The following is a 72,089-nucleotide window of genomic DNA, read 5'->3' as shown; positions in this document are numbered from 1 at the left end:
AATATGAGTGCCAATGACACGGAGACAGGAGCACAATCAGATGAAAAGACGACATCGATCACGTAGAGCTTTGTTGTCACTATGTTGAAAGAATATCCAGGAAACGCCAGCCGGAACTGGGATTCATGCCCCGACGGCTAACCCAGCTTCACGTACTGTAAAGACCCCATAAAAGTATCCATGATCTTTTTTTGGGATGAGAGATGATTCATTGTGGTTTGTTAACAACCTGGAAGAAAGACAACTCGAATTAAAAAACGTAGTGCACTATTTAAAAGTGCCCAATGTTGAATGTTAATCAGCTTGATCAGGATGGAGAGCGAGCACAGAGGGATTTAGCAGTGTTTATCTGCATTTCCTCCAAACAAAAGGCATTTGTCTGAACTGCCTCAAGGGACGTAAGACGGTAAATAGATTTTTTTTTTTTTTGACCAAACTCCATGGTCTTGCAATGGAAATTCTGCTTCATTTTATTTAACCGTCTGATGTCATCACTCCCTAGTAGGAAAAGGCTTATGTCAGATGGAACTGCTTTCCTGAGAACAGATGTGTAGTGGCGAGATACGCGTTTCATTTCCATTCCTGTTTTAAAACCTATCTGGAGCCCCTATTATTCATTAGACGATGTGACTGCTTGTCTCCTTGCCAACACACTGTGCGGTTCATAAAAAAGAAAAAGCTAGCAGAGGCAAAAGGCTCTGTCATCCATGCAGGAAGCTAGAAGCCACTGCTGAGAGCTACACACTGATCTGGACACAATGTAAGCAGACCAGCAGTGCCAGCATGTCTACCTACCTCGTGTCCTTTCGCTTAGCGGCTTTCAGTTGCGCACGAATTGTGGGTCAAGCGTCTGTGAAACGTGTCCATATTTTAGCAAAGCCTACGAAACTGACAAGCATCTAAGCTTGAGCACGTGTGTGTGCTGTTTCTGTCTATCAACACTGTCATGATTGATCATGCAACGTTACTCATGTTAGTCACAGATTCATGTTTCTCAACATTAACCGTCCGTATCTGATCACCTTTGACCTCTTTCGCGACATATGAATAGAGCAACAACGCTACACATGTAGAAATGAAAAATAGAAACAGACAAAGAACATAATTTGGTTAAAGAAATAATTCAAATATATTTTCTCTACAGGTCAAACAGATTGCTACACCGTCTCAGAGTGCGTGCTTTCTTGTATGAAGCAAAGCCCCACAGTGCCCTCTTTGGCACATTATAGATACTACATCCCTCTGTGTACACTGCATGGAAGGATGAAATGCTGCCACAATAAGGCTTCTGTTCTGCAATGTATCTCGATGCTTGATCCTGAAACTAGCTTGAGGAACACGTGATCTCGGCTTTTCTGCGCTGGACTGTGGTGGATTGTTTTGGATCGATGGAGAAGCAGATGCTTTCACCAGGGTTTGTTTTAAATATTTGCACAAAGCAAATTGCGTGAAATGTTACAGTTACGGTGAAGTGGTTTAGCAGTCTCTAGCACAAAGTTCTGTAAATATTTGCTGAAAAAAGGTCAGCGTAGGTATCAAAACATACCGATTAAAATGTTCAGAACTGTGTTTTAAAGTATACTGTGGAAACAATCGAGCGATGTAGCATGAGGAAGCGTGTGCTTACACTGAATATATTGAATATGATCACCTATGACCTCGGTTCACTCGCTCACAAAGGTTTGTCCGTTAAAGGTATCTCTATTTTTCCCCATCCCACTAGGGGCAAAATATTCATAGAAAACCAAAAGCAGGTTGTTTTTTTCATAAAACATATTTATCTTCATCCACTAAAATTGTGTTTAAGGTCATCAACAGAGGGAAAAACGCACGTCTAACACTGAAAGCTAACAGAATCCTGACTCAGTTTAGATCAGACATTATGCTGATCTAACTAAATAAGTCACATAAGTCGACACTGGTAAAAGAAATAATACGTGTTTTAGCAAATAAGTCAAACAATTGTAAATATAATAAAACTGTAAATAGCTTGGAGAATTGTGTATACGTATATCTTATTTTTGTGTGAAGTCACTGAAGTCCAGGATCTTATTGTGCTTGTCTCACCGTTGTTGTGACACCAAATAAATATTAATATTAGGATTAATAATGCATTCTCGACTCTATTCTACTATACTGTACTCTACTTTATTCTACTCTACTATATTCAACTGTGTTCAACTCTATTCAAGTCTACTGTATTTTACTGTCCTACTCTAATGTATTCTATTATTTTACTTTAATCTACTCTATTCTTCTCTAATCTGATGTATTCTACTCTACTGTATTCTACTGTGTCACACACACACACACACACACACACACACACACACACACATCTACTCTATTCAGCTCCACTGTATTCTATTATTCTATTCTAACCTACTGTATTCTAGTCCACTATTATTCTATTATTCTAGTCTAATCTACTGTATTCTATTATTCTAGTCTAATCTACTGTATTCTATTATTCTATTCTAACCTACTGTATTCTATTATTCTACTCTAATCTACTGTATTCTACAGTACTGTATTCTATTATTCTAGTCTAATCTACTGTATTCTATTATTCTACTCTAATCTACTGTATTCTACAGTACTGTATTCTATTATTCTAGTCTAATCTACTGTATTCTATTATTCTAGTCTAATCTACTGTATTCTACAGTACTGTATTCTATTATTCTAGTCTAATCTACTGTATTCTACAGTACTGTATTCTATTATTCTACTCTAATCTACTGTATTCTACAGTACTGTATTCTATTATTCTAGTCTAATCTACTGTATTCTATTATTCTAGTCTAATCTACTGTATTCTACAGTACTGTATTCTATTATTCTAGTCTAATCTACTGTATTCTATTATTCTTGCCTAATCTACTGTATTCTATTATTCTACTCTAATCTACTGTATTCTATTATTCTAGTCTAATCTACTGTATTCTACAGTACTGTATTCTATTATTCTAGTCTAATCTACTGTATTCTATTATTCTTGCCTAATCTACTGTATTCTATTATTCTACTCTAATCTACTGTATTCTACTCTGCTGGATTCTGTTATTCTACTGCATTCAACTGTGTTCTGCTCTATTATATTCTATCATTCTTCTGTATCCTACACTAGTGTATTCTTCTGTTCTACTCTATATAACTTTACCGTATTCTGTTATTCTACTCTAATCTACTGTATTCTACTCTACTGGATTTGAATCTACTCTACTCTCTTCTCCTCTGCAGTATTCTACTGTACTCTATCCACTTCCCCCACTCGCCCCCATCTACACAAACCTGCCCCGGGAGCCCTTTTCATTTGCACTTCTGTGAATATGAGACTGAATAATGTTTGTATGATTTTTGTCCCACTCTCCATGTGTGCTACACATCCGAGATACTTTTGCCAACAATCTGCTGAATACTATAGTTTCAGACCCACTTTTCGGTAAGTTTTCTGTTTTGCTATTTAAAACAGGGATGTAGTGCTGACCAACGCACAATTCTGCTTTCCCTTTTCTAAAACAACAAATGCAGCCACAATGGCATTGATAATTATTTAAATCAGTTTGGTAAATGAGGTCTGCTAAGCTACAGCCCTATATGACTGCAACACTACACCCCTGTTTTACATAGCATGCAAAATAGTACTAGACGAAAGTATGTCTGAAACACAGACAACAAAGCATAAGTGAGTATCAACGTACCCAATTCTACATCCTAGCATTCTGGTACTAAATACTGTGTCAAAGTGTTAAGTCATGATAATAATTCTGCAAAAATATGAACCTGTGATAAAAACATTTTTCTTCCTGGATGTTACACAAGACAAGAGCAATTACAGCTTAACCACACTGACGTCTATGTCTTGGTTTAAAACCATGATACTATATTACATAGTGTGTCCAAAAGTTACACAACCACAAAGCTGCATCCTAGGACACGGCAGATGACGGTGCGATAACGATCATGATATAGCATGTAACAGATTTGCATGTGGTTTCGGTTAAAGCTTGTGTAGTTGCAGCAAAGGCTTAGTTATACATTGCCAGCGTTATATTTTATTATAACTCACCAACTGGGAAAAAAAAAGGTCTACCACTGGGGTTTACAACTGAGTTACAACTGAGCTACAAATAGACAAATGTAAATTTAATAGGCAAGCTTTGACCAGCATTTTTATTTATTTTTTTATTCCGTAGTTGTTCCTTAGGACACAGTAACACATCTTTATGTGTACATGCAGTGACTTTCCAGTCTAGTAGTCGTGTTGTGTTGTTAAAGGGTGGCGTGATAAGGCTAAGCAGAAGACGCTTGGCTCGAGGCTTGGCGCCAAACGCCACCCCAGAGACACAATATCCCTTTTTATATGGTTTCCAAAAGTCAAGCGATTTCATGCAGAGTGATAATGAACACACTGACACGCTCTCTGCTGTCATTGTGATTGTTGTCGAGAAGTCTGACCTTACATTTCTAAATAATTCACTACTATTGAACACTGCTGCAGACACTGAGAGGTAACTGTAAAGGGAGAACCAATTAGAGTTAGTACTCAGTAATGGTCTAGAATAAGTATCTTTGTGGATTGAAAGAGAGAAATTTGTCAAGTAAAATATTTCTGTTTATTTCTTTGTTATTGCTGAACTAGCGTTTCAGGATACGGAAAGGACCAAAACTCCTTAGTGTGCACTCCTTCTTAAACGTGGCACGTCAACACGCAAAATCCGTCTTTTCGATATTTCTAACATTCATTTGTTAAACAAATGAATGATACAACAGTGCTGAGTGTGAGTTTCTCTCCAGACCCCTTTTGTGAATCCAGGGGGTCGTGACCCCTAGCGTGGGAACCCCTGTTCCACCAGCATCTCAAACTCGACCAGTTTTTTGAGATCTTTTCAGACCAAACTGACTTTTGCATTGGATTATATGGAAATCTAAAACAGACGGTTTCCTTTTCGCAAAAAGTTTCCTAGTAAATCACTTTTAAAAACAAAAAGCGTTAAAGAAAGTATCGTATATAAAAGGACGACTTAAAAGCATCTTGTTACAACCAGAACGAGCAGAAAGTCACCCTGACAGCCTCGTTTACGTCTGATAGAAATTTATCAGCCACACTATTCAGTCGGTCATCCTGGGAATTAGAGACTTATCAGACAAAGCGCTTGAAAGTATAATTAAGTCCCAAGGAGGAGAACGCCTCAGAATTAAATTCACCCTGGAATCATAACAGAGGTCTGCACCTTGTGGGTGTGTGTTTCAGTGTGAATCTCTACACAAACCAAAAAAAAAGGCTGAAGACTGGATTTCAAACTATTAATCGTGTTCGGATCAAATAAAACCTGCGCAACATGTGTGTGTGTGTGTTATTGTGCGGGCCACATGAAAAGGAGTTATGGTGGTCATTAATGGCATAATAAAGAATCTAAAATAAGACAAGGCACATCTGGCAGATGGATGGATGCTCAGCTGACATCTGGAACTCGGCGGGTGGAAACGCTGAGCGAGCTGCTGTAAGCCCTTCTAGATTTAATACAGAGAATGAGTAGGTTGTAAAATATATATATATATAAAAAATCAGTGACTCTTTACTTTCTGTGAGATTTCAGGCCGCAGGAAGGTGTCACAAAGTGTCCAGCTGTTAAGAATTAGCTGAATTAAAGCTTAGTGTTTATGCGAGGCCGAAGAAGCCGAAGACGTCAAGCGATAATTCGATAATTCAATCGTTAATTCAACACTGGCGGTTTGCCTGCTTAAGACGTAAACATCATTTTCTATTGAGCATAAGCTCTCGGTATTAATTAACAGACACTGAGCTAATATGAATGTCATTAAACATCACCCAGAGGTGAAAGACTTTCTAGGTTTTAGAGTACTTAAGGATAAAGGTCTTTATGACAAGCACTGAGTCTGAGAAGCACAAAAAGGTTTAAGCTTTTAAAGTTAGACTCAGGCTCAAATGCTCAAATAGAGACCCAGATACAGCATAGTGTACATAATGACATCAGAAAAAGTTTACACGGTTTTCATGATAGGAAGAATGACATCTGACTGAGATCTTCTTTCTAAACCAGTGACTTCTGATGGAGTGAGAGAACAAGCCAAAGCTCACCTTGTGGTGCTAGAGCATTGGTGATGCAGGTCAGGATGCCTTCGGAAATGGGAAGAAATGAACCACAGGAACCCCTGCAGAGTTTAGTGTGTGCTGCTGATAGCTTTGTTACGCTACAGATATCTCTTCCCAAGGTGAAATTAAAGGTCTGGTCATGGCTTTGAGATTGCTGTGTTTCGCTGACTTTTATAAACGCCCTACAACATACTTTGCATTGTCTATGAAGAGTTCATCCAGCAGAAAGACATGCTCAGCCATGCTCACAGCTCTCAAGCTCATAGCCATGCTTTTTTGAGATTCTCACTTCATCAATCATTTGGGAACAAACAAACAAGTGAACAACAAAATTGCAACAAAGACGTTTGGCCCATCTTCTGTACTGTAGACTGCAGTTCGACAGTGATCTGGTACAGGATTCGTTGTGTGCAACATTGAAAGCAGAAAGCATCAAAGAAGTCAAAAACAATATGAAAGGTTTTGACCTTGACCTACAAGGTACTAGTGCACTGATAGAGCCACTAAAAAGGTGAGCTCGGCCCTGTGAAGAAAAGCTTGATCGGCACATGAAAGCGTCTATGGTGAAAAGGCAAAGCAGAGCAAGACATCGTACGACAAGAACTACATGGAACAAAGGCTTAGCGCCATTAAATAGACGCCCGAGGACCTCAAACAGCAGTATATAAGGAGGCAAAGAGAAGCAGCATCCAGCACTTAGTAGAATTCAGGGCAACTCTACAAAAGAGGTTCTTGACCTGAAATAGCAACAAAGACAGCAGAAAAGAAGGTCTATACAGAGCGCTGCAGGAGTGAGTTCTAAAGCCTGGAAATGAGTTAGCACTTCCTGTCCCATTGTCCTGAAGTTAACTCCATTCTTAAATGGGTTTTTGGTTGAATACCTGAAATCTGAAATAATGTCTGTGATTAACACAAGTTCAGGATATTTACGATTGAGTCTACAACACAAAATACAGCAGTAAAGCCCCACTTGTTGGGTGGTTGCTAACGAGTGGATAAACAGGACTGGGGCATTAAACACTACAGTATAGAAAATTTACTCCAGGCTCATTGTGTGTTGACTAATAACACGCACCAACAGTGGATCCTTATCAGGAAACATATTTATTAAATAAAGATTAAAAGAGTTTAGCGGTGCTGATGTCAAAGTCCTGTGAACTTAACGTACTGTAGTTTGTTTACAGCCTTAATAACTTTATTATTTGTTTACTACGGCAATCGTATTTAAGCTTCAAAATTCTAAAAGTTTTGTAAAGATTATCCAAACGTGATAAACAAAACATGTAAGAATCCTAAACTTGTGAGCTTATTATCTGAACAATCCAAATGCCAATGGAAAAAAAAATGTACAGGCTTTTTGTCGTGGGATCCAGAGAGATGATTGGATGGACAACAGAAATACGTCGTCTCCGCAGCACAGTATTGAGGGATTAAGTAACCACATTAGTTCATGATCAGGAGTCAGGTGGATGTGGCATGTTTATTTAACCACTGATAGCTTCAAAAGATGAGCCAGAAGCTCCAAACATTTTATAAGTATATCCTCTCTATGGTAATATGCAAACGGCTCGGGTTTAGAATCACATCTTTTCGTTTTTTTCCCCCCAGAGCCTGCTGCTATTACTGCTATTGAATAGTGACACTACCCAAAAGTATATCCATTACCAGTTTCATTGTTATCACAGTGAAGAGATGTGATCGCATGAACAATCCACATGACCTGCCTTCTAACTGTAACATCTACTGCCATTCATCAAAATAATGAAATTAAATAATTAGCTATTTTTCTTAGAGGTAACATTTCAAGGGTCATGGATATTATTTGCCCAGACTATGAAAGATGTTCATAGGTTGCCTTTGACTCTAGCTTGTGGGCTTTATTTGTGTGTGTGTGTGTGTGTGTGTGTGTGTGTGTGTGTGTGTGTGTGTGTGTGTGTTTGCGTGTTTCTTGTTAAATCAGAAAAATAAAAGCCCTCGGTCTAGTTTCTGCTTCATAGAGGCTCTGGCTTATTCGCCACTGATGCAACCAGGTATGAGAGCTTTTATGGTGTGAGTATAAAAGCACAAGGCTAAGCTATGCATTCTGCATTCAGCCGGGCCAATCGTTTCAAGTCTGTTAATCCGCCAGGTTTCTAATAAAATAAAGAGTAGCTCATGCTTAAGCCCGGAATAGGCTTTATGCTTTTTAAATCCTTACAGATTATGAGAAAAAAGACACCTTGCACATTTTCTATTTTTTTAATGCATTCATTTTGCAATAGAGATATTATCTTTCTATTTCAAAGAACCCTACATTTAAAGTGTACTTTTTTTGCATAAGTATTTACCCCCTATAATTCAATATAATTTACCCCTATAAGTGCTATAATTCAAGTCTTTCCTGTTAGTGTAAAACCCTGAGAAGTCCCGTAATTAGATGAACGTACTCGAACCGCGTGCAATTAAAGTGTCACATGTAACAGAGTTAAAATATAAATACACTCTTTCCTCAGAGGAAATGTTACCAAAATGTATGATAACAAACAATCCTAAATACACAGCATAGTGAAATCCAGGAGAAAATTCTGGAAAAGTGTTTGGTTCAAAAAACAAAGCACCACTAAATAATACATCTTAAACCAAAATCTAAAAAAAAAATGAAAGAACGTGACATAAGCTGGACCTGACTTATCCCGTAGGAGGCTGTTCATCAAAACTCTACTGATGTTCTGCATTCTCACTTTCTTCTGGGCTTTTGTGTAAATTCAGGGCATGCTACTATAATCCCAGTGAAGTCCATTGCAGTTCCAGGGAATGGCTCTGCAGTATGTAGTGTTCTAGGGGGAATACTAATGCAAGCCACGTCATTCATGGCGTAAGTACAAATCACAGTTAGCAGCACACGAGAAGGACGCACACAAAATCTGTGTTAGCAGATTACTGAATCAACTTCTGTGGTACATTCGCAAACAATTTTTTCTGAGAGGAAATGATGTCACTACACAACTCAGGGATCACATAGTCTTTTGCTACTAAACCTAACGGAAGACATCGCACACGCAAGCACTGTGCTAGGAAACCTGACACAGATGTAATACACAGTAAGAGTACAGTAGAAATGTCTTATGGGACAATTTAAGTCAGTATAAACAAATGAATTCTTTTATCGCCGCAAGTCTGATATTAAGCGAGTCAGGAGTCTGTTAACTTTCAGTGTGAGACGTGTGTTTGTTCTTCTGTGATACAGGATTTTAATGATGGAAGGTACATTTTAGATACTTATGAACAAGCACTTATCAGAGAGCAGAAATGAGAGCATTTACATTGAAGATAAAAAAAAATTGTCTGTTTTTTTTTTTATTTTTTTTTAATGTAATTTATATCACCTCTAAAATCAGAAAAACAGAAAGTCCTGTTTGTGTACTTTCATATGTACTTCATATTAACCACCACTAGACATGACAAAGACATTCAATGCTGAACATGGACACATCAAAATCAGGCGCAAATCAAAAATTCATCAAAATCAAAATTTGCTATAGATTTTGTTGCAAATTAAAATTTTGGATTTGTTTCTTTTTCTTTTTTCTTTTTTTTGTAAACACATCCGTACAAGATTCATTCCAGTTCGTTCGTATGCACTTGTCTGTGTTTAATGAATACAGCAATGACACTAGCAGACACTTGGGGACAGCTGCGCTCTCGTCTGCTCGGTGCAGTGTGAAAACCAGTTTGCTGTAGAAATATATGTGATAAGTGTGTTTGACATATTGAAAAATGTTTTGCAGATGGTTGTGTGCCGGCGTATGTTTCGCTGAAAATATTGAAGAAAAAAAATCACACAAGTTTTGAGAAATGGATCGAGGCATGTGAGAGCAAAGACGTGGCTTTCTGAAAGCACTTAAGAGTCAAGCGTTCAATCAAGAAATTTTGCTAAACGGTGATTAAATTCCCGCTGCGTTTGCCCACCCTAACAGCCTCTGAGGCACTCAGACACTGCTGCCTTTCAGACATAATAGTGAGCTATTAATTTTTCTTCTCTTTTTACCACATTTGATGGCATGAACAAATGTTCCATTGACTCAGGGTCAGGAGCTTTCACGTAAAATGACGATTTCTGGCACCATCCTGCAGGTACATTTTAATTATAAATGGTTGGTGGCGTTAATTGCCAGTGTCAGTCATTCTTTCTGTCAATTTAAGTTTTTCACCGGTTCTTCATTTTGCACATGCTTAAGCACTGATTTCTGCCCTGTTGAGCTCATACACAGACAGACATTTTAAATAACACTCTTTTAAGGTTTTTGCTTGACCCAAAACATAAGTGGGAAAGATTTCCTTGAAAGAAATACGTTGACATTCAAAATGATTCATTTTAAAATGTGGCTGTGGCATTTGACTCAACCGAGATGAATCTTTTTTCTTTAGATAACCAAGGAGAAAGCAGATCTTAAAATGCATGGTATCCCCTGGCATTCTTACTGTAGCTAAATCAATTGCACTTAACTAATAATATTAATAATAGCATATTGATCCGTGCTCTGTTTCCCCAGGGCTGCTATGAGTACATTACCATAATGACAGATAGACTGGAAGTACCTCAGATTACATTAGAAGAGTGAAGGACATGCCCTCCTGTCTTCTCTTTCTGTGACGTTTTGAACTAAATGCCGACATTGCAAACACCCACACACACGGATACATACAGTACATATACTGTATATACATCCAAAAGAAAAAACGTCGAAGGACCTGAAGCAAGTACTTCATGTGAGGACACCCAACAAAATCCCAGTGTTGAAACTCTTCTGTAGTTAGGAATTGGATGAAATTCTTCCAAGCCGTTGCGTAGGACTGATCCAAAGATTGGCCTGGTCACAGATATGTAAAGCGAAGACATTTTTATAAATAAATAAAGGAAGAAGTATAATGTTTTTGGCTCATTTGTTTGACTGAGGGGGGGCACGGTGGCTTAGTGGTTAGCACGTTCGCCTCACACCTCCAGGGTTGGGGGTTCGATTCCCGCCTCCACCTTGTGTGTGTGGAGTTTGCATGTTCTCCCCGTGCCTCGGGGGTTTCCTCTGGGTACTCCGGTTTCCTCCCCCGGTCCAAAGACATGCATGGTAGGTTGATTGGCATCTCTGGAAAATTGTCCGTAGTGTGTGAGTGCGTGAGTGAATGAGTGTGTGTGTGTGTGCCCTGTGATGGGTTGGCACTCCGTTCAGGGTGTATCCTGCCTTGATGCCTGATGACGCCTGAGATAGACACAGGCTCCCTGTGACCCGAGGTAGTTCGGATAAGCGGTAGAAAATGAGAGAGAGAGAGAGAGTTACTTTTAGGACCTTTTAGGTGTCAAAATATGATGATGTTTTGGGTCATATTTATGCAGAAATATAGACATTCCTAAATTTTTTATTCATTCATTCATTCATTCATTCATTCATTCATTTTCTACCACTTATCCGAACTACCTCGGGTCACCTGGGGAGCCTGTGCTCAGGTGTCATCGGGCATCAAGGAAGGATACACCCTGGACGGAGTGCCAACCCATCGCTGGGCACACACACACTCTCATTCACTCACACACTCACACACTACGGACAAACAATTTTTTTAAGATTTTATAATATATATATAACTGGATTCCCAGTATGCAGTGGTTATATACGAAAAGAGGTCCAAGGAGGGCCAACAGTCGAACCAGAGACCAAGTCATGGGTACTAAAGGCTCATTGATGTGCATGGGGATTGAAGGTTAACCCATCTGGTCCGATCCCACAGAAGAGCTACTGTAGCACAAATTGCCTTGGCTCTGATAAAAAGGTGTTGGTCGTGCACACAGTCATGGATAGTCACGGTAACATTATTCTCTAATAGCAGTGCCCTCTGAATGCTTCCTGCCACACTGCAAAGCCGTTCAGGAATGGTTTGAGGATCATGCCAAAGAGTCCAAGGTGTTGAATGAGCACGTCCTGTCCATGAAGACCTCAGCTCAACACTTACAGGACTTGCTGCTAGATACCACAGCACACTTTCAGAGGTCTTGTGGAATCCATATCTGATGGTTCAGAGCTGTTTTGGTGGCACAAAGGGAAACCTACCCAAAATTAGACTGGTGGTTTTAAGGTTAAGGGGATCAATGTGTGTGTATGTACAGTATGCGTGTGTTTATATGCACAACATACTGTATGTGTAACCATTCCTGGGCCCCAAGTATTCTCAGACATTACTACTAAACAATGGTGGCTATATTTTTGGGTTCTATAAACATGATACAGAGAAGAGGAAATTCTAGGACACTGATTTGTTGGCACAGCGTAACAGTAACAGGTTACTGTTTTTGTTCTCTCAGTGTCCACTAGAGGTTTTTCAAGGCTCTCTGGTTTCGAGCAGCATTGAAATCCACACAGGTTTATAGAGTGTTTACTCTAAATTGCCACCTCGGTGTGAATAAGTGTGCAAACGGTGCCAATTGGTCTGGCATCCCATCCATGGGTTTATTCTCCAGCCTTGTGCCCAGCATTCCCGGGATTGAAGCCAGACCCTGGTCTGTGTCCCTGACCGGGAACAGGGAGTTACAGAAGATGAATGATGATACATAATACAATAAAGTGTGGCTCACATATAAGAACAAAATAGCATTTTGGTTTTCAAAGTATTTGTGGTGCAGTCAATAAAGAATCTATTTGTTGCACATCTTACGTTCATTGTTATTCTCGGTGGTTGCTTGGTGGATTCCTATTATTTGTAGAAGCTGATAAACATTCCTGGTGTGTGCTTAAAGATGGAATAAAATCCAATGGACCGAAATTTGAAACATTACAGACTGTGAGTTTGTGTGAAAACTGATTTTAGAGACGCAATCGTCTTTCCTGAGGGTAAGTGAGTGTTTTAGGGCTTTGTTCTTGATTGGAAATGATGCCTCGTTCTCAGTATGCTATACCTAATCAGACTGATATATAATATATTACATACTGGGGACGTTTTATTACATAAAAAAGGTTATCCATTTTGATCACCGGTGGTTTTAGAATATAAAAAAAAAATTACTAATAGATCCTGGTTCAGAGAGGTACATCTCTGAATGTGAGTGCAATGATGCATCTTGCAACACATCAGATGTGGTCCAGGGATTTGCACTTCTCGAAGGCATTTGTGCAGATGGTACCTACTGATGTTAGAGCCATATTTTCCAGATCGTCTTCTTCTTTTCATCCTGCTTTAGGGAACATCCTGTGCTCCAGTCTGAGGATTGTTTCAGCCTGGTTAGGAGGAAATCTAACCTCCACTTGCCTGGCTGAAGGGCTTTGTTTATGGGGACCTTAATCCTTGGCTAGATGAACAGACTCAACCTTTTACAATAGGTATCTCCTTCTTGATGTCATGTCTGATGTGGGCTAGTGAACAAACTTACTTTGTTTGCGAACAGACCCAACATTAGCCAAGGACAAGTGTCTGGACCTCTTTTGTGTCTCATCTATTATTTATCCATTTATTATTCATCTGTTACTAGGAAGGGTCCTGCTCCTAGTAACCATTGTGCCAGGGATAATCATCTCAAAACCTCTGGCACGCACTTACCACTGTCACATAAAAAAAAATCATTATGAACAATCTTCTTAGTTGCAAAGACAACTTCTTGAACACTAAACCTTATGTAATGGGTTTGTTTTCTGAAGAACTTTGATGTTATCTCCCCCTTGGTGTGTGTTTTTTTTTCACATCTCTCTCTCTCTCGCAGGGTTATCACGGCTTAGAGGCAGGTTTGGTTTGTTGCATTGCAAGCTGTCAGACTTTCTCCCCTGTCTCTCATCCCTCTGATTACTCCAGGACTTTCCACAGCTGGTGTTCTGGTAAGATGCAGCACCTTCAGCACATGTCATTCATAATGCTTCCAAGCGAATGAACAACAGATCGTTGGCATTTCCCCATGTACCACCAGTGTTTCTCCTCTGATCTCCTCTGATCTCCTCTCCTCTCCTTCTCTACTCTCTATTCTTTACTCTGTAGTGATCTTTGAGTCTGTTTTTCATCTACATCAAATGTACTGTTAACAATGTTTGTTTTACAGTTTGTCTTTGTTTTTCTCTAAAACTCACATAGACAACATAGGCATGCATTTTTACTGACATGACATTAGTTAGCTCTCTTTCTCTCTAATATATATATATATATATATATATATATATATATATATATATATATATATATATATATATATATATATAAGAAACATTACAGACATGCTGTTATAGGAAAATAATCAGCTCAAGTGGTTGTTGAATGTTTTCCAATAACACAGTCCACGTTATTTTATTCCTCTTATACTACAGCAATCTGCCCAATATTTATAATTATCTTTCTTATCTTTAGAAATCGTGCATTTAAAGTTGCATGTAATGCAATCCACTTTTATTACATAAGATATTAAATAATTCCCTTTAAAAGCGACGTACAGAAATAAACACCCATTACTATAGACATGATAATGTGAATAATATAATTTTGTAAAATTGCATTCGTATAAACTTTTTTTTAATGTTTTATTCGGGACTTATGATAGAGCTGTGTGCATTTACATAAGATTAATCAGTAAATTCAGACCAACCAGGTTTGGAAATTTAAGAGAAATTTTGGGATTAAATGAACAACTCATAAATTCCTCTAATAAAAAAACGCTTTACTGAGAGACTCTACCACACAAATATGATCTGCTCTGTGTGACTGGGATAAAGTAATATTACAACTACAAATATCATGCTCCAGTTTGTAGTGAATTTGTGTAGATATTTGTGTAGATATAATAAATAAATTCACTTGAATATACAGCAGGGTCCAAAAATACAGGAGTACTTCTGTTTTGTTTTCTTTCCACAAGAGTTCCACAAGAAACAGACTCCACGAGTTTGATGTTAGATCAGATACATCAGATCATCTTCTAAACACCTGCTTCAATGCACAGGATAAGTATTGATGAAAATCAGAAAACATGACCTATATCGCACACTGGTTTCAATTTAACGTCACCTAGATATACTGAATGCTCAAGATGAAACATTTCCTTTTGTTTGAATTTTTTAAAAATTATTAAATACATGATAGATAGCTAGCCTGACTGATTCTGTGAGGGAAATTAGGATACAGCAGCATAATTCTCTCTAGTGTGTTTATTTTTCAGGAGTGGAGCTGAACTATCTGTCTGTCTGTCTGTCTATCTATCTATCTATCTATCTATCTATCTATCTATCTATCTATCTATCTATCTATCTATCTATCTATCTATCTGTCTGTCATTCTATCTATCTATCTATCTATCTATCTATCTATCTATCTATCTATCTATCTATCTATCTATCTATCTATCTATCTGTCTGTCTGTCTGTCTGTCTGTCTGTCTGTCTGTCTGGCCGTCTATCTATCTATCTATCTATCTATCTATCTATCTATCTATCTATCTATCTATCTATCTATCTATCTATCTATCTATCTATCTGTCTGTCTGTCTGTCCGGCCGTCTATCTATCTATCTATCTATCTATCTATCTATCTATCTATCTATCTATCTATCTATCTATCTATCTATCTATCTGTCTGTCATTCTATCTATCTATCTATCTATCTATCTATCTATCTATCTATCTATCTATCTATCTATCTATCTGTCTGTCATTCTATCTATCTATCTATCTATCTATCTATCTATCTATCTATCTATCTATCTATCTATCTGTCTGTCTGTCTGTCTAGCTAGCTAGCTATATTTATATATGTCTGTCTATCTGTCTGTCTGTCTGTCTGTCTGTCTGGCCGTCTATCTATCTACCTGGAATGAATAAATATTTTATAAATACAGTATGTCTACAGAAAATGTAAAAGTGTTTATTATTCTTGTACATATTAGATTAAAAACTGCAAATCATCTACGATCTACAGCAGTAATGCAACACTTTTGGTTTCCTATTTGTAAAATATCTTACAAATACAGCTTATATTTGGCCACCGGATGGCAGACTTTTTAATCACTCACACTTCCTGGTGGAAAATACAATAAGGCTACATTCAAAACCCCACTCTGTGAGCAGACTTAACTATTAGACGGTTGATAAATAATGAAGCAAGGTTTAGGTTATATTTCTGTTTCAAAAGACCCACTTGTCTTCTCAGATATCAGTTCAATATTAATCAATATCGGTTTCTTAATCAATTCTTAATCAACACCTTAACCACTAGGCTACCACACGCCCCATTTACTGTCAGGAACATTACTGCAATCTCCTGGTCCTTGACATTCTCAGCTGGTCCTTGTCCTTGCCATCTGGAGCACCTTTCATGAACTGGCTTAAAGTTTCTCTCTCAATGTGTCTCATTTTTGGTTCCGCAACAGAGACCTGAGCTTCTTTCCTCTTATTATCTTGCAGAATCTCTTGCAGCCTACATAACAAATTTCAAGATATGCTTATCTTACCATTTTCTCACCTCTCTTTTGCTTCACGCCTTGGTTCAATGGTGATCTTACTTTGGTCTTTTTATTGTACCACTTTTACGTTTGTACAAGACCAAGTACAAACGTAGTCTCATGCCAAGTACAAACGTTGTCTGTCTCATGGTCTGTCTTTATGGTATCTTGGAGCTCTTGCCATTGCAGGAGAGATCCTCTTTTTGCTCCTCATCCATTACGAAATGGAAGACTAGTTACTGTGTAGGTATTTGCATGGAAGTGTGCACTTAGTAACGGTCTGCTTGAACTGTGTGGCCTATGTTAAATAGCTTTTTTTTCTTATAGTTTATGAAAATATAGATATATATTTAAAAAATCTTTCAAATTTTATAGAAAAACACTTCTGAATATCTGGAGTCACACTGAATCAAATGCCTTTCCACTAAGAAATCACTAAGCTGTACTGGACTCTGGATCTCCAAGGCTGGATTGATGATTCCGTCTGTATATATTAGTAAAATCATTTATTACTCCACCATAAACAGGCATTCTTGGCAAGCCGTTGTGCTGCCTATGTGAATATGAATCAAACAAATAGAATCAAACTCAGAATCAGATCCTTTTTTTTAGGCTTAGTATGATTCACTTAGCAGGTGTTTGCTCACGTAAATGCTGAACCTAACAAGCATATAAGCACACACACACACACACACACACACACACACACACACACACACATCACCCATAACATTAAAACCACTGACAGGTGAATTGAATAGCATTCACTAACCTGTCAAGCCTGGGATATATTAGGCAGCAAGTGAAGTCACTTCTCCAAGTTGATTTGCTGGGAGAAGGAAAAATGTGGAACCCTAAGGATATGAGTGAGAGCCAAATTGTGATGGCTAGGAAGGACAACTTGTGAACCTGTGACGGGGTCATGAGCACCCAAGGCTCACTGATGCGCAAGGATGGTGAAGGCTAGCCAAAAGAGCTACTGTAGAAGAAATCGCTGAAAACGTTAATGCTGGCTCTGATAGAAATTTGTCAGAACACACAACGGTATTTTCTAATGGCAGTATATATAATAATTGCATATAATATATATTATATGATAATTGCATTATTGTTATTGGTTTACATAATAATAATAATAATAAGAAGAAGAAGAATAAGAAGAATTATTATTGTTATTATTGTTATTATTATTATTTATTAGCTATATTATTATTCAGTAAGAGAGCTTTATGAACCGATAATCAAGTGTTCGTTAAAAAGTAGATTCTTTAGATGCTTTCTGAAGGTTCCAAGATAGATAGATAGATAGATAGATAGATAGATAGATAGATAGATAGATACTTTACTGTTCCCAACTAATTCTCAACAAATAAAAAAATAAGCAACAGGCAACGTACTCAAGACTGTACAGTAGCATTAGCATGGTCTATAAGGCACAACAGTGAGTAGGTACAGTATATAACACATATACCTACAGTATATACCTATTATATAATTAGCTCAAGCTCCTGCAGTCCTGCCTACGTACTCCAACCGTTATTCTAATTTACACACTGTTATCATATAAATCACATTGACCATGACCTGGATAAAACAGATACTGAAAATAAATAAATAAACATTATAAACGTGTGTTGTTTGTTTCCTGGTCTTTGCCCCATGTCCTGCAGTCCACCGTCGAGAAACCGTCAAGAGCTCAGCGTGAAACTTTAAGCCATATAATGAAAAGAACTGCAAAGCAATTTCCACACTGTATGTATACAATATGATGTCTTTACAAAACATGACAATACAAATCAGATGGATGGATGGATGGATAGATAGATAGAAATTCTGTATATATTTCCCCAGCTGAATCTTTCATGAACATAACAAACGATCAGTTCACAAACTGCAATATTGATTTTTGATTAGGTTTTTGTTTGTGAACTACTAAAAATTCAGCTACTAATTCTGTTGTAATCAGAACTGGGTTGTGAATGCCTTAGAAGGTCTTGCCTCAGCAAATGTAGAATCAGTGAAACACAAACGTATGCTAATAAGACCTTTATCACACCGAATTCATTCTGCAAATCGCTGAAAGGAATCCATACTTTAAAACCTTAATGTGATACTACAGTTAAACACATAGAAAACCTCTGATATGGGAACAAACTTGTGAAAACTGCTTATGACACGTATCCAGAAGCTATAAATAACACAAGACTATTTGGAAAAATATACAGACCTAATAGAAATATAAATTGATTCTTCATAAATTCTAAACCTCATTTGGTTACACCGTGTAATGGTCAAACATTCAGAAATAGTAGAATACATTAGAAAAAAGAAAAGCCTCGTCTTTGAGTCATTGACTTCCTTATAGAAAATGATGTTCCTTCCTGCGAATCTTATAATTTGAATCTTTCATTATTTTGCAATGCATTTTTCAGAAGTGTAACAGCGATCATGTGGAACTGAGTTACATTATTTAAGTGCTGTTTAAATGTTTACATGAGAAAAGTACTTCTCTAAAAATGTGTGTGTGTGTGTGTGTGTTTAAACAGAACATTTTTATTTATAAATTTATATTAAAAAAATCAGAAGATGAAGCACTTAATGACATTTGCCTAAATATGAAAGACCAACAATTTGAAACAAAGGATAATTTCCTTACTAATTTTCTTCCTCATAAAAGCTGTTATATTAATTATCTAAAATTATAATGCTTGAAATGGTCTTTCAAGCTGAATAACAGAAGATTCCTTTATGAATTAGTATATCTAAATTATATATTGTTTCTTACTAATGATTTTATGAAATGAAGCTGGCACTATCACTATCCTACACTGATATATTGCCAGCGGTTCTCAAAGTGGTATCTAGGGACCACTGAGATTTTTTACTTAACATTATCAAAGTTATCATATTTACAGTATTATTAAGGTCATAATTATCAATATGTTTGACTTCTCCCTTGTATTGTTTCCCTTGTGTTTAATCCAATTTCAACTGCGATTTTTAATGTTTGTGAATTGATAGAATGGTAATGAAAAGAATCTGTACTGAAAAAGTCCTTTTAATTTATTATTGTAAAGGAGGCTGGTGTTTGAGTGAAAATCTAAAGGAGTAAACAGAAAGCTGGACATTATTATGATAATCCAGTGGTTCTCAAAAGGTCCTAAAGGTTCTGTGATTTTTTTTTAAAGTGGTAGAAACCAAAAGCACTGCTTAATCAATTTTTTGTTAAATAATCTCTTAATTCTATACTTTTAGTTAAAATCAGTGACTTTCCCCAAGCTATAATTTGCACAGCCATTTTTTTTGCATGCTACTTTGCATGTTGCACATAGTTTGTGTATCGCTTCTGTATGTTTGTATAGTGGTAGTACATTATTTTGCCTTGGGTATACTTTAAATTAGTTTAAACATTTTGTGTAGTTGTATGTTCAGATACACAAATCATCCATAACATTAAAACCACTGACAGGTGAAGTAAGCAATATTGATTATCTTATAACAGTGGAACCTGTAAACCTGTACATTTTGACAAGGGACAACTTGTTATGGCTAGGATGACTGTGTCTGAGCATCTCCAAACAGCAAGTCTAGATGGTGTTTCCGGTACTGTATGCTTTCATTAGTACCTACCAAAAATGGTTCACAAACTACAGACAGGATCATGGACACCCAAAGCTCACTGATGTATGTGGGTAGTGAAAGCTAGCCCAGATAGTCTGATCCCACAGAACAGCTACTGTAGCAAAAAACTGCTGAAAAAGTGAAATGTGCCTCTGACAGAAATGTGTCAAAACATACAGCATCATGGCTTTCTAGGTTTAAAGCTGTGTAGCCACAGACCAGTCCGAGCAACCATGCCAACCCCAGTGCAGCGCCGAAAGTGCCTACAATGTGCATGTGGGTATCAGAACTGGACCATGGAGCAATCGCAGAAGGTGGTTTGTTTTTATGGCACAGTGGTTTTAATCAATGAATCTAACAGTGTGCAGCTCTTCATGAAACAGCTCTTCATATTTTTTTTAATCACCTAACAACTCAACCACATGGTTCAATTTGGACAGAGTGTGTTTTGTCAAAGGAGTAAAACAGAATTAATATACAGTACACATTCAATAAGAAGCTTAAGCTAGAAATTGGACAGGTGTTTTACCTTAATGGTAATACAAAAATTGTAGAGATGCTTTCAGTCAATGTTGAAGGACTCATGTTTTGGACTTAATTCAATAAATAAGTATATAAATAACTCCTGGAATTAGGAACTCACAGTATCACAGTAAGGCCTAGAAGGTAATATCTAGTTCCAGTCTGAGTCTATGTAACTTGTGTAACTCCGCCTATAAACACCCATGCAGTCTGTGGTGCTAGTCTCTGTTCCTCTCAGTCAGGTGGAACCTAAAACCCTTTGCGTCTCCATGCTGACATCTTAAAACTTCATATTAACCTGTCGGAATGTGTTTGTCGTACTGAAATCAAACAAGATCCCGATCGTCTGCAGGTAAATATACAAGTTATTTTGTTGTTGCATTGAAATCGGAAGTCAGAGGAGATTTTTACGCGCACATGAAGCGCGCGGTGCGTACTGAGAAAATACTTCAACACACACACACACACACACACACACACACACACACACACTTGACGACACTACACGGTGTTTATATTGAGTTGAGTTGACTTGAGTTGGGGGAAAACCTTCCCTGGCGTTGTTTAGACTAATATTTGGACTTCCCCTGCTCAGTTTGTAATAATTCCTGCTTGATGTTGCGTAAATGCGCCTATAAACCAAAGGAGAATGAGAGCTGAGAAAGAAAGCAAGTGGGTTTTTACCTGAGTTCTGCTTTCCTCTTCCCTTAACAGAAGCACTTCAAAAGTCACTGAAGCTCTTCTGAAAGCAGATGATGGAAAGTGATTTGTGACAGTATTATGGGTTGATTTTTCTCTCCTTGAACCCGACACAGCCATGAAACATGATATATGTTATATGATTAGATATAGATATCTATATCTATATATATATATCTATATACTACAGGTAACTCCTGACTAAGCAAGTGTAAAGTTTCATTAGACTAAACCCTAAAAACTGTGCCCTCTAACTCAAAGGAGAACTTGAGTGATCTTCTCAGAGGTGTTCAGTATGACAACCTGATATTAATATTGTAATAAATAATGCCATGATAGTGTCATTGTAAACTAGAGTGACTGTAATGACAGTATTAATAATATGGGTATTAAAAGTATTTCAGCGCTGACAAACTACTGTTACAGTGCCAAACAAGGTCATTTCTTGCTGCCTCAAGGTCATTTCTTTTACTAGTTACTTTTACTAGATTTTTATCTTTCTTAATTGATCATTTTGATTAGAAACAGTACTGTATGTACTCATTACTATTACTAATAATTACTAATACTTAAATAAACCGTCAACAGGAAATGGTAATAATGTATGTTCTTGTCTAAATAAAGATGACATTACAAATTAAAATATCATGATCTAAACAAAAAAAATGATATTTTGGGCCAAAATGCTCAGCCATATTGCAGCGCTTTATTTGTCCACTTCCTTTATTCAAAAAAAGAAATTCTATAACTGTAGACTGTAAAAAATGTGCGATACAGTTACATTCACAACATAAAATGGTAAATTGGGTTTTACAATGGTAAAAATTGGGTTGTTCTTTGTTAATAAAAGGGTTTTTGAGAGAGGTTCTCAGAAGGAACCCCTCTGGAAACCTAGAACCATTAACAATTCAAGGAAGCTTTGATTGTTGGAAACTTTTTTGTTCATCCATTCAATGATATTTGTACTAAATGCCAGATCCCTGCAGTGTGTAGTGAAAGTGTTCTGAATGGCATACAATCTTCCCTGACAATCACAGTGACACAAGACAATATTTTGTTAGGGAGCTCCTTTATGCGGAAGAGGGTAGATGGCACTTTCTGCATGCGTATTCTGTCCTGTGACATTGTGGTTAATGAGCAGCAGTTTGAAAAGATGCAGTTCATTTCACTTTCAGAGGACACATTGATGAGACAAGGTTGTTAGCTGTCGTATGATAGGGGAGAGCTGGCTGCTGGATAGAACTGGAAGGTGACCAAATTGTGGAGAAACTGCAACCAGATCTATTGAGTCATCTAAAAAAATTCATGTAAAGATTGGAAAACAAAACATAGGAGCGATTGCATCACCCCATTCCTTAAACCTGTCTTGTTTATTAAAACAATGTAAAAGTATTTTTATGTCTTAGTTTTGAACAGCTTTCTTTTTCAATTTTTTTGTTTAAAGCAAAAAAAATCGTGCAAATCGTGTACTATGCTAAGGAATTTCTTTCATTTAATTCATACTCAGTGAGATCGTACAATACATTTTTTTGTTTTCCGTTACTGATATTGAAACTGTGTGTATTGGCTAAAACTAGCAAAAAAGGAGCTTCTTAAAAATTGAAACTTATGATAACTATCTAAAATGGTGATTTATTGGAAGAAATATGTCTGCTGTTTTTCCTTGTTTGGTGTGAAACATTCCCACACATATCATAACATATCAAGTCCTAGACATTGCTTTGCTAAATAGCGAACTACCGGTGGATACTTTAACATGTGACATGCTTTAAGTCACTTTATGTTATGAGCGGTTTGGTGATATTTTAAGCTCGAAATCATTCTTTATTTTTTATATGAAAGTTTTTTTCTCAAATTTACCAAAAGCTTACCGAAGGTCAGATTGTCAGATCTTTAAGTATAACTTTTTAATATATCCTTTGGCTATCTTTATACTAATAAATATATCATTGGAAGCCTGGATGAAAGGTTTTAAAAATGGTATCAAAACTTTTTAAAATATCTGATAACTGATATCCAGTATTTTAAGATTGAGTGATTATAAATGTATAAAACAAGCAGTTTAGTATTTAATTACACTGGACCTGATTAAATAGAGTATTTCATAACGTGTTGCTCTGTTTCTAAATGATTCCACACCCTATAATAGGAAATATTCTACATTCAAATAAGGAGGTTCTTCAGTTCTTGTTTTTTACTTCTTGAAAGGTTTCAGAAGTTTTCACAGGTTTCAGCAGCCTCTTCACATGGCCTCTATGTAGAAGTCAAGCTCTGAATGTGTAATGCTTTATAACTGGTTATGACAGTAGCAATAACTTTTTCTGGAACGAAATCTGTGCTTTAAGGAAAACTTACGGAACTTAAAATGAAAATACATGACAGTCAGAGAGCTTGAAGACGGATCTGTTTTTATCAAAAACGGCTTTCTAATGAGGCAAAATGTTCAATTAGAAATCAAACCATCTGTGCAAAACATCCTCAGACAATATTGTTATTGTTTGTGTAATATTCACATTTGGATAAAACCCTTGCTCTTGCACGTGAGGGGATTTATTTAATGAGTAAGAACAGTTCATTGATTAAGAAGTGAACAGAATTTAGTCATGTTTGAACATTCAGGTTATTTAATATGCAAGAATGATTTATTAGGAGATGTTTATGCATGGATGAAACCGCTGGCATTGTTTTACAGCTTTGCGAACGTTCATGCTTCGTCTGCTATCTAGTTTTTATCTATTTATTATCAAATCGTTTTCCGATTCCTTTTTATTCTCTGATCATCGACGCCAAACAGAGCGTGCTGCGTGCTACACGTGTACTTTCAGCAATACTGATAACACTATTCAGCCTACTGAATAAGTATAGCTTTGACTCTCAGCAAGTGAGAGCACAAAGGGTTAATGGAAATGTCATTTGAATAGCCGGTGGTGTGACAGACAAGGATCCACTGTGAATACCGAACAGTTGCCTGATTCTTTACGCTTTCAAACCTCAACTTTGCTTAACAAATTGAGCAGCATGTCACTCAGCAGCGGCCCTTACAAAAAAAATCAAGGACAAGCAAACAGACGAGCGAGAAATTCAATTTGAAACCTGTCCTTTATAAGTTGACCTCATCTCGCTGGCCCCATTACCTTTATCACCTCCAGCGTTGACGGTAAAGTCAATGTTCTAGCAGGGGACTTATTATGCACCCAGTTTTTGGATGTACTTCAAAATATCAGCTCAACGGGCTGCCCGGACATTTCCTCATTTTTTCCTTTTCTGTCTTTCAGGGTTCATTTTCTTTTTCCCACTGAGCCTTTCTTACTAACACCCAAGGGGTCCGGCGGTGTTAAAATAATTGGCACCTTTTAACAAGCTTCACGAAAGTGTGTGTCCTATCAAAAAGTGTGAGAATCACACTGGGACGTTGACTTGGCATGTTAACATTAAGCGTTTATAAAATCCAGGAATAGTCCACACTGTGTGGAGGATAGACGAGGCAGTAATATCAGAGCTCTTAGACTCATACACTACAAGCTCACACACTTGTTCCGTTCTGTAGCGCAAGTTAATACTATAACTGATAATACCGGTACAGGGTTGATCTAGAGTTGGAAGTTTGGCTTCGGAGCGACGACACGTCCCTTCACGTATCTGCTGGCATCCTTTAAAAAGCCACATCTGTTTATGCCCAAGGCTTTCGGGGTTGGTTTCTAATTACCTATAGAATTTACCTCTTTATACTCTAACTCAAAAATCTGTTTTGTTTGTGAATCACTTTCCAAAGAGTTATGTCTTTGTCTCATGCATCTGACTCATTGGAATATTGTTGTGTTCTTAATCTAAGCAACCTTGTCATGTTTGATCATGCTTCGTGCGCTCGGAACAAGATCATTTCACTTCTATTAGAGAACATCCATTCCAGACTGTTGTCTTGTTCTCCATCCAATGATTTGCTTGTATTTGTTCTGGACTGGCGCAGAGGACACTATTAGTAAAAAGTAATCAATGATCTGAATGATGAATAAGGTGGTGTGATTTTTTTATATTTTTTTTTTTACTTATTAAACAGTTACAGGTTTTCCTGATGGAGTACGCTTACCATTGTAAAAAAAACAAACAAACAAAAAAATAAAACATGTAACAAATTCCCTTTATCGCGAGGCGTTGACGCTGGAGACTCCTTACGAAAAAAGCTAAAAAACAAAAACTTTAATAAAATCATCAATAAAACCTTTTCCCAGCCTTCGCTTTTCTTCTGTCATGAAGGCGGACAAAATCCCTGGACACTGGAGACTCCTTATAAAAATGCTACATACTGAAAACTTCGTCATCATATCAATAATTCGACACATATTTGTCATTTAACGTGAGAAATAATGTGATTCACAAAAAGGAACGCTTTCTAACCGTTTAGATTTCACAATTCAAACGAAAAAATACCTTTATTAAAAGAGTTTATGGAAACATGATACATATTAAAGAACACATACTTCATGGGTCTTTTAAATGAAGCTACATGATTGATGCTCCAACTGTATGTACGTGTTTCAGCGTTGACTAAAAATGCATGTCGGAAAAGGAAGTAGAGATAAAATGCAGCTCGAGGATTATTTTTGATTATTTTTTTTTTTTTTTCAAAACGAAAGGAAGGTTGTTTTTAGTTACAGTAAGTGACCAGAAAACTCAAGTCGGTTATCCCGAACACGTCCTCTCCGCATTATGTTCACATGAAAGCAACCCGGTGATGCCATTCCTACAGTAGTTCCATCAAAACAAACAGACTGAAAGCACTCGCGTGTCGACTAATCCCTGACTTTAACACACGCAACTCTCACTGCGTTCGTTCGGCAGATCTCCTCCTTTTCAGAAGGCTGTTTCTTTTCTTTTTTTTTTTTAAAGATGGTTTTAGTCTAATTCAGGAGACGTGAAACAGCGATGCTTGATACTTAACTTCATTCCATTGCAAATGTTTGGAACACAGAATAAGCAACACACACGCACACACACACACACACACACACACAAACACACATCGGAGCTCGTTCTGTGCCATTTGTAGCCCCATATCTGTAATCTGCACTTTCCCGAAGAAAAGCCTCTTAGCATCTTTGGCCCTGAAGATGTGAAATTCTAGCAGTAGTAAGGGCCTGGTCGGGGGAGGCCGCTGCACTGCTTCACACTGTGTTTCAGTTTCACACAAAACACCTCACCGCAGTTCCTATGTGCTGGTAGGCTGGAGGAGCACGGCTGCAGCCCATTGGCTGGAGACGCTCTGTTGGTTCGTGGTTGTGCTAAAATCAGACAGGGTGGCTAGAACACATGGTGAGTACTTCCGCTCGACATTGCTCTCCACCACGAGTGTGAAACTTTTCGAGTTTTAGTCACAGTCCTGGGGAAGGAGACTGAAAGGAAAATGTAGTGAAATCGGATCAAAGCTTTATGTGTGATTAGTCACTTTGCAAACCCGAACTTAGCTAGAAATAAAACTGAAGCGTGTTTCAATCTTTCAATCAACCAACTTAAATAAAGTTTATTTCTAGCGCTATAACATAGCTTTAAGCTCTTAAATCTCGGCTGCTTTTTGGACTCACTCCGCTTTACTCTTTTGTGATGCAACACCATTTCTGCTTTAGAATATCTCTTTATATTGGCGCCGAAGTAAAAGCGTCGCACGGTCAAGAAAGTAAACATGAAGGCTTTTTTTTTTTTTTTTTGTTTTTTTTTTTTGTTTTTTTTTTTTTTGACCTTGCATCCTCCGCCTCTGATAGCTCAATCTCAAAAGAAGAGGCGAGACTGAACATCTGTGCTCGAAATGAGGAAGTGAAGATGTTAGTCACCTCCTCCAAAATAAGCTCAGAGGAAACTCGGTTAGGGTTGTATTGTGAACTGGAGGTGTGGGCAAAAGCCAAGCTCTTTGTGCGCCTGTCCAAATACGAGCTTGTGAGATCAGCTCGCGAGCGCGCCGTGAACGAGTCGGCTGAGTCACAATGAATTCTTGCAGAAGTTTTACAGAATCACTTGTTATGATCAGAGCCTGGTGTGTGAGAGGGGAAAAACCCTGTGGATTGTTTCCAGTTAGTTATCACCTGAGCTAGAAAACAAATCAAGAGAGTCAGAGCTTCTCTCTGTCTGTGTAGAGGAGCAGTCATATTTCTAAATCTTCTGGATTGTGGTGGTCGGTGGAAACACTCTGATGACGCCGTCACTTTCCCACAGTCATGCGGCTGCGTCCTCAAGAAGACCCGAGAGACTTGGCTTATTATTAAGTAGGAGTGATTGATAGTGGTCTAACAGCTGGGTTGATATTTTTCTGTCAGAGATACAGGAAGTGAGAATCTGACCTGCAGCTTCTGTACATACAGCTTTACTGCTGTTATCAACACACACACACACACGGTGCTATTTACCTTCATCCAGCATCAGCATCTTTCATCCTCCTTATTCGGCGTCTAAAACGTCATTTTTTTTTAGGCTGGATTCATGATCGCAATCCATGTGATCATATGATCACTATTAAAATTTCATATGATCACTATTAATATTTCACTGAACAGAGCATCTAATCTTACTAAAAAAAATCTCTATAAAGAAGCAGAAATGGAAGAAAACCACTTAAGCCACAGTTTGTACCAAAACTATTTTGAACCTTTTTATTTTTCAGTGCTCTTCCTCACCACATGAACAGGTAACCTCTACCATATTGTCAACAGTTCTGTCTAAAATGAATCATCTTACATCATCTTCAGGTCAGGAACAGGAACATTTTCCCAGCGATGCCATAGAAAAGCATCAGTTAGTGGTTAAAGTGTTGGACCACTGATCGAAAGTCTGATCGATCGAAACTGATGCCCATGTCCACCAAGCTGCCACTGCTGGGCCCCTGAGTGAGGCCCTAAACCCTTAATTGCTCAGTTGTATAAAAATTTGAAAAAAGTTTGGACATTAAGCCTGGGTCAGTGGTGGCTCAAGTGGTTAAGGCTTTGGGTTGAGGATGTGGGTTTAAGCTCCAGCACTGCCAAGCTGCCATTGTTGGGCCCTTGATCAAGGCCCTTAACTATCTCTGCTCCAGTGGTGCTGTATCATAGCTGAACCTGTGCTCGGACCCCAACCTCCATAGTCGGGATATGTGAAGAAATATTTCACTGCGCTGTAATGTAGATGTTTATAGGATAAGATACAAAAAGATAAGATACAAATTTTCTACACAAAATTCCAGTGTAAATAAGAGATTTTCTTTCTTTCCTTCTTTTTTCCTTTCCTTTTTTCTTTCTTTCTTTCTTTCTTTCTTTCTTTCTTTTTTCCTTTCTTTCTTTCTTTCTTTCTTTCTTTCTTTCTTTTTTCTTTCTTTCTTTCTTTCTTTCTTTCTTTCTTTCTTTTTTCCTTTCTTTCTTTCCTTCTTTCTTTCTGTCTTTCTTTCTTTCTTTCTTTTTTCTTTCTTTCTTTCTTTCTCTCTTTCTTTTTTCCTTTCTTTCTTTCTTCTTTCTTTCTTTCTTTTTTCTTTCTTTCTTTCTTTTTTCCTTTCTTCCTTTTTTCCTTTTTTCCTTTCTTTCTTTCTTTCTTTCTTTCTTTCTTTTTTCCTTTCTTTTTTCCTTTCTTTCTTTCTTTCTTTTTTCTTTCTTTCTTTCTTTTTTCCTTTCTTTCTTTCTTTCTTTCTTTCTTTCTTTCTTTCTTTCTTTCTTTTTTCCTTTCTTTCTTTCTTTTTTCCTTTCTTTTTTCCTTTATTTCTTTCTTTTTTCCTTTCTTTCTTTCTTTCTTTCTTTCTTTCTTTCTTTCTTTTTTCCTTTCTTTTTTCCTTTCTTTCTTTCTTTCTTTTTTCTTTCTTTCTTTCTTTCTTTTTTCCTTTCTTTCTTTCTTTCTTTCTTTCTTTCTTTCTTTTTTCTTTCTTTCTTTTTTCCTTTCTTTCTTTCTTTCTTTCTTTCTTTCTTTCTTTCTTTCTTTCTTTCTCTATTTCTTTTTTCCTTTCTTTCTTCTTTCTTTCTTTTTTTCTTTCTTTCTTTTTTCCTTTCTTTTTTCCTTTCTTTCTTTCTTTTTTCCTTTTTTTCTTTCTTTCTTTCTTTCTTTCTTTCTTTCTTTCTTTCTTTCTTTCGACTTTTTTTATTAGCTATATTAAAGTTCTATCCTTTTGTTCACTCACTGTTTTTAATATAAGTAACTGAGTACATCAGCTTGATAAATCTGGCGGAGGCGTATAGGAGTATGTTCAGTATCATTGTACAGGTCATCTCTGTACCAGCACAGATCATGGAGACATTTTTTATTATTTTCTTGATCTTAAATGATCATAGAAACTACAAATATAGCTACACATGGAGCTACTACGGATATGTATACAGTTACAGAGGGATTAAAGTAGGACATGTTCTGTAAATACACATGTATCACCTCCAGAATCTGACCTGCCTGCGAAATGGGGAACTGGAGAGTGAGGGACTGTGTGTGATGGTCTGGGAAACCATATCAACCAGTAAAAAAAAGTGTCCCTTCAGCCTTTTTTAGTCCAAAATTGCTTGATTTTGCTGCTTTTTCTGCTTTTTTTTGCAGCAACTACTTTGTAAAATTTCAAGCACAGGATTCTTCTTTTAAACTCCTAGCATTGAACACACGTGTAATGTCTTTCTTGAGAGCTCTGCTCATGTTACACACACGCAAACAGAAGAGGGATTTGGCCAGTTGAAGCAACAAAGCAGTCATTCTGCCCAAAAAATGAATAGCACTTTGCTAACTGAGGATGATTTCCTCTCACAGTGAATGCTAAGCTTTGATCAAGATGTAAGCCAAATCAGTGTGTTCTATAATCAGATACTGTGCCATTTTTATATATATTTTCAATATATATATATTATATCTCTTTCGCACTTTGTGAACAAATCTTTTCTGACTCAATAATTCAGACTGTATTAACTAAATAAAGCAAAATCTTTAAAGAAAATAAAACTACTACTAATATGATGTCACAATGTCACAAATTCAAACATTTATACTTTGACCAACAAACTTAGCAACAAAGCTCGGGCTTTTATATGTACCTACTAAAAAATGTCAGAACTTAATAATCTGAAGAAAAAACATAAATATAACACTTAGGACATAAATATTCACCATCGAGCAGCAACTCTTACTGGAAATCCAGCGCACCAGAGAAAGATTATGAGATTATTTATTTTGTTTTAATGAATTCATTTATTGATTAATTTTCACCCCAATACAGTAACTACAGTGATTATAAAGTTTACACAACCCAGAATCTATACATTTGCTGGTCTTTATGAAAGAAATTTTGATAAATTATGTCAGATCTGGGGGGCACGGTGGCTTAGCGGTTAGCACGTTCGCCTCACACCTCCAGGGTTGGGGGTTCGATTCCCGCCTCCGCCTTGTGTGTGTGGAGTTTGCATGTTCTCCCCGTGCCTCGGGGATTTCCTCCGGGTACTCCAGTTTCCTCCCCCGGTCCAAAGACATGCATGGTAGGTTGATTGGCATCTCTGGAAAATTGTCCGTAGTGTGTGATTGTGTGAGTGAATGAGAGTGTGTGTGTGCCCTGTGATGGGTTGGCACTCCGTCCAGGGTGTATCCTGCCTTGATGCCCGATGACGCCTGAGATAGGCACAGGCTCCCCGTGACCCGAGGTAGTTCGGATAAGCGGTAGAAAATGAATGAATGAATGAATGAATGAATGTCAGATCTGTTTTTTAAAACCTTTAGATTTCAAGTTAAAAACAAAAGAGGAAAAAAATTCCCAAATCCTATGAAATGTCAGATGTGTGTAGATATATTTATTTTTATATCCATTGTATATATTTGGGCTTTAAGGGGTTAAAACGCCAGACTCCTCATGACGTGTCACGTCACTTCACATTGAGACGATATGTAAAAAAAAGGTCTAGAAAAAAACATTGTTGTAGCTACAGTAAACTAGCTCAAAACTGAAAAGGTGAAGATATTCCACTGACACGTGAAAAAAAAAAGAAAGAAAAACCATCGAACACTTTGATCGGGTCTTAGATCGGATGGTCATGATGGTAAAAATTAGTGTCAGGTCAAAGAGAAAAAGAGAAGAATGTTTTTTCTTTATTTTTACTATAAATGTCAAAGGTGTATTTTTAGCCTTATGTTCTGAGTAAGGAAATGAGTTTGATCAGAGTTCGAGTGCAGTCTGACCTATAGGGCGGAAAAGGCAGAGCTGTCTCCTCAACGTGCATCCGATCTGTTAGCTTTATCAGATTTATGGCTGCGAGAGATGAAAAAAAAAAAAAAACAGTGTGGGCATATGGATACTATCAGACACTCGTAGCATTCATTTGCAAAGGCCAGAGACAGGAGAGACAATGCAGGAAATCTTTAGCTACAGGTGACCAGGTGCAGTGCTTCAGATGCCGAAAATCTATGTAAAATGTTCAGAGCTGATAATAAAACACACACACACATATGCATGAGTAATGCAGATTTTGCAGCAACGCTTACTGTACCACTCTCCTGTGCATCCAGTCCGGATGGTCTGTGAGTAACATTATTTCACATGTTCTCTGCGGATCTGCAGACCTCCTCTGAGCAGGTCATGCCTAAACGGATTCACTGTGATGGAGATCAGCCATCATTGTGCTTTCAGCCCCTGAAGCTCTGCACCGACTGCTGCATTAAATGAGGTTTAAATCAGTAATACAGTGAGTAATAACTTTCACAATTATAATGCACTCATATCTTTCCTGGGGTGTTTATGCTATATATAGTACTCATATCTAATACACACTCTTTAAAAAAAAAATCTTATATATAGAACATTAACAGGTTTTATCAGGTGCTTTATATTTTTTATACAAAACCATACAGAGCTGTTCGTAGCATGTGAAAAGGTTCTATCTGGAACCGTTTATGGGTTCTTTTTTTTTTTATTTTTATAAATATAGTTTTTTCTGTTGATTTGCTCTTAAATATTATGGATATTTGAACTGTTTCATATTAATGACAGCGTAATTAAGTACAGTAGAATTATTAAAGAGTAATTTAATAAATAATATTCAATAGAAGAGCATGGGGTGGATCAAATATACTGTACAACTAAATGAATATGGCATAGTGGAAGATTTATTATTAAGTTGCAGAGAACATCCACCTTATGTCATATTAAACCATTCAGGACTAATTATGTCAGACCTCGGGGTAAACAGAACCCAGACCAAATGCAGGGATAGAAGACAGACAGGGGTTTTATTAATACATTCACAAAATCAATGGACACAGGAAAACACTAGGGGAGAAACTAAGCAGATAAAATACGAAAGAAGATAAAAGAAAATCGGAAATCTAAAAACATAAAAGGAGAACACGAGGTAACAAACGACAAGACAAAGGACTCAGCAAAAAAACATACAGTATGCAGTGGTGGCTCAAGTGTTTACAGCTCTGGGTTGTTCATAGGAAGGTCAGGGTTCAAGCCCCAGCACTGCCAAGCTGCCACTGTTGGGCCCTTGAGCAAGGCCCTTAACCCTCTCTGCCCCAGGCGTGCTGTAATGTAGCTGCCCCTGCGCTCTGACCCCAACTTCCTCAGCTGGGATATGTGTGAAGTAAATAATTCCACCATACCATAATGTATATGTGGCGATAATAAAGGCTTCTGTGGTCCAATTTCATTCATTCAAGACAGCAGGTATAAATAGAGGAGGTTACTGAGTGACTTATAAGGAACAGATGTGCAGAGGTAAGAACAGGCTAAGGATCAAATTAGGACTATACAAGTCTTTTACTGTATATACAAACTTTCATTAAAACTTTAGTATAAATTAGAAGAACGTTAACATAATATCCTTAATATGTACAATATAAGTGAAAATTATTACAGTCACCAAGCAGACATTTACAAAATAAATCACAGTTTAGCCTGGAGAACTCTTCTTGTTTGCTCTGACACTAGAACCCCATTGGGGTAAAGTGTTCTTTGGAGCTAAGTAAAGAACCCTAGGGCTCTGTATTGAACCCCAATGTACCTTTTCCATTGGATGTTTCTATTGCACAACAGGTTCTTTGTAGTGGAAAAAAAGTTTCTCTAGATTTTAAAAATGTTCTTTAAGGCACTAAGGGAAAAAATGGTTCTTTTAAAAACTGTTCACTGAAAGGTTCTTTGGGAACCAAAAAATGGCATGACAGACACACTCATCACATGTACATTTTCCACCTCCACTTTAGAAATAACTACATTTTCCATACTGAAAGATTTAAAATAAATATTCAGCACCACTGTGACTGAGAACAAATGTGTAGTTATATGTGTGTGTGTGTGTGTGAGTGAGTGTGTGTGTGAGTGAGTGTGTGTGAGTGTGTGAGGGTGTGTGTGAGGGGGTGTGTGTGTATGTGTGTGTCTATGTGTCTGTGTGTGTGTGTCTGGGTGTGTGTGAGGGTGTGTGCGTGTTTGTGTGAGTCTGTGAGTGTGTGTCTGTGTGTGTGTGTATGTGTGAGGGTGTGTGTCTGTGTGTGTGTGTCTGTGTGTGAGTGTGTGTGTGTCTGTGTGTCTGTGTGTGAGTGTGTGTGTGTCTGTGTGTGTACTGTATGTGTGAGTGTGTGTGTGTGTGTGTGTGTTTAACCTGTGTCTACAGGTCTCTCTGACATTTACCTTTAAATTCATTAAGAAATATTTTCAACGAAGACATTCTGGCTCATAACCGTGTGTTTTCGAGCCTATATTTATTTATAAAACTGTCTTCTTAATCCAGATCTGCTAGAAGTACACCATGTGTTCTGCCACACAGACTCGTTTGGTCATGTTTCCAAGGGTCCGGTGCGGACAGAGCCTCACAATTTCCCTTGACACCTTGTTTGCATTTTTATAGTCATTAACTGAGACGAACTGTCTGGACCGCCTGATGCAACAGTTGCACATTTTTCATTTGAGCTCGACCTTCGAACACGAAGAATATTGTATGAATGAATATTATGAATATGAATATTCAATATATGAATATTATATTTATCTATATCTATCTAATATCATTTACATTCAGTCACTTCATATCATGGCCACTGTGTCATTGTGTCTCTAAACTCCAAAGATTTCCTTCCTTTCTTTCCTTTTTAACTGATTTAATTAAAAAAACTGTGTTTTTCTGTAGCATGATTTTCTTCAGCTTCTGCTGGTTCTAATTCAAAACCAGGCCAGTAAATAAATGCCTTACTGATGTAATTCACACATGAACCTGTTGGGCAAATCTGCCTCTATGGGCCAATGGGCTGTGTGAGTTCTCTCGGCGAATCTTCAGGATAATTTCAGGATAATTCACTTGTTGAGCTCTAAAGTCAAGCAGAATATTTGGAAGAAGGTTTGAAGGAAAATTCTCTGTTTTAGAGAAATGTACTGAATTAGATTTCTTTATTGAACCACGTGACATGACATCACCGAAAGCATAAACAAAGCTTTCAGGGTTCATTTAAATACATCTGCTAAAATAATTTTAAAAAAATATCTAAAAATAATTATCTAAAGTATTTAATTATCTTAAAATAATTTTTGTACAGTGAAATTTTTGTACCTTGAACTGGGAAAACCCGGCGTTTAGCCGATGCTCCTAATCGCTCACGGTCACAGCTGTAAATACGACGGCGTACGCCTTCCATTAGGGAAGCAGACAAATTTTCAGTAAAAAAAACTATTTGAATGTAGAACAATTTACAAACAAAACCTATTTTGTATTATTTTGTAGTAACAAATATCAGTGACATCGATGTAAGCTGCTGTTTTTCACATTGAGTAAAATAAACTGAGAATAAAACAGAAGGCTAGTGTTTAATGTTAGCTCTGTTGACAGAATCTTGTAGTTATTCTAGTCAAAGAAACACAGTGAGAAGGAACTACAAGAGAATAGAATAGAGTTAAGTGCTATTCTCGATATAGAGGCCGAGTTAGCGTTAACCAAGACGTGTCTCATTACACGCGACTCTGACCTTGGATCGGAGCCAGTTCTTTTTGTACAATATCATCTTGAGCGATGAGCAGTCTCCGACAACTCGATGTACCCACAATGTGCCACATTCTATTTGACACCTTGAGCTGTAAAGAGAGAAAATTTCAGGGGAATCGTTCAAAGTTTTTTTTTTACATCCAGAAAAGTCTTATAGCCTTTTAATGAATTATGGTTAACAGTAATTCTTTTTTCACATGGAATAAAAAGTCTTATATATCTTATAAATCCTTAGAAATCATCTGGATTTTTTTGTTAATTCAGAATAAAAATTATTGGTAAAAAAAAAAAAAGGTGCAAAATAATGGTTTGTGTTGCATCAAGTGCTATTTTATGAGCTGAAGATTATGAAGGCAGAAGCCATATTTATACCAATTAAACCATTTAGCAGAGATTAATGTGTGAAATTCTTATTTAAAATCTCCTTAATAACACAAAAAGTCCTATTTATCTTTTTATCTTCATGTTGTCTATTCCTGGTTTTTACGGTGCTTGAAGGCATGTGCTTGCGTTTAAAGGCAGAGGTTTAGAGGCATTAAAAAAAACTGTCTCTGATGCAAAACTCAGGAAAAATATCTGTCAACCTCGAAGGCATAAACTCCACACGGGTAATTTGCATAATCTGAAATGGCTGCTCAGGAAATCTACTTAAATAGCGACTCGTCTCTGAATACCCTTAACTTTCCTAGTGAAAATATCGACTTAACTTTTGGACTCTAATCTCTGACTCTGAAGGCAGCAGGTCTTTGCAAGCGGTTGTTGTGCTTTCTGTTAAGTAAAGGCATTTCATGGTGTATGAATCAACCTGAAGGATTTAGGATCTTTCTTCTTAATGAACAGATGATTCAGGTATTTTACAGCTCGATAGCAGGTTGTAAGGGTGCTTTTTTTTTCTTTCTTTATCCTCAGGCCTCATCAGGGAGCGATGGAGAACGGAGGGTCTGAAAACGTCCTAGCTGACGAGTGGGAGAATGTCGAGAAGAACCGGTACATCCTGTGCCGTTACATTAACCCCAACAAGCTGACATCGTATTTAAGGCAGTGCAAGGTCATCGACGAACAGGACGAGGACGAAGTGCTGAACTCCTTACTGCTGCAGACCAAGACAAACCGTGCAGGTACTGTGTACTCATTGTGTGTCTGAGGTAGAGTTTGTGTGTCTGTAGTTTCTCATCTCAGTGTTTCTGCTGTTTACAGTATCTGTTTGTGTACTGGAGCAAATTTGGGAGTATTTTGTTCCCGGTCTCTCTCTCTCTCTCTCTCTCTCTCTCTCTCTCTCTCTCTCACTCGCTCTCGTTCAGTCAGCACCCCAGTTCTGGTCTGCTATGACAGCAAGACTAAACACTCTGGAATATGAGAATGCAAATGCTGTGCAGAAAACATTTACATGCAAATCGCACCATCAATCAGTTACTCAGTCACCACATCTCTCACTGTGCTGTTCCAGTTGTGTAATATGATGATGAATGGAGGCTTTTAATCCCATGAGCTGATACTGCAGCTGCATTTTTTTTTCCTACTGCACTTCTTTCTGAACCTAAGTATATTTTTTTTCAGCCTCCAAATAGCCACAGGCAAACGAGAAGATTTTAGCCCCAGGTACAATATTTTCTAAGCCTGTGCTTTTTTATTTGTCGGGAAAAATCAGTTTTAAAGTTGTTCGGATCTTACTCCGTTTAGTCGACTCTCTAGTGACTAATACAGAGTTTGGTGCATTTAAATTGTTTTCTTTTCGTGCTACAGTATGAGCCAAAGTTTTATGTTTTCTCATAGTAATATTTAGAGAAAAATACAAATACAATTTGCCTGAAAATGTGCTTCTTTAAAGGCCAGGGGACAAAAAACAACAACAAAAAAAAAAACATTTGCATTTATTCATATGGCAGATGCTTTTATCCAAAGTGGCTGACAATCGAGGCAGAATGCGATCCAAATAACTCGTATTAAAGTAGCTGACAGTGTATAGGACTAATCTTCCACCAATCATTCAAATGCAGGAGAGGAGAGATGAAGCAGGAAGTGAGAGATGCAATATTAAACATGAACTGTAGCCCAGTCTTGCACCTTCTATACATTAAATATGAACGTTGGTAGAAGTGTATTTTATTATAAATTTTTTATTTACATCCGTTCATCAATCCGCTTTTATGGCTGATCAAACACAGGGTCAGGGAGTGAATCCCAGGGAGTTCGGGGCACAAGGAAAGGGACAGGACAACAGGATAACAGTCCATCACATACACAAGGGATAATTTAGAGATACCAGTCAGCCTACATACTCATGCCTTTATCATGGTACAATAATGCGTGTATTTTCAAAAACAGCTCTGTATTTTGAAAAAAAAAAAAAAATACTTGACACACACCCACCTAAAAAATACGTGACACACAACCATGTTTGTGTTTGTCATGTAGAGAAAACGATGCATGAGCCCTAATCATCCTGTGCCGAGAAAACCACGATCTTTACACACAAAATGCAGGTAAAAAAAGAGTTCAAATGATTTATTATGTATCGATACCATAGCGGCGGAGGTAAATTTCTTATATAACAGAATCTTTCCTACAGAATATTCGAGTGAAAGTTTAAAATGTTGTTGTTTACTTCCTGACAGAATGAAGGTGCTGCGGATAAGTTTTTGTTATTTTTCTACGAGGCTGCTTTAGCGTTAGTACTAAAAACGTTAACACGCTAATCACTGGGTGATTTTACCTAGCCGACGATTAATTCATGTAGTAAATAACTTTTTGAATGTATTTGCCTTTTCCATAGTTTAAATTTAAATAGTAGTTAATTTGTCAGGCTAACAACTGAAACTAGATTTGTAAAGTTCGTCGCGACAAACTTTGATGTTGGCTTTGACGAGGCAAGTATTCACAAAGGCTGGTGCTTTTTGGAGGCGAGTGGACATAAGGGTCAGTGTTACTTTTGGAGGCAAGTGGACAGACAGATAGGGTGCCAAAACATTTGGAGGCAAGTGGAGACGAGCATGTGACTTCATCCGAATACTCCTGAGTTCTTCTCATTGGGCTGAGTGTTTTGATATGTCACATATTCATGTTGTGCTAATTTTTGATTTTCACGTGACATCACGTAACATCACGTGACATCATCAGAATACACGTGCGGAGGTTCCCCTCATTGTTCTGAGTGTTTTGATATGTCACATGTCCATGTTGTAAAAAGTATTTTGATTTTGCATATTTTGGGGCGGGGCTGAGGCACAACCAAAAGGCCAGTCGGTACACCAGTTTAAATGTTTGTTCAGAGTCTCACCCTAAAGGACCTGGCTGAGTTTGGTGTAGAGAATTCAAAAGCTTGCCGAGTTATAAACCTCCAAAGTTTATAATGGGAGTCTATGGGAAAAAAAGGCCATTTTGAGACCCGGTACCGGAAGTACCGGTACTCGGATCGCTTAGAAAAGTAATAGCAACAAACTTCAGACCAGCGTCTACAACATATCCGAATATGGTGCATTTGGCTCAAAAGCTCTAGGCCGCATTAAATTTTATATATTTTTGTCTAAGCTTAAATAGGAAAACAGAATGTTGGCTTCTACAAAGCGACATAATGAAACAAAATTAGTGCTCAAAATGTGCAAAAGACTGAATCTTTGTGTCATATCGCACTACTAAAGGAAATTCCAGTTCTTAATATGCATCCGTTTGGATGAACTGATGACAGAAGAGACTCTGTTGATAGACACGAGCTTCCATGCTGTGTTCTCGAGTGCACCTTACACCTAAGGATGACTAAACTACACTGATAATAAAGATATATTCATGTGATCCTTTTTATACTCGCAACACAGACAGTGAACTGACAAGCATTAGAAGTTCTCTTCAGCAGCACGTCCATCAGCACATCCGAAACCTCATCGTGTTTTTCACACATCCGCAATTCTAAAAAGTCTTTGTGACCAGACTTTTACTGTAGATAATCAATGCAATCCCTACAATTCTTTTCAGTTTGTACAGCGCTTTTTACAACTGACATCGTCTCAAAGCAGCTTTACAGAACATAAACATAGAACAAAAGGTTAATATAAAGAACAATATAAAGATTAACATAATACAAAATTCAATATTAATATTAGATATATATTTAAATTTGTTTGTATTTATCCCCAATGAGCAAGTCTGAGGTGACTCAGTGACTGGAGAGGAAAAACTCCCTTAGATGGAAGAGGAAGAAACCTTGAGAGAAACCGGACACAAAGTGAACCTCATCCTCATATGGGTGACACTGGAGGGTGTGATTATAAATATACTGTACAGTCAAACAGATGTTGTATAGATGCAAAAGATCACATGGAGTTCACGTCTTTTTAGTATAGCAGAGTCTTTTCTGTTCTTACTTTATTCATTTCATTTAGCAAATAAACAGCTGGCGGTTTTGTGAAGACCAGCCAAACATCCCCCCGAATCCCAATCCACGTATTAACTTAATGATCTTCGCTAACGACCTCCACAAAGAACCTCCACAGACACACTCTAGATTAAACCTCAGAAACTCATGCTTTTCTTCATGTTTGGTGTAGGTCGACTGCTGGATATTCTTCACACTAAAGGCCAGCGAGGATATCTGGTGTTCCTGGAAAGTCTGGAGTTATACTACCCTGACCTGTACAAGATGGTCACAGGCAAAGAACCCACTCGAAGGTGCTCTTCTATTGTTGGTAAGTCTCCTCTTCACAAGCCAATTAAACGATAAATGATATGTGGACGCGATTAGAACAATCTCATTCGATAATTCAGCCTTATTCATTTTTGTTCGTTTTAATCTTAATAATGTCAGGAAGATTTTTTTTTCTTCTCCTGGTAAATCTGTGTCTTGTGGAGCTCTTAAAAGTCTGAGCGTCCATTCTTTTCTTTCTGCTCATAGTGGAGGAGGGCCCAGAGGGTCTGACCCAGTTTCTAATGAATGAAGTGATGAAGTTGCAACAACAGACTAAGGCTAAAGATGTGCAGCGCGTGGACATCATGGCCAAGTGCCGCACGCTGGAGGACGAACAGAAGAAGCTGCGGCTAGCCAATCAGGAGCTGCGCACCTTCCAGGAGCGCTACAACAAGATAAAGGAGGAGCGGAACAACTGCAACGACGAGCTCATTAAAGTAAAAGATGAAAATTACCAGCTAGCCATGCGCTACGCTCAGCTCAGTGAAGAGAAAAACATGGCCGTCATGAGGAGTCGAGATCTGCAGCTGGAGGTCAGAGAACAGGGTCTAAGCTTGAGCCCACAATGTGACAGTCTTCTTAACCAGGACAAAACTTATTTAATGCATTTTTTTTTTTTTTTTTTTTTTTTTGCTGATGCCTTTCAGATTGATCAGCTGAAGCACAAGCTGAACAAGGTAGAGGAGGAATGTAAGATGGAGAGGAGGCAGTCTCTAAAACTAAAGAACGATATAGAGAACCGTCCTCGTAAAGAGCAGATCTATGAGCTGGAGCGGGAAAATGAAGTTCTGAAGATCAAACTCCAGGAGCTACAGTCACTCATAAAGGTCACATGTCACATGTCATGTATAAGACGAGATATGAAAAGTGCAAAAAAAGAATCAACAGGGGAATCGAATTGGTGATGAACTCTCTGTGCTCTTAAAAATCTCTGTCACTGAATGTTTCTTGTGGTGTTTTGATGTGTGCAGCCTGGGCCGCTGACAGACTCAGACAAGGCACTCCGGGACATCTTGGAACATGACCGCCAAGAAGCTCTGGAGGATCGGCAAGATCTGGTGAACAGGCTTTATAACCTGCACGAAGAACTGCGGCAGGCTGAGGAGCTCAGGGACAAGGTGATTAAAGCTGCTTGATCCATCTGCCTGCTTTCACTTCAGTTCATTTCCTGTTTATTTCTGTCCAGCGTGGTTTATAACAGTGTCAAGTGGTCTCGATGTGATCGCCTTACAGTCTGGTCGTTAAAGTGCTTCAAACCTCATCGCTCTCGAAATCTCGATTCGGATTGGACAGAAAGTTGTGATTTAATTTCTTTCTTTCTTTCTTTCTTTCTTAGTTTAATCATGGTGCTTTTAATTTTAAATCACAGCTTTATAACAACACACTCAAATTATTTAATCACAACTCATACACAAAGACAAACGTTTTATATAAATGTGTTAAAATATCACGATGTTGTTGGTTCAGTGTAGATCAGTATACTGTAGATCCTAGCAGGATACATCACACCAGCCTGCTCCTAATTTTTTTCTTATAACCTCTAGGTAGTGTTTTATTTCCTTTCTACAGCCCATGAATTTTTCACTCCCTTTCTTGACGGTGTACTGAGTGTGATACGATCACAGCTTTTGATAATCGTCCAAACGTTTTCAATCAGTCAAACGTAGTTCCTCTTGTCACAATAGAACAAGATGTATTAAAGCTGACTGGCTCGAGAAGTCCTTCCTTCAGAGTGCTGCATCTTTAATTAGCAGCGGTTTCGACCTGGCATGCAAATAAAAAAGTGTTAAAATTCAGGCGAGGACAGGAACTTGACTGAAATAGCACATAGCTCTTCTCACATTCTGTGTCATTTTTTTTTTTTTTAAGCCTGAAAAAGAAAGATGAAAGTGTAAGTTTAAAGCCCTGATGCCACTCGAGACCTAGACTTTCTAGTCTGGTATTGCCTTAGAGCCTTGCTGTTCTCTGCATTATATTAATCTCATTTGTGCATGCCTTCCCTTGTGCCCTGGGTCACTGAGATTAAAAATATTTGCTTTCATCCATAGTACCTGGAGGAGAAGGAGGACCTTGAGCTGAAGTGTTCCACTCTGGTGAAGGACTGCGAGATGTATAAGAACCGGATGAACACCATCATGTTCCAGCTGGAGGAAGTGGAACGTGAACGGGACCAGGTCCGACACCATAACACGCTTCCATTTCATGAAGCGTAAATACACAACAGAGTGTGTGATGTCAGTAAAAACATACCTGTGATATCCGCTGATGTGTCTCACAGGCGTTTCAAGCTAGAGACGAAGCCCAGAACCAGGTGTCTCACTGTCTGATTGACAAAGACAAGTACCGTAAGCAGATCCGGGAGCTGGAGGAGAAGAGTGACGAGCTGCACATCGAGATCATGCGCAAAGAAGCTAAGATTGTCACATTAGAGTCCAGAATACGGCGTCTGTCCAAAGATCAAGGCCTGGATTTTAGCCACGATTGGAAAGTATGTTGATTTTGATCTTATCAGAATATAATATGTAGTTCGTCTGTCACATTTAATCAGTCACATCTATCTATCTATCTATCTATCTATCTATCTATCTATCTATCTATCTATCTATCTATCTATCTATCTATCTATCTATCTAGCCATCCATCCATCCATCTATAAAAATCAAATATTCTCTTTATATTTTCTTTGTCTGTCTTTCTATATATCTATTTATGTCTGTCTGTCTGTCTGTCTGTCTGTCTGTCTGTCTGTCTGTCTTGCAATGAAAAAAATAGAATATCCTGTGTTTTTGCTTTTACGGATAAATCTATTTTTATTTTTATTTCTACATTTATGACACATCCAGTTGAAACGCATTGCTCTACATGCTGCACTGTGAAAGGTTGTCTATGTGACTAATAACATTTGACTGCCACTCATTTACAGTTGTAGATGATCGTTAATCTGAATTAAATAGACTTTAGTTATTAGTTAAAGGGTTCTGCTGTTTAAAAAGGGTGCAATAGTCTCAGATCTTTTAACCCACAACACTGTATAAGAGAAAGAGTGTCCTCACTTTTAGTTCTCGACTGTGTTTCATACTGTAGAGTTTACCTCGAGACATTATACCCATTACCAAATTCCCACAATCCGAGCCTGCAGACACCAAGTCTGAGGACTCCGGAGAGGAGACTTTAGAGGACCTAACCAGCCCTGATGTCCCACCAAAGATTAAACGCAGACCAAATCTCAAATGGGTGAGCCTTGCTGAAATTTGACATTTATTGATTTTTCCTGTTAATACAGAATTTTGGAACAGACTTTTGTGTTTTTGACACAGTTCCCCTACCCTCCTCAGATAAGAACGAAATCGCCAATCTCTCCATCCAAACTACCAGATTTTCAAGGTAGATTTACTTTTGATCTTCTAAAGCCTTGAACATCAGAGTCAGAGGCACAGACTACACTGACATCCCTTTCTTCTGTTTTTCTCTTCTGTACAGCTATGGTCCCTAATGGGGACCTCTCAGACACTGTAAGCCCAGATGCCCACCCCATGATCATGAGCAACACCTTTGCTCTACAAGTAAGTGATTCACACTAGAGTTATGTGTGTTCTTGTTGAATTTGCCTTGATTTTTTTTTTTTTTAACATTGCTTCATTTTTTGTTGTAGCAAGCCCGTAACAGAAATTACAGCATCATGTCTACCACACCTGAGCCTCCAGAGAAGGCCTCCATCCTGAGAAGGACTAAAGAAGGAGACCAAGAATTCCAGCCCCGATGGTATTCAGCAGTATAATACTTTACTTTTCTGAACCGAGATTTAAAGGATGATGCAAAAAAGTATATACAGTTAAATCACATTGCTTTTCATTTCAGCCTTGACACAGTGGACTCTGATGAAGGCATGGGTAAGAACATCTTTGCATATCACTAACAATTACTTGAATCATTCACTTTTTTGCGTAAAGTTCATCCCCCAAACCCTGGACTTACTCTGCTTGCAGATGATATCGGTATGTATAGTCCACCTTCCATCCACTCCTCTTCATCCTCCCATCAGTCAGAAGGGATAGACTCTTATGATCTGGAGCAGGTCAACAACATCTTCAGGAAATTTTCTTTAGAGAGGTACTTATATCTAGAATATTTACTTCTATCTAGTTATTTTCTTCTCTTAGTTATTTTGCCATTTTATTCATTTGAGTGAGTGTGTGTGTCCTCACTCCAGACCCTTCCGTCCATCTCTTACGTCCTGCGCTCGTCCTACCACTTTGCCCCCGGTGCAGGAGCTTTCTCTTGTCGGAGACTCTCTCCTAACAGACATTACCCTGGTCGGGGGCAATGACAGCGGGATATTCATCTCCTCTGTCGTTCCTGGATCCAGTGCTGAAAAGGCTGGCTTAAAAATGGGACACCACCTTTTATTGGTGACTCAGCTCTGTCTTAATTATTAGCCAAATTATCGAAGCAAACATGTCTTTTACCTTCTCTTATATCTTTAGAGTAACTCAGAGCGTTCTTATGTTATTGTCAAATCTAGCTGAATGGTTGTATCCGTGGAGAAAGCCAGAGCGTATCTTTGGACACGTGCACTCAGGAAGAGGCTCACTGGACACTGCAGAGATGCACTGGTCTGGTCCAGCTCCATTACAGAAGTAACTTTGAGGGTGAGTACGGATACGTGTTCTTTTATTTGTCTCTAATGTGTGTGTTGTGATTATGATGAAAGGAATAAAACATGACAGGACGCACTGTTATTGGTAAATATTCAATGATATGGTGTTGTAATATCTCCAAAAGTTATTATATATGTTTGTTTTTTCCCTTTTGAACTGTAGAGCTTCAGTTACACATAAAAACTATTCTATAAGTTTCTTAATACGGAATGACACACTTTTGTATATTTTGTCTGTCTATCTATCTATCTATCTATCTATCTATCTATCTATCTATCTATCTATCTATCTATCTATCTATCTATCTGTCTATCTATCTAACTATCTAACTGTCTGTCTGTCTGTCTATCTATCTGTCTCTCTGTCTGTCTGTCTGTCTGTCTGTCTATCCAACTCCCCATCATCAGTCCATCCATTCGCCCGTTTGTCCATATCTATCTATCTATCTATCTATCTATCTATCTATCTATCTATCTATCTATCTATCTATCTATCTATCTATCTAACTGTCTGTCTGTCTGTCTATCTATCTGTCTCTCTGTCTGTCTGTCTGTCTATCAAGCAGCAGCTGGTGTTTTCTGTTGCAGTTTGTTGGTGTGCTCTCTGACGTCTGTTCTCGTCTCCAGGTTACCGGCGTCTGCTGAAGGACATAGAGGAGGGCAGAGTAGTGTCGGGCGACTCGTTCTACATCCGAGCCAACCTGAATATCTCGGGCCAGTTAGACAGCTGCTCACTAAGCGTCCACTGTGACGAGGTGCTGCATGTTTTAGACACACGCTACCAGGGCAAGTGTGAGTGGCTGTGTGCACGTGTGGATCCGTATATGGACAAGGACCTGGAGAAAGGCACCATCCCCAGCTACAGCAGGTCAGAGCCCACTTCTGTAAAATGTCCTGTTTAAAAAGTTCTGATTAGTTATTCAAATCTAACATGTAAAATGGGTTCTAAACATGCTTCTTCCCTTTTAAACATAACATTGAGCAATATATTTGGTTCTCTGTTTTTTTAAATGATCCTCTGTTTTGAGAAGTCCAGACTGTTAAAAAGGTTCAGTGGGGTTTCAGGTAGAACTCTAGGGCTCTTTACTTTACTTACTTTCATCAAAAAACATTTATGAAAGGATCTATAATGACAACAAACAAAAGTTTAGTTCTGTCTTAGTTACAGTATTGCTATTATTCCTCTGTATTCTGTAATTGTCTTTTAAATTTGCTCCATTAAATAATTTTTGCATTCAGTATTTTTACATGCTGCTGCTGCTGATTATGCTGATGATGATGATTATGATGATGATTATTATTATTGTTGTTGTTGTTGTTGTTGTTGTTGTTATTATTATTATTATTATTATAACAAAAATAATAATAAACTAATCATGAATTAATGATCCCATAAAAGATTTTACAGTTTTTATATAGAACATTTTCAAAAGAATCCTGTAGGATTGTTCTGACTAAACCATTAACTCTTTTTCCCAGAGTCCAAAACATGGAATTTCCTCCTGATTTGTTGTGTCCATGTTCAACACTGAATGTCTTTGTCATGTCTCACTCCACAGTGGGGCTTAATGACTCATATGAAAGTAGACACTCAGAGCTTTATGAAGTATTTCTGTTTTTATTTAGCCTACTAAGGGACGATATAATCATAAGAAAGTTCCAGGAAATAAAAAAGTAAATGTTGATATCAAACTCATTTCTGATTCCTGAGATGCTCCAAGTGCTGCTAGTTCCTAAGCAGCTAAAATTTGAAGGTGCTATCTTCATAGGTAAAATTCTTCACATCTCACACTAAAAGCCATACAGTGAGTCCTGACTAATATTAGATCAGACTCAAAGCCAGAAAATAATTCATTTGTTTATACTAAGTGAAAATGTCCCATAAATCCATCGGCATTTTGCCGACATAATAGAACATCAGCATACTGATAAAAAACATCCGTCCTGTTTTAGTCGTCCAATGTACAAAGCGCCCAGTTGAACTCTTTACAGTTCTATTCTTTGGCCCGTTCTAACCTGTTCTTCTTACCTGTTCTCCTTAGAGTGAACTTTCAATTTTTAACTAAAGACTTTCTAATGGTCTGGGATGTTATTGTAACACCAGGAAGTACATCTAACAAAAAAAATAACAAGAGTGGAAATCAGATGTGGGTATCGATCGGTCCAGGCTGTGTTGCTTGTTGCATTCGTCTGAGCGATGTTTGTCTATTGGATAGTTTAGAGACAGATCTTTCTTTGTTTCAAGCATTACAACAAAAATAGAGCCTTATCAACCAAATTTTTGCATTCCATACTGTTAAGGTGAAGATACAGCATATAAGGAACTTGAACTAAATCAGTTTCACCAGAAGAAAGATGACTGAAGAATCAGGAGACTTAAAGACACAATTAAAAAGATTAGAATATAGGTTTGTTGCCTGGGCAACCCTTAGTCGAAAGATAAGATAAGGCTATAATAAGAGAAAACCATAAAAACCATGAACCGTGGCAAAAACCTAACAAGTGGACAAAAGACATAATGAGTATGCAAAAATCACATTCACCTGACTGAATAAAAAATGTATATTTCATCGAATAATCATGGGAATAAATTCTACATTTTTAGATTTGTACATTATTTTATCAGGTCAGAAGTGAAGACCAGGTTCAGATCAGTAGTGAACAGACCTGAGAGTGTTTGTATGTAGTGATCACGATTATATGCTGCAATGTGAACTGACCGTCCTTCGTCCCCCTCAGGGCCCAGCAGCTCCTCCTGGTGAAGATCCAGAAACTGATGTGTCGTGGCAGCCGAGAAGAGACAGATAGTCCGAGGGGACAAAGGGTTAGACAATGGCTTCATTTTATGTGCAGTTTTATTTTTTTTTTTCCCAGGCAAAAAAACATAATGGAACAAAGTGCATCCAAGCACGAATCCCAATACAATTGCGTTTCCTGTTTTTTTTTCCTTTAGAACACTTTGCAGCCTGAAGAAGTCTCTCCTTCTGACCCGAAGTGCAGTCCACGCCTGTCCAGAGCCAGCATCTTCATTTGTCAGATACTGCAGGTAAAACTATGCCTCTGGCTTTACTTAGACAGGATGAGAGAGTAGGTCTGGATAAAGATGATGGCTGTGTGCTTCAGAGATTGATAGAGATCCTTGGTGTCAGTTTGTCAGCAGGGCAGATAACAAGTACAAGAGGATGGACAGCAACGATCGCGTGCGCATCCTCAACGCCGGCAATCTGTCATTTCTTCCCAAATCCGGCTTTGAAACCATGAAGCCTGAGGGTAAGCATGACAGATCCAGTCTGCTTTGTCTCATTCTCACCCATGGGTCTGAAAGCTCATATAATAGCTTTATGATCTATAGCTTCCACTACTCCACTGCAGTTCTGCTAAAACTACAGCGATGGAAATTCTGCTCATATCTGCTGAATTTTCCGAGAGCTGATGGTTTGCTCAAGACATACTTCATGTCGGTGCAAAAAATCAACATGGATAACAATGAATGAAAAGCATGCTAGCTTTTATGCAAATGAAACTATGCTAACCGACAGTCATTAACTTTCACATATATTTGGCTTTTTTTTTTCAGTCTTACTTTTGTTATGTCTCAAAATCCTGTGATATTATAGATGAACTAAACATGCAAGTGTAAATTTAGCACTGAGAATGAAACCTTTTTGCCTTTTTTCAGATGGATTACAGTAGCTTAGTTTCTGTAAATACACACCTAAATATGCTATTAGCTATTTAAGCTACACAAGGCTAAGTTGATGGCATAATTTTATTGTGAAAGAGTACATTTTTTTGTTAGGACAAAAACCTGAAATTACAGAAAATTAAAAAAAAAAACTTAAATGACATTAATACAAGTATTACATACACACAATATAATTTTTTTGTACTCAAACTTTCCTGTAAAACTGCTATATAATTTTTTTAGATTCCTCAGACTCGGAGAACGATCTGAACAAGAACGATCTAAACCTGATCCCGTACAGCCCGGTGACACCACATCACTGCCCACGCAAACGGCCCGTGCTCTTCTCTCCCAACATCCTGGCCAAAACCATCGTCCAGAAGTTCCTCAACTCAGGAGGTGCAATGGAGTTCAACATCTGTAAGCCAGGTGAGCAAAGTTGGTGGTCAAATTGAGCCCAGAGACTAACAGATAAAATGATCATTTAATCATTTAAATAAAAAGAAGGCGTGTATTTACAGAGCTGACAAGGTATAAGGTAGAGATCAATACTAATCACGTCAGATCGAAATGCTATTTGATTTGATTTTGCTATATAATAAGCACTATACAAAATGGATAGATGGAAAATTTCAGACCCTAATATATACATTATAGTAAGAGTTTAACATTTAATTCGGCCACAAATGCAATCCTATCCAAACTACCTCGGGTCACGGGGAGCCTGTGCCTATCTCAGGAGTCATCGGGCATCAAGGCAGGATACACCCTGGACGGAGTGCCAACCCATCGCAGGGCACACACACACTCTCATTTACTCACGCAATCACACACTACAGACAATTTTCCAGAGATGCCAATCAACCTACCATGCATGTCTTGCATCTTGCCTACCATGCATGACCGGGGGAGGAAACCGGAGTACACGGAGGAAACCCCCGAGGCACGGGGAGAACATGCAAACTCCACACACACAAGGCGGAGGCGGGAATCGAACCCCCGACTCTGGAGGTGTGAGGCGAACGTGTTAACCACTAAGCCACCCTGCCCCCCAGATCTGAAGCGGATAAGCGGTAGAAAATGAGTGAGTCAGTGAGTGTAGAGAAGTAACCGACATGAGTGAGTCACATTAGCAACATGAGAGGAAAACGACAGTTGATTGTCCATGGTTACCCCAAGGTTGGGGTGTGGCTGAAGGGGTGATCAGATCGTTGTACAGGGATATAGAAAGGTCATGACCTGGGGATGAATCACCAGGGATGATCAGCAGTTCACCTTTGCTAGGATTGAGCTTTAACTGATGAGCAGTCATCCATGCTGATATTTCTGCCAGACATGCTGAGATCCGAGCAGAAGCTGTGGTATCTGAGGGTGTGAAAGAGAAGATAAGTTGTGTATCATCAGCATAGCAGTGGTAAGAGATCCCATGTGTGGAAATAACTTCACCAAGAGAGTGAGTATACAGGGAGAAATGAAGAGGACCAAGTACTGAGCCCTGTGGGACGCCAGTGGAGAGTCTGCGTGGAGCAGATGTTACTCCCCTCCATGTTACTATGATGTTGATATGAGCTATCTTCTAGGTAGGATGTGAACCATTCCCATGCTGATCGGCAAATCCCAAGACTCCTGAGGGTGGACAAGAGAGTCTTGTGGTTGACCATATCAAACACTGATGAAAGGTTGAGGAGGATGAGGACAGATGACAGTTTGGCTGATCTAGCAGCATGTAGTTTTTCAGAGACATCCAAAAGGGCTGTCTCTGTTGAATGTGCTGCTTTAAAGCCAGACTGGTTGGGGTCTTGGAGGTTGTTCTGTGAGAGATAGACAGACAGTTCATTATAGACAATGCATTCAAGAATTTTTGAAAGAAACAAGAGAAGTGATACCGGTCTGTAGTTACTGATGTCTGATGGATCCAGAGCAGGTTTCTTTAGGATGAGAACAACCCTTTCTCTCTTGAAATTAGTTGGAACCTGACCAGATGTTATGGATCTATTGATGATAGTGGTAATGAAGAGCAGAAGGTCTTGCAAGATGGTTTGAAGCATAGTGGAAGGGAGTGGATCCAATTGTCAGGTGGTAGGATTGCAAGACTGGATGAGATGTAAAATCTCTTCTAGATTACTAGATTACTGACTGAATTACTGACCGATTTACTGACTGACTGACTGACTGACTGACTGACTGACTGACAGATGTCTGAATGACTGACTAAATTACTGACTGACTGACTGACTGAATGATTGACTAACTAACAGACTGAATGAATTACCTACTGACCTTTTGATCAATAAACCAGAGTGTTGAGATTAAAAATAATCTGTTAGTTCCTCAGGAGCTCTTGGTTGAACAATACCACTTGACTACAAATTGTTGTAGAAAGGACATTATTTACATTGATAATATTTCCTGTCCAGTGTCATCCAAATGAGGATGAGGTTTTCTTACCAGTCTGGTTCCTCTCAAAGTTTCTTCCTCATATCAGCTCAGGGAGTTTTTCCTCACTAACTTTATAAGAAACTAAACTATAAGAACTATGATGATGTATCTGTTAATAGTATCAGTGAAGAAAATTATTGACACTGTTTTATTTGTGTGTGTGTGTGTGTGTGTGTTCCCTGTCCGAATTTGGCGTCTTTTCAGACATCCTGACAAAAGAAGAATTTCTCATGAAGCAAAAGATCGAGCCGATCATCTTCTCAAAGGAAAGGCAGGCAAGCACGTACGAGTGCATCACCCCTGAGAACATCGAAGCTGTTGCATTTAAGGTATATTAAGAACGATTTACACTCGAAATAGTTCCTCCTGTATGATTGGAAACTCCAGATAAACAGGATCCTGTCAGGACTCAGCCTGGACTGCCTGTTGTTTACGTTCTCTGTCACATGTCTGCCCTGCCTTCGTCTGCTCCTCCCTGTCTGCACACCTGTCCCTCACGTGTCTTGATTGTTAGTAGTATTTAGTTAAGCCGTGTTGCCTGGTGCAGCGCGGAATCTACTGTTGTTTTGCCTTGTTGTTAGTTTGTGTTATGTTTCGTGTTTTTTGGTTATTAAACCCCGTTTGTGTTTGTCTATCCTGCATCTGGGTCCCTTTTATCCTGCGTCCGCGTTCATTACAGATCCTGGTTTAAATAGTTTGACGTCTCACACAGCTCATACTTTGCTCAGGGTTAACAATGAATTCTGGGTCTTCATAATCTAACACTTTCACATCAATGATTTAAAAAAGTTCAGGTCTATCAGAAAAGAGGGTGTCTTCAAGGAAAAAACCAGGCCCAAATGCAATTTATTAACAAAAACATAAATCATCGGGAAAAAATCCCAAAATCCAGGAAACCTGCCTGTTTTTCTAGTTGCTGTTCCTGCTGCCCTGTACTCTGCTCTGTTTTCCGGTTTTGGAATATTTTTACCCTGCTTTCTGCCTGCTCTGCATTGCCCCTTTTGCCCATGTTTTGGATTATTAGACTGTCTGTTATATCGAACTGTGTCTTCACTGTTTTAAGTCAGGTCATATTAAAAATTCTTGATTCTTGATCTGGTCCGTGTCTTGCATTTGGGTCCTCGCCTGCCATTCCTGACAAGGTCCGCCGTTCTGTACATCTTCTATTTCTCTTTTTAAATTTGTTGTGTAGTTGATCAGGTGATCGTTGATATCTAAACACTGCTAACCTTTCAGCCTGACGTATGTTTCGTCATGGTTTTCACCTGATATCAGGCACATGCTGTTCAGTTTCTGATTGGGTTTCTGTTCTTACGTGTCAAACATTCCTTTCTCCAGTGTTCAATGCTGATGTTAAGCACTGAAAGGTCTGAAAATCCCTTTTAGATTAGTGATTGATTCAATACAGTCATGTTTTGTTGTTCAACTTTATTTGGTGCCACCATTTTGTTGCATTGACATGTCTTGTTCAGAAGACATGAGCTGTATCATTCTTATTAGGATCACTAGCTGACCCAGAGCTTTTGGGTGACAATTGTGCTGGCAGTCTGACAACTAATTCATAGAGATCTGCTCTGAGCCTCCACTCCTGTTAACACAGAGGAGAGCTGGAGAGTGATGTAGACCTGTAGAACCTGGCTTAGTGAGAGAGAGAGCTCCTTAAGGTTTTGTCAGGTGGTCAGAAGCTTCATCTTCATGCCTCAGTGATGAATATGTCAGGAGACACATGAACTTTTTCCACTGTGAATAGAGTACCTCTGAAAGCTGTGTGGAAAAAAAACCCCAGAAACAGCACAACACGATTTGGGAAACAAAACCTAAACCATGGTTTCACTTGAATACCCAAATTATGGAAATGAGCCCATGTAGATCTTTCTCTGCTGCCTGAAATCTGTTCAGTCTATTCATTCCTTGCATTATGATTCACGTATAGCTGATGCAGCACAATTTTTGCCTTCTAAGACTGCGTAAGACTGCGTTCACACTCTAATGCTCTAACCCTGTGTTCTGTTGCAGGGTAAACACTGTCTCTTGGAAGCAGATCTGAGCTGTGCAAAAGAATTGCTTAGGAGAGAAATCTACCCCATCGTCATCTTCATCAAAATCTGTGAGAAGAACATCAAGAAATTAAAGTAAGCAGCAATAAATAAATAACGACAGAGTTTCAGTAATCAAGTAGATCTTAGTTTACATTTTGCCATTTAAGTAAATCATATTACTTAAATACTGACTGACTGAATCAATTACTGACTGATTAAATTACTTACTGACTGACTGACTGACTGACTAAATTACTGACTGAATGAATGACTGAATTACTGACTGATTGACTGAATTACCTATTGACTGACTGAATTACCTACTGACTGACTAACTGAATGACTGACTTAATTACTCTACTAAATAAAATGAATAAATACATTTTCAAAAACAAACATACCTGAAATTCTGTCAGATGTGCCTTGAATTCTGGCAAACATCCAAAAAATTTGAAAAATTCACTTTTCTGCTAACCTACTATGACAGATCTGCTTTAAGGAAGCATAAATATCATGAATATTTCACCAGGAGTTTTTATTTAGTTTTGAATCTAAAACTATCTTTAATCTTTAATATTTTATCTTTATCTTTGAATCTTTAAACTCTTAAAGGTGGGGTCTGCGTTGTTTGAGAAATGCTTCAGAAAACTGCGTTGGGCCGCCGAACAAAAGAAAAACAAAACTAACGTGTAGCCAATGAGCAGAAAGGGGCGTGTCTTGCCAATATGGGCGGAGAGAGTGTCCAGTGCGCATGTGTGGCATTAGCAGAAAGCGGTTTTAACACTGACATGGCAGATAAAAACAAAGAAAGAAAGCGAAGAAAGGCTTACGATAAGGCAAGAAGTAGGACTAACAGAATACAGCTTTCTATCAATTAAAGTTCATTCATTCATTCATTCATCTTCTACCGCTTATCCGAACTCAATTAAAGTTCAGAATATTAAATCAATCAATACACTTACTTGCGTTACTGCAAGTCTTTGTGCCTGAAACATGCACACACGCTCCAAGTCTTCTGTTTCCATGTTATCGGCAGGTTATACTTGGGTTATACTTGTCTGGTGTATGTGTGGGGCGGAGCTATCAAAACAGGGGTGGGACCCATTTGGGTTAGGGGCGTGTTTGTTTTGGTGATTTCAAATGTCAACATTGGCTTTCAAACAAGGGAGACCCCACCTTTAAGTGTGTTTTAAAACAACTTGTTAGGTTACATGGTGTTAGATTTAATGTAATCAGATTCTTGTCAGAGTCAGCTGTCTAGCTGCTGAGTGTCATGCTCATATGACTGAATTATTTTACTGTGTTTTATTTTTATTTTATAATACTGTATAACACAGTATGTTTTCCTGAACTTTAACATTCTCTATTGCACATATCTCAACCAGTTCCAACATTTTAAAATCATTTTTTACTTTTTTCTTATTTTAAAATGTTGGAACTTGTGGTTGAGATCTGCGCAAGAGAGAAAGATAATGTTCAGGAAAACATACTGTGTTTTATATATAATATAAAGTATTATAAAAAAATTGAATACAGTAAAATAATTCAATCATATGAATGGGTTTCATAAGAAAAAACATTGCACTTAATAATTACTAGAATATTATTAAATAATAACATATATATAAGCAAAATATTGTATAAGTATAAATTGAGAGAAATCCTGTTTTGTTTCTATGGTAACACCTGTAACACATATGGTACAGTCACTGCAGGGTTTCCAAGTAACAATTACCAAGGTTACTAAAACAAAATAGATCACATTGCTAAATTAATCTTTTATATTAATCAAATTTATGATGTAATATACACTATATAGCTCAGTGTTTGCGGAGACTTCACACTATTACTCTTGTATGTGGTTCTTCTTCAGAAAATTACCACAAAATTTACTTCTACAGAACGTCTCTGTTTGCATTAGACTTACAGTTTCCCTTCACTGGAACTCAAACGACAATGAATCTGTGTTAGAACGTAGAAGAAGAACTTGAGAAGATCTCGAGTGTCCTGCACTGAGCCCTGACTCTGACTCAACCCCACTGAACACCGACTGAACCCCAGACCTCCTCACTCTTACACCATCAGTGTCTGATCTCACTAATGCTCTTGTAGCTGAATGAACACAAATCCACACAGACTCGCTCCAACATCTAGTGGAAAGACGTCACAGAAGAGAAAAGAAAAGATTATTATAAAAGGTGGTAAAAGCGGATTAATACAATAAAAACCCTGTGGGTTTAGAATAGGGACACCCCAAGATGCCCCAAAAAGTAAACTAATCCAGCTGTGATTTCTACAGACATGGCAACCTCTAGTCTCATTGAACGACTAGAACTTGATACTGACTGAATTGCTGTAGTTTTCCCTCAGTGCTTTGTATTCCTGCTGCAGCTGTTTTCCTCCTTTTTATATATATATATATATATATATATATATATATATATATATATATATATATATATATATATATGCATTAAAGAATTTCTCTTTTTTGTGACTAATGGACCTGAACATTTTACAGGAGGCTGCCTCTGAAGGTGGACTCAGAAGATGAATTTCTAAAGATGTGCCGCGCTAAGGAGAAAGAGCTGGAAGCCCTGCCGTGTCTCTACGCCACTGTGGAGCCTGACTCATGGAGCGGAGTGGAGGATCTCCTCCGGTTCATTAAGGACAAGATCCTGGAGGAGCAGAAGAAAACAGTGTGGGTGGAGCAAGACCTGCTGTAGATCACCTGACCATGAGAACACACACACACATACACACACACACACACACACACACACACACAGAGCCGCAGACACAGATCTCTTTCACTGATCTCTGAAACTCTGTCGGCGTTTGCGGCGGCACTGGAATGTAGAAGCAAGCCGCTGCAATGCAAAGAGGAAGTGATGCAGAGGTGTGTGGTTCCTGTGCAGTGAAAAAGAAAATGTGCCCCAGGATTGGCTTTTTTCTAATAACAGTCCCAGCCAGAAGTGGAAGCGTTCTCATTCAAAGGATTTTTCTATCTCCTGACGTGCTGCTGCGCTCAATAAAACATTATTTTCTTCACATTGTATATGTATTACCCAATAAGGCACAGCATTCTGATAGATTCCATTCACTTTTTTTTTTTTTTTTATCCCTTTGTAAATGCTCACTGCAGCTCTCATTTATCATCCTGAGTGACCACAAACAAGATGAATGTTGATAATTCGAAGTCGAATTTGATGCCCTTATCATTGTATTGCTTAAATGATGGACCGGAGCTCTGATTTATTTTACTCCATTGCTGTGTTGACAGTATATTTATTTTACAGCCAACATGCTGTGCATTATTTAAAAGAAAGTCTATGTCATTCCTACCCAATGTTTGTCTATAACTTGTCTTTGCTTGTTATAGATTCTTTCATTAGGTATACACATGCTGTGTAGTGAATAGTAGTGCATTGGAAGAAAAAAAAAAGCATGCAGCATTAAGTTTGACTGAACAATGAATCGTGTGAGTGATTAGAATATGACATGGAATGAGATGTTCTTCTGGAGCTGTAACATTACAACAGTTCCACATGTAACTCACAGAAGAAGAAAAAAAAAGGGGAACTATGACCATGTCAGTGATTTGCCTCTGAAAGCCAGATGTTCTCTCTGCTGTGAAATGAAGGGCCCTCGAGCTTGACGTAGAATCCTGTGATAACTTTCACATCATTTCAAACTTGTGCATAATTATAAATGTGTTACTAACTAATGTGTTGATGGCAAGACACTACAGGTGTAGAATCAATAACGGATAAATGCATAACAACATCTTCTCTTAAAATGTAGCAATCAACAAAACAAAACTCGTCCCAGATGTTGCCAGCTTTGAGGAATGATTAATTTCCCCCCACTCTGAACAATCATTTTATATCATATAATACGTCCTGGAAACACTTGGGATCAAATGCCTCATTTTTACAACCTTTTTTTTTCCTTTTTCTCACAGTAGGGTTTTTATATAGCTCATCTACTGCATTCTTGCAATTTTCTACCTTTGTTCCTTCCCATAATTTGTCTTAAGAAAATTCCCCCCAAATGTTGATAACTGTTGTAATTATTTTAGATTTTTATACTGAAAGCTAAATTGAATTTTATTTTCTTGATTAAATAATAGCGAATGAAGTAATTTTTCAAGTCTTCCCTTGGATAGCGTCATGGCACTGAAATATATATTTCAATTCTACAAACGTCATAGTATGCAAATGTATGCGTGTTTAATTATGCAAAACCTGATTTTCATAAATAGATGTACTTTTTAATTTCTTATACTAAAAAAATACAGGAAAGAAATCATCTTGCAAAAACGCGCTTTGATTGTGATATCTTTTTTTTTTATTCCCTGTAGTGTCTTGCCTTTAAATGAATGTATATGTCTGTGTTTGAGCTATTTATTACAGTTAAAAGATTCAATCTCCTTGAGCACCTAGAGCATATATGTCTGTAAGATAAGATACACAGGAATGTACTATATATATAGTAAGAGAGAGAGAGAGAGAGAGAGAGAGAGAGAGAGATGTATCAGATAAAAATATGATCTGTTTCACATTAAACCTGTTTTGTTGAAAGAACAGTCTTATTTCCTGTATTACCACTATAGTTTAACTTTCTGAACAGATCTAGGGCTTGCTGCAGCCTGTTTTTTGGCCACTTCTTCTGAAACTTTGCCAACTTGCACTTTCACTGAGCTGTAAATGTAGTGAAATAGTGCAAAAAAGAAATCCAAAACAGAACACATCACGTCGAACAGTGGAAATTTCAGTTGGTTGGTGGCTGCGATTGACAGGTCGGAGTCGTCTGTGGTGGCGGTGGTTCCTCTCAAAGCAGCGTCACTGAAGACGACAGCTCTTACGGTAAAGCTGAGTTTCCACTGCGACTGGAAACATTGATTTGCACAGCTCCTGAACTGTCTCCTGGTTTACCAAAAAAACTTATAGGTGCACGCCCTCGAGACCCACTTGTCATCTTTTCTCCTGGTTTTACATGGAAGATGATTCATGAGCGTGTCAGAGTTTTGTAATTTGAACCTGAGAAAGAAAGTAAACAACTCGTCCTGCTTTGCTTCATGACTTTTTCTTGTGTATGGCATAGTGGAAAGTCTTGTTTACTCTCAAACAGACAGCATGGCGATTATGTGCTGTTGCTCTGATCAAACCCTAGAAAGGAAAGAGGACAGCAGAGGTGTGACTATTGAGCTTGCTCAACTGCGCAACACATGCTAAGACTTTCTAAGGTGGGGTTTCTGAGGCTGGCCTCATGAACTGCAGACAAATATCATTGTAGGCTTAGTTTTTGTTTTGTTTTTTGTATGTTGTATTTCACTTTTGAATATTAAAAAAAAAAATCTATCCTTTTTAAAACTTTACATTTACATTTGTGCCATTTGGCAAATGCTCTTATTCATACAAAAGACATACAAAAGTGCTTAAGTCTCTATCTCTACCTACCTCCTACCCTGAGAGATGGTGGGACCAGTCGAACAGTGCTGTAGATCTGAGGGAGCGAGGTGCAGTGTGAGGAGTGATAAGAGCTTTGAAGTAAGAGGGAGCTGGTCCATTGTAGGCAAGCATCAGTGTTGTGGTGTGGTGTAGAAGACAGTCGTGCAGCTGCATTTTGGATCGGTTGCAGAGGATGAACTGCATTCATAGGTAGTCCTGCCAGCAGTGAGTTGCACTTGTCAGTTCTAGTTTTAAACTATCCGTGCTTTCTGAGGAAGGAAAGGAGAATACAAGTCATGAGCATAGCAGTGCTAAGAGAAAATAACTTCACCAAGAGAGTGAGTATACAGGGAGAAAAGGAAAGGGCCAAGCACTGAGCCCTGTGGAATACCAGTGGAGAGTCTGCATGAAGCAGATGTCACTCCCCTCCATGTTACCTGATATAAGCAACCTTCCATGTAGGAAGCAAGCCATCAAATGCTGATCTGCCATGGACAGACGGTTAATCATACATAATGCATTCAAGAATTTTAAAAGAAATGAAAGAAGTGAATAACCTTTGCTTTCTTGAATTTAATTAGAACATGACCAGATGTTAGGGATACACTCATGATCATGGTGATGAAGGGCAGAAGGTCTTGTAAGATGGTCTGGAGCATAGTGGAAGGGAGTGGATCCAGTATGCAGGTGGTAAAATTGCAAGACTGTATGAGTTGTAAAATCTGCTCTGCTGCTATGATTGTGAAATGTACAAATGAATGAGTAGGGAAATCACACACACTTTCAATGAGCTTATAGTGAGAGTCAGAATAGTGTCATGATTACTTATTATTGAAACACAGTAGTGTGGATTAGTATTGACCCCCCTTTGAACCGTAGTCTAGAAATAAATTACAATTACTTAAAATAAATAAATAAATAAACACCTCATTTAGATCTGTTTAATTAAGGTTTGGTGGTGAAAACTATCAATCCCACGGAGCACCATGCTATTAATGTAAAAGAAGCTGAGAAGTCAGTCACCAAGTAGTATGACTTCCTTTGGAAGACTGTAGTATATAAAACTTGTCCTCTGCCTTTTTTTTTTTCTTCTTACAGCCAGCTGCCACAGGAAGCAGAGCACACATCACTGGGGTGTTGCTTTGGCAGATGGCTCAACAGACTGTTAAGATCGGCCGTCAGTCAAATCTGCAAAGAATGTAGGAACTGATATGTCATCATAAACACTCCATCAGAGTAAGAGCATGTTTGTGTGTGAGTGTATATGACAGACATCAGGATTTCTGCATCAGACTCGCACGTGCCATCTGTGCCTCAACTGCAGCACTCCAGATGCTTCTGAACAAGCCTCCGGTTCCACCCAGGAGTCAGAGACGACTCAACTGGAGTGTCCTGCTTTCGCTAAATCGGAGGTTAATGTGTGTTTTTCAGGCTCACTTGTGAAGCGCAGTGTCCCTTGTTACTGTCTATGATGAAACATGTTTTCTAGATCATTGCTTTAATTAGAAAAGTGGAACAGTTTTTTTATTTATTTGTATGGTAGCTGTATCTTTGAAACATAACCTGCTCAGTGAAGTGAACTCACCGAGGCTTCATTCTCGTCTGGTGGACGTCTCCCACTTGTCTGCTCTGCTTTGCTCTGTCTGATAAAAGCTTTATTACACACCTGAGTGTCTTGACATCTTGTGATGTTGACATCCTTGTTTCAGCCTGCATCGTGTTTGTCTTTCATTTAAGCATAAAAGAGCACTTTTCCTGAAGTTCTTTTTGATGAACATATACAATCTTCCTTCAGATTGCGTCCAAAAGCGTCCTTCATTCTCCATCCATCAATAACTAACACTAATGTGATGTTTGCAGGGCATGTTTTTATGTTGAGGTCCCACTATTTCAGGATGTAAATGTGACAGGGAGTTAATTATTTACGTGCTTTCGTGTTAGTACAAAGTAATTAGATGTTTTAACAGGGAGCTGGATTTCAGATATGGTCCACGGAGAACACATGTTTTTATTCATTTCTCTTAATTAGGTCGCACAACACATTGAATAGTATACTGATGTTTTTATTTATTTGTAATTAATATTATTTAATGTTCAGTTTTTTAAAATCCTTGCCAAAACATTTTTTTGTAAAAAGTTTACAAAAAACTGAAAAACTAATTGTTAATCAGTTCTCTAAGTAATTAGGCTAAATCATATAATAATAATAATAATAATAATAATAATAATAATAATAATAATAATAATAATACAATTATCTCCCATAATAAATGTTTATACTCATTCATTCATTTTCTACCGCTTATCCGAACTACCTCGGGTCACGGGGAGCCTGTGAACATGCAAACTCCACACACACAAGGTGGAGGCGGGAATCGAACCCCCAACCCTGGAGGTGTGAGGCGAACGTGCTAACCTCTAAGCCACCGTGCCCCCTAAATGTTTATATAATTTGTATAAATTCAGTATAATTTTCTGTAATTATATTTCTATATTATTTAAAAAAAATTCTATAATATTTTTATTATGACAGTATATGCTTCATATTGAACTTCGGTAATGTTAAACAGTTGAAGATAAAATAGTTTTAATATTATCGACATAAAATTAAGTTTAAAAAGTTGTTTACTCTGAATCTAAAAAAAAAAAATATTAAAAAAAGAAATCTTGTTGGACTTAAACAATATTGTTGGCATAAAATACCACTATGTTGCTGTCCTGAAAAGCATCTCAGTCGTTTCTGTTATTACTAAAAAACGACTAAGCAGGAAAACCTTCTGACAAACAAAGTCCACTTTCACACTTTTTAAACTTTTTGTTCTTCCCTGCACTTACTTTTGGTCATTAATAGAAACTTGAAAGCCAGCTCTGATTTTGAATCGAGTTCTACCTCGTTTCTTAATTAGGATTAATTCCAAATTCACGTACGTATAAACTCTACATTCTGTCATTCCACATTATAAGGACAAGACCTCTGGACAAACGTGATGAACTGATCAGAAGCCTGTGAGGCTGTGAGGTTTCTATGCTGACTGAGTTGTTTGGAAACAAAACATTATCCTCTCCTCAGTTCTCCATGCTCTTATCAGCGTAAAGAGATTGCACGCATTGTTCCAATTGCTGTTCATCCAGGCCTCTCTTCACAAGAGCAATTTTCCTTTTGACCAAGAAGAAAAATGGCTGTTTGTGTTTCGGGGTTTTGATGTGGTGTTCAAAATGTGTAATCATGGCGGTGCTGCTCTCTAGAAGCCTCTTCACGCTCTTTCTCTGCAGCGTGTTCTGATTTCTTCCTTCTCCCCAAAAACCTAGGCCAATTAACCTCCTCCTTGAAAATCAACTTGAAAGCTTTTCCATTAAATGTTTCCCTTACACAAATCAACTAAATAATGGCTGAGTTTTAAGCCTTCTGTAATCAGAAAGTGTTTGTTTTTCTAGTGGAAAAAGCCACATCAGAATTTACTTCTTAGCTGAAATGCAAGAGAGGAAAGTTATATAGTCTATATGCTAATGCTGATCTGCGAGATCTCTGCCACAGGTATCAGGTCAGAAGCACTGATCCTAATACATCCCTTATTCCATCATGTTTACATTTCTAAAGCTTTATTGACTGATTTGTCTACCTTTTTTCCACCATATCCTGAAGCACAGTTATGTACAGTTGATAATAATCCCAATAATAATTTTACAAATTTAATAAATAATTTTCCTCACTCAGTTTATTAAGGTTATTAAGTGATTACTTGTTGGTGTATCACTGATCATTTTCATCATCATTTCCCATTTGCACTTTTCTGCAGTTCATTTGAACAGATTTGATTTTAATAACTAATCTCTTTATAAATGATGGATGGGAGAGGCTGGAATTTAAAAATCCAGAATCAAAAGTACAGACACACACTGCCCCCTACTGAAACAAGTGTGTAATGTGCAAACAGCATAGACGCTGATTCAAAGACTCTTGTTACATTTACAGTTTTTCTTGATTGCTAAGACACATTTCTTGAAAGCTGCTCTCCTTTTCTCTAAACTGTGAACACAAAACCCGATTCTCAAGCTACATTCACAAAACCTCAGACTCTCCTTGCAAAACCAAACTTTCACCTCAAAACACTTCAATCTGTGCTCAAAACTGAACTATGTTGTCAAATCGTGCCCCGAGTCAATCAAAATTAAAATCACTTCGTAACAGTCACTAAACACTAAGTAGAAAAATACAAAACACAATGCTCAGGACATGAAGCTGGAGAAATAAATGTTTATTGTTCACTGTAGGCTAAATGCATGTTGCAAAACAACAACAAAAAAAAAAACTGTGCATTTAGCACTTGTACAAAAAGACAACACAGAAATCTTGTGCATTTACACTTAGCACTTGTAAAAACAAAAAGAAATCTTATGAGTTTGCCACTTGTGTACAGTAAGCCCATGTAAAAATAAAGTACAATAATACACAAATAAGTGCATTACTCAGCCACAGTATCATGTCGCCGTACTGGGTCAGGCCACAGGACTTCACATCATCCACATCACAGGCCACATTTTGTCTGGCCAGGCAACGGGGGAAAAACCCCTGGCATGTCGTATCCAGGCTTGGCATGCCTCCACACCTATGTCAACACAGGCAAGTCCCATGGCTTGCAGGAGATGGACCCTGGTGTAAGGTTGGCGTTCATATACCTTCCACCGCCATGAGGAGAAGAATTCCTCAGTGAGGTTTAGGAAAGGGGAGTACGGTGGAAGGCAAAGATTGTAAAACCTTGGTTCATATTGAACCACTCTCTAACCTGGAGGGCTCTGTGAAAACTCACATTGTCCCAAACAACAACATAGATGGGATGCTCATCCTGCTGCCCTAACAGAGCATCTCGCATGCGATTGAGGAAAATGAGGAGCTGGTGAGTGTTGTAGGACCCCAGGTTGGCATGATGGTAGACAACCCCATGATTGCTGATAGCAGCACATAATGTGACATTGCCACCATGCTGCCTAGGAACACCAACAATGGCCCGATGGCCAATCACATTACAGCCTCTCCTTCTCCTTTTGGTGAGATTAAACCCAGCTTCATCTGTGTACACGTATTCATGGGGTCTTTCCATTGCATCCAGTTGAAAAACCCTCTGTAGAAATAGATATAGTTTTGTGAGTGATACGGAAAAGTGATTTAGGCCACTATAGTAAATCACTACTTAGAGTAATCAACATTGAATGTGTCTGGATATATGCCAACCTGTACATACTGGAATCTTTGCTCTTTGACTCTGAGTTGCAATCAAAGGGCACTCTGTATAGCTGTTTCATGCGCAGTCTGTTTTGCTTGAGGACACGATCAACAGTAGAGAGGCTGACACTGTTGATACCCTCAAAATTTACATGGTCCTCAATGATCTTCTGCTGAATTTCACTCAGTTTAATGGCATTGTTCTCACGGACCATATCAACAATTAGGGTCTCTTGTTGTGGGGAGAACATACCTGTCTTCCCACCCCCATGTGGCAGTCTTTCAATTCTACAAAAAGAGAACATGGAGTTACAAAAAATATACATGGAATACTAGGCCTACAAACAGTTAGACCAACCCTCCATTACAATACTACAGTACATTGGTACAGTGATGTACTGAGACATATATTTACTTACAGTATACTGTGGTACAGTATATACTACATCATACAGTAATTGCTGTCAACATTTACATACTGTACTATAATGTCAAAAAAAGGTAATTACCTGTTCGCTTCTCTAAATCTTCGGATTATTGTGGACACAGTGAATCTACTGATGTTTGGTTGTACCCTTTGTCCAGCCTCCCTCATGCTCATACCATGGACAAGAACATGGTCAATCACAGTAGCTCTGATTTCATCAGATATTACTGTTCTTTGTCTTTGCTGACCACCTCGACCTCCTCTCACATGAACTCTTCCTCTCAGACTTCTATCCATTGTAGGGTCTCGCAAACCAGTGCTCTCTGAACTGGCTTGCTGTATATGTTCCCTCACATTATTAGCCACAAGTGTGATCAATTTTGAGTTGTTGTGTTCAAGTGGTGACACCTGTGCTTTAATTGTGTTTGACTTTTGTCACCTGTGCTCACCATTATGCAGCATGGGTGCATCACAATGAAAATGTGTTGGCAAGTTGTGTCTAAACAGGTGAAAAGTGCTTATGGTTTTGCCAAAAGAATGATTGATTCAATCAGTGGGTTCAGGCAACTGAGCATTTGGTTCAGACAATATGGTTTCGTGTTTTAGCAATTGAGAAAAACTGTAATACAAAAATAAAAAGCAAACAAACAAACAGAGAAACAAAAAGATTAAATGATTCCCTGTTGAGAATTTTTCAAGCAAGTATTGTGTGTGTGTGTGTGTGCGCGTGTGTTAGAGAGAGAGAGAGAGAGAGAGAGAGAGAGAGAGAGAGAGAGAGAGAGAGTGTGTGTTTGAGAGAGAGAGAGGGAGAGCGAGAGAGCGTGTGTGTGCGTGCGCGTGTGTTTGAGAGAGAGAGAGAGAGAGAGAGAGAGAGAGTGTGTGTGTGTGTGTGTGTGAGTGCGTGTTTGTGTGTGCGTGTGTTTTATTATTGGGAATACTTATGCATGGAGTAATAATAATAATACAGCACTATTCTGATTTGAAAGTCACTAAAAGCAAGTGTGTGTGTGTGTGTGTGTGTGCGTGCGTGCGTGCGTGCGTGTGTGTGGTTAGGGCTCTATCTTTGACTGCTAAAGCTTTGGGTTACTGATCAGAAGGTTGAAGGTTGCATATGTCCCAGAAATGGGCTTCTTCCTCTTCTGATATATATCACAGTGCTGACAGTTTAATACTACTTTAACACACTATTTAACACATAATCTTCTTACACAGAAAGTCAAAAATATACTTGACTTGCTTCAAGAATCTAAAGTCAGTGTGAAGTGACCTTGATATACATACATAAAGATATCAGATTTTTTGAGGCCTTGCTAACAATTCAACATATGAAGTTTATTATACATTATTATTATACATTCATTTAAAAAATCCATAGGTCTAATCTTTAAATTTGTTTCCCATGCCAGGATAATGATATAGTACGTTCGCTCACTTTACAATAGCCACCTTAATTTGTATCATGTACTGCATTATCAGAACTGTCAGTCATCACATCATCTGTATATATTACACACACTACTGCTGCTATATATTGCACAAAAAGCATATTGCACAATATTGTTATTTGCACTCCCACTTTATCTGATCGTGTGTGTGTGCCCTGTGATGGGTTGGCACTCCGTCCAGGGTGTATCCTGCCTTGATGCCCGATGACGCCTGAGGTAGGCACAGGCTCCCCGTGACCCGAGGTAGTTCGGATAAGCGGTAGAAAATGAGTGAGTGAGTGAGGTGTGCAGCTACTGAATGCCTTCACGAACAAGGGATGTGTGTCTAATAAAGTGGCCAGAATATGCTTAAAACACTCCAAGCTCCACCTGATCAGCACTAGATACATTAATGTTAATCTCACTCCAAATAACCCACCACCCAAATAATATCCGAGGAGTGTAGATCCTACGGAGGTCAATGTATATTCATAGATGGAGTAAACAGTCTGTAGGTCGAGAGTGAGGTCAGTTGTAACATTTGCCACTTTTTTAAAGCGCCTTTGTATTAACACATAATCATTACTTTTTCCTTTTCATTTATAACCATTATGTTTAATACCATTTATACACTAATATCAAAGGATATGATCAACAGGTCAGTAGTATCACCTGAAATCAAGTGAAGCCTGTGGGTGATATGATATATTTATTTAATTGATTCATTTATTTATTTTTAATGTGTTCCATCATGACCGTGAACCTGTGCACAAAGCACGGAGCTCCATGTAGACATTGTTTGAGAACGTTGGAGTGGAACAACTGCACTGATCCCTGACTCTGACTCAACTGACACAGAACACCTTTGGGATGAACCCCCTCACTCTTGATCTCACTAATGACTCTTGTAGCTGAAATGAACACAAATCCACACTACAACATCTTGAGGAAAGCTTTCACAGAACAGAAGAGAAGAGTGTAGATTATTATAAAAGGTAGTAAAAGGGGATTAATACAATATAATTCCTATGGGTTTAGTATAGGGACACCCCAAAAAGTAAACCAATCTGCTTGTGATTTTTGCAGACCTGGCAACCTGATCTCAGAGAACCAAATAGCCACAGCAACGCTCCAACATCTAGTTGAAAGCCTTCACAGATACAGTAGATAGATAGATAGATAGACAGACAGACAGACAGACAGACAGACAGGCAGGCAGGCAGGCAGGCTGGCAGGCAGACAGACAGACAGACAGACAGACAGACAGATAGATAGATAGATAGATAGATAGATAGATAGATAGATAGATAAAAGCAGATGTGTGACAATGGTCATTGTTTAAACAACTATATAAAGGAAACTCATGTAAACTGATTTGAAATAAATAGGGTGGTACAGTTGTTGGATAACACTCCTGCCTCTCCATGGGGTTGCTCATGCGCGCCCCCTAATGCGTATGCATATACATACACCGGTCCCAGTGACAGAAAGAGGGAGAGAGAGAGATAGAGAGAGAGATAGGGAGAGAGAGAGAGGTGGTGGAGTGCTGAAGAGAAGATATTTATCTTGATATATATAGAAGAAGGGAACTTTATAACAGTTAGATAACTTGAAAAAAAGAGGAAAACGCACGGAAACCCCACGGAATGTGGAAGGCGTGGTGCTGATACACCGACAAAGCATTTCTTTTCTTTTCTTTTCTTTTTTTAACGCAATCGTTCGGTAAAGAGAAGATTTTGTTTTTGAAGTTTTAAACTTTGTGAATCAGTTCAAAAAGTTTGTTGTCTTTCGGGAATGTGTGATGTTCTCTTATGGGATGATCCGTTCTGCTGATCCCTACTGTGTTGTTGTGAGCACGCAGGAGTGAAGTGTGCGCGCACAGAGACAAATGCTTTGCGCTGCTTTACCGATGACAAGCCAGGTCTATGTAACGCACGAACCGGACTGCTGAACCGGACCGGCCCATCATTTTGTTTTGGCTTGTTTTATTTTATTTTTTTGGCTAAGTGGAAGGGATGGCTGGCGTGGTGCGCACCCTGAGCCGGTGTCTGTTCCCCGCTGAGCCTGGCCACGAAAGGAATAACGGGAAAGACAGAGCGCGCGAGCGGGACGCAACACAGGCGCGCGAGGCCAAACGGCGGAGTCGCGAAATCGATGCCATGCTGGCGCGCGAGAGACGCTCCGTGCGCCGCCTGGTCAAAATCCTGCTCCTGGGCGCAGGAGAAAGTGGCAAATCCACGTTCCTCAAACAGATGAGGATTATTCACGGGCAAGAGTTTGACCAGAAAGCGCTGCTGGATTTTAGAGACACCATCTTTGAGAATATTATTAAGGTACATTTCAGAAAAGTTCTTCGAAAACTTCTAAACTCATTCTGAATTTAAATTCCAACCCTTTTAGAAAAAAAAGGTTTCTATGAGGTTCTTTGCATGGTTGTAGCTTCTAAAGAAATTTTGACTTGCAGTCGTTTAAACCAACTTGGGGTGTAATGATTCTATTCGATTCAACTCCGTTTGATAAACGGTACTTGATCCAGGAGTCGATTCGATTCGAACATTTTGAACATAATTTGAATACAATTAAATGCTGAAAGGTGTGAAATGACTCCTGTTGTATTTCTGAATCTTAAATAATACAAATGTGCATTAAAAAAAACTAAATAAATAGAATTATTCATAATAATTTCTACATGCTAACTATAATGTAAACATAATTAATTAAATGTATTAATTTTCCTGAAAATATTGATTGAATAAAATAAAATTCAATCTATCAAAAAAATATTGATAGAATAAAACATAATGAGCTCTGTAGTAGAAATAGAGCTCCAAAGTTGGCTACAATGGCTGTTTTCTGCAAATTGATTTTTATTTTCTTTCTAAAAACTATCAAAGAGCTATTTTTAACCATTATGGCATGGACATGTATCCGAGATGAATGAACAAAATCAGGTGACCAACATGCTCTCTGTACCTCTATGACTTGAGCACATTGGGACCTCCGGCATTCAAGCAGTGTGGCCGCATTACAGGTGAAATTAATAGAATTAATAGACCATGATGTGAAGCACATATTGCCATGATGCCTGTCACCACATGTCACCTTTTTGCATCTTGTCATCATTACACTGTTTGTTCTCAGGGTTGAAGAAGGACAAATTAAAGAATCCTTTAGGGGCTTGATGACACATTGTCTCTCCTCCAGTTCAGATCAATGCAGCTTAATTGTCATGAATCTGTGAAGTTCTACATCCGTATTAGAAAAGCAGAACAACCTCCAACTGAATGCTTTTGTTTGTAAATACAACCCCGTTTAGAAGGATGGAATTCCGGGAGGAGAATGAGATAGAGAAGAAAGTGAGAGATATCCTTCAGCTTCTGTCCTATGATCTGTGTGGTAAACAATTTTCCATGTTAATGGGTTAAATGGCAAAGGGAAATTAAAGTTGGTTATATAAGCAGAATAGTAGCCTCATGCCTTAAAGCTCATTGGTTTCATTTGGCATTCACTTCTCTCTGTCCCTTTCATGCACAGCTGCAGTTCCCTTGTCATTTAGATCAATGTCTTTCAGTGCACATATGAGTCTTCTGGTCTTTCACTGAGAGTTGCAACAAAACAGATTCCCTGTCAGATGCAGTGCTAAACAGATCCGACATCCATTTATTGTTTATCAATTCTTCCCAGACTTTAGTTCCACCCTGTTTTAATTGTCCTTTGTAACTTGTAACATGTCCCCATGACGCAGCACTTCACAGGACTCTTAATAATAACGATCTGATGTTATATTTCATCTTCTCCAGTGATCATGTGGTGTATGTTCTGGCTCCTGGCTCGTTCACTGGGAAACTTTCCTTGGCTGTAATTTCACCTACACTTTGGTCAGAAAAGAGTGCTGCCAATTTGGAGGGTTGGCTGAGCAGATGGGTTTTTACTTTATAAGGAAGAGAGAGGAAAAGCTTCTTTTCTCAGGGAGTGGATAAAGCCTTACATGCTTTAGCTCATAATTTCTTTATTTCTGTGTCTTTATTTCAGACATGGTTTCAAATGTGGAAATAAACTAAACCGTCATACTAAACATCAGTCACTTCAAGCTCGAGTGCGTAGGATTTTTTTTGTTAAAAGAGAACATGCGTATTCTGTGGAGGCAGCAGAGAAGATACTTTATAATCTGATTTTCCAAAGCTGCTGTGAGTTGCCCTGACAATGCTGTCATAGGAATTCACATGTCAGATGTGTTGGATTGGATCTGACAGGCCACACATCATATGCCAGTACAGATAAGTCACATGTCAACAGGTTCCTAGATGCACTAAAGTAAGTGTAAAGCAAGCAAACGGGTATAAGAGTGTCTTCGGTATTATACTATAAGACGAACAATGATTCAGGACTTGTGGGTTTTTACCTTTTTTTTCTTGCTAAGCAGGTAAATCCTTTATCTTTTCTCAATGTGGAGGGAAGCTAGTGAATGACAATGATATTAGACAGCTGATTGATTCGTGTTGTGGAGTACTGTGAAGGGATGTGTTGCTAAGTTTCTTGCTCACTCCTATCCTACTTGACCCTTCTACTCACTGGAAATGTGTGGGTTAGTCCTCAGTTGAGGGTTTGAACTCATGTGATACATATGTGCTGCACCGCCAACTACATAAATGTACAGGCATTGTAGACTGTAATTTTCCACATTTATTTTAGCTTGCTAGCTTGAGTTAGCTGTTTACCAATCTGTATCTAACAACCCTGGAAATGTAGAGTCTTAAAAAAAACCCTTATGATCATCTTGTGGTCTTGTGCATGCAGAAATCTGTGAGATTTTACAGGGGATCAACTATTTTTCCTACAACCGGTGCTAATATTTTAGCTAGCAAGTTAACGTGAGGTGGCTAGTTCATGCTGTAGGTTATATGTTGTTTATGATTTAACAGTATGAGCACAGTTACTCTGTACAGATACAGTACTGTGATTGACTGCTTGTTATTAAAATAGGTTTTCAGTAAACAGTTAGGGATTAGCATAATCCGAGTGAAATCATGCTAATGGGTTCAGACTGTCTTTAATTTTTCTTTTTTCTAGCAGAGATGCATTGCTAATGATACTGGATTTATGTATTGGCACAATTACAAACACCGATATTTGTAAAAAAATTCTGTTAATAGCTAATGTCAGGAAAAAAAAAACAAGTCGACAGACCATGACCCATGAAGTAGTTAAAGTGTATGAGAAGGGATGTGTGATTTTTAGGGCCACTGTGTAAACAGGAAACCTACATGAAACTAAACTAAAAACGAAACTAAATAGGTTTCAGAATCAGCATTATATGTACACGATCTGAAATAAATGGTCCCTGTACATTCCTGCATTATTTAGTCATCTGAGCATTTATGAGTAAGAAAAATCTGTGCTTTTTGACTTAGTGGCTGTCAAACTGTCAACCTCACGTCACAGCACTGGTTAGGTCAGGGTGCCTGAAACGGACCCCTCATATAACAAACGATTAGCCCTGCTATCCTCCAGAATGAACAGAGCTAAAAGCATCACTCTGTTGAACCGAGACAGATTGTGATCAGATCCTCCTGCCAGGCCCCTGTAGAGGATCCGGGGAGCTGAGAGCTGAAACTCTGAAACTGAGCTCTCTTTGTGGACTGGACCCTGGGAGACAATCCTGCTGCCTCTCAGACACAGGAAGTTCTAAGGTCATCCCAGGTTATTTCCAGCAAGGCGATAGGTGAGCGATGATTACGAAACTGGGAGTCAGATATAAAGAAAAGTGCTTTTGTTTGGTGTCCAGTTCTTTCCCGTGCACGACATTTTCTTTGTTTTGTAGTTGCTCTTTCTTTTTTAGTCTCAAGAAGGGAGATATCTACTAAATTGAATTATTTTGCGGATGTATTTCAAAGAACTCGTTGTAGCCTTCATTTCTCTGCTTCTTTTGCCTACAGACACCTCCTACTAGTCATAAATATTAAAAAGTAGTGTCCTGTATAACGTTAAGTCGATAACACACACACTTGTACTTTCAGACTCAACATAACAGACTATACAGTACTTGTACATTAAAAGCTTATATAACTATGCAAACATCAAATAACAGCCATACTGAAGTGCTTAATATTATCTTAACAGAAGCAAGGAGTCTCACAAGGAGTCTCACATGAAATTCACCCTGTTTATGGAAATACAGGGTACAAATGAAATTATTTCCATTTTTCAGCATGATTGGCACTCAAGTATTTTTTCACTCGTGTATAGTTTGCAAGTTACTGAGGTACAAATTGTATAAAACTATATTGAATACTATTAAACTGTATTACTGTATAAATCATACGGTTACTTCCTATGACGAAGTGCTGTTTATAGTGATGGTGTATTGTACAGATGTGAAAATCACAGCGAGTATTCACAGAGTCTTCAGTGGTTTGTGTAAAAACAGGGAAGTTTTATCACCACTTGAATGAACAATAGAACAATAATTGGTTTTTGAAATGTTAACCAACGCAGCTTCTATAGCGGATCCATGTATGTTCTGAACCGTTTAATCTTATGCAGGTGGCTGAAAGCCTGGAGTCTATGCCAAGGGACACCTTGGATAGGGTGCTAACGCATCACAGGGCACAATCACACACAATATGGAAAACTTTCATTTGATTTCATTCAGACTACTATGCATGTCTTTGGACTGGAGTTGAAAACCAGAAGGAAACCCTAAGCCACAGTGCCACATGAGGTTTATAATGTCA

At 38.3% G+C, this 72,089-nt stretch overlaps 2 protein-coding genes across 5 annotated transcripts in view; both read left to right on the top strand.

The window, feature by feature from the left end:
• Positions 1-20,914: 20,914 nt before the first annotated feature.
• Positions 20,915-57,481, top strand: card11 (caspase recruitment domain family, member 11). Of its 4 annotated transcripts, none has more exons than XM_060897372.1 (24): positions 20,915-21,051; positions 36,242-36,450; positions 39,874-40,011; positions 40,218-40,543; positions 40,658-40,837; positions 40,982-41,128; positions 42,059-42,184; positions 42,289-42,498; positions 43,095-43,244; positions 43,328-43,394; positions 43,491-43,573; positions 43,663-43,772; positions 43,869-43,900; positions 43,997-44,120; positions 44,197-44,419; positions 44,533-44,659; positions 45,295-45,535; positions 47,407-47,491; positions 47,621-47,713; positions 47,817-47,937; positions 48,596-48,781; positions 50,996-51,120; positions 52,808-52,923; positions 55,352-57,481. In XM_060897372.1, the coding sequence occupies exons 2-24, from the start codon at positions 36,258-36,260 to the stop codon at positions 55,554-55,556; spliced, it is 3,408 nt and encodes a 1,135-aa protein (XP_060753355.1). In that variant the 5' UTR covers positions 20,915-21,051; positions 36,242-36,257; the 3' UTR covers positions 55,557-57,481. The 4 variants fall into 4 exon arrangements, with proteins under 4 accessions (XP_060753355.1, XP_060753356.1, XP_060753358.1 ...); XM_060897373.1 differs by having other exon boundaries at positions 43,346-43,394; positions 55,352-57,480; XM_060897375.1 differs by having other exon boundaries at positions 43,346-43,394; positions 44,221-44,419; positions 55,352-57,479.
• A 9,373-nt stretch (positions 57,482-66,854) lies between these two features.
• The window catches only part of gna12a (guanine nucleotide binding protein (G protein) alpha 12a), a 37,750-nt gene continuing 32,515 nt past the window's right edge, over positions 66,855-72,089 (top strand). Inside the window, exon 1 of the mRNA XM_060897051.1 lies at positions 66,855-67,688. Within this exon, the coding sequence (XP_060753034.1) occupies positions 67,371-67,688 (318 nt within the window). The 5' untranslated portion in view covers positions 66,855-67,370. The remainder of the gene's footprint in view (positions 67,689-72,089) is intronic.

Source organism: Tachysurus vachellii, chromosome 21 (assembly GCF_030014155.1).
Source record: "Tachysurus vachellii isolate PV-2020 chromosome 21, HZAU_Pvac_v1, whole genome shotgun sequence".
In the NCBI taxonomy this organism is placed as follows: Eukaryota; Metazoa; Chordata; class Actinopteri; order Siluriformes; family Bagridae; genus Tachysurus; species Tachysurus vachellii.
The sequence above is the reverse complement of the archived record's forward strand: the minus strand, read 5'-3'. Positions and strand labels throughout refer to the sequence as shown.

What these genes read in the sequence shown, in the direction of transcription:
- card11 (XM_060897372.1), top strand. Translation starts at nt 36,258, where the DNA reads ATGGAGAACGGAGGGTCTGAAAACGTCCTAGCTGACGAGTGGGAGAAT. An exon ending in ATTTTAGCCACGATTGGAAA is followed by an intron (nt 42,499 to 43,094) that starts GTATGTTGATTT and finishes TTCATACTGTAG; the next exon opens with AGTTTACCTCGAGACATTAT. An exon ending in GCAACACCTTTGCTCTACAA is followed by an intron (nt 43,574 to 43,662) that starts GTAAGTGATTCA and finishes TTTTTGTTGTAG; the next exon opens with CAAGCCCGTAACAGAAATTA.